This window comes from Lepeophtheirus salmonis, chromosome 4 (assembly GCF_016086655.4).
Source record: "Lepeophtheirus salmonis chromosome 4, UVic_Lsal_1.4, whole genome shotgun sequence".
NCBI lineage: Eukaryota > Metazoa > Arthropoda > Copepoda > Siphonostomatoida > Caligidae > Lepeophtheirus > Lepeophtheirus salmonis.
The window spans coordinates 20,037,485-20,109,573 of NC_052134.2; the positions used below are offsets into that span (position 1 = coordinate 20,037,485).

The 72,089-nt window shown below is 31.8% G+C and overlaps 2 protein-coding genes and 1 long non-coding RNA gene across 10 annotated transcripts; 2 read left to right on the plus strand and 1 right to left on the minus strand.

Moving 5' to 3' along the window:
• Positions 1-16,381: 16,381 nt before the first annotated feature.
• On the plus strand, positions 16,382-19,083 carry LOC121116987 (uncharacterized). The gene is made up of 2 exons (XR_005864012.2): positions 16,382-16,494; positions 16,595-19,083. It is a non-coding gene; the product is annotated as an uncharacterized lncRNA (long non-coding RNA).
• On the minus strand, positions 18,799-27,075 carry LOC121116986 (putative receptor-type tyrosine-protein phosphatase mosPTP-1). Of its 8 annotated transcripts, none has more exons than XR_011779695.1 (12): positions 26,608-27,075; positions 26,161-26,531; positions 25,837-26,099; positions 25,492-25,784; positions 25,205-25,419; positions 25,020-25,151; positions 24,433-24,456; positions 23,360-23,812; positions 22,998-23,297; positions 22,536-22,931; positions 21,931-22,473; positions 18,799-19,007 (listed from the first exon to the last, which is right to left on the minus strand). XR_011779695.1 is itself a non-coding variant. In XM_040711302.2 (11 exons), the coding sequence occupies exons 1-11, from the start codon at positions 26,867-26,869 to the stop codon at positions 21,982-21,984; spliced, it is 3,201 nt and encodes a 1,066-aa protein (XP_040567236.1). In that variant the 5' UTR covers positions 26,870-27,075; the 3' UTR covers positions 18,799-21,981. The 8 variants fall into 8 exon arrangements, 2 of the variants coding, with proteins under 2 accessions (XP_040567236.1, XP_040567237.1); XR_005864011.2 differs by having other exon boundaries at positions 18,799-19,041; positions 21,913-22,473; XR_011779694.1 differs by lacking the exon at positions 18,799-19,007 and adding an exon at positions 20,278-21,191 and having other exon boundaries at positions 21,913-22,473.
• A 22,884-nt stretch (positions 27,076-49,959) lies between these two features.
• On the plus strand, positions 49,960-51,000 carry LOC139905164 (uncharacterized). The gene is made up of 2 exons (XM_071887698.1): positions 49,960-49,977; positions 50,045-51,000. The coding sequence occupies exon 2, from the start codon at positions 50,068-50,070 to the stop codon at positions 50,893-50,895; it is 828 nt and encodes a 275-aa protein (XP_071743799.1). The 5' UTR covers positions 49,960-49,977; positions 50,045-50,067; the 3' UTR covers positions 50,896-51,000.
• Positions 51,001-72,089: the final 21,089 nt, after the last annotated feature.

Genomic DNA, 72,089 nt, shown 5'->3' on the forward strand with positions numbered 1-72,089 from the left:
GAAATTATACTCAATTTATCAGCATTTTTGGCAACAATCAGTTTCAGCTTGTCACTGAATCTTTACAGCTGTTCTTCATGAAGCCTAGGTTCAAGTTGACTTAATCAAACACTACGGTGGCCATGTATGACGTAGATTATTGATGCAACATCGGGTGAATGAGAAGGCCAATATTCTTTCGGGAAGAAGCCCGGAAATTCCTTAACAGACATCTATTGGGCGGCTTTGGAGGTGTGACAGCTGGCACTGTCCTGTTACAGCCACGTGTACTCTCTATAGATCATCATGACCCAGAGAAAGATCTCTTTTCTCAAATAGGTAATGTAGGTGTATAAATCCAGCCTTCACCAGGTTCATGGAAGACCAGACTTCATCAAATACGTTTTTGACAGCCTTCACAGACTCATATTGCCTTGCTGGACATGAAGTAACCCTCTAAGGATCATTAGAAGTTCCTCTTTTCAAGATCCTGTAGACAGTCTGCTTGGAAACATCAAGGTCACGGCTGATTTTTATCAATGTTTTGCCTCGGTGATAAATGACTAAAATAGCCCCTCTGTGTCCATCTGAGTCGTCCAATTCATGTTTGCTATGATGATAATTAGGATGAAATGCTTAATTACTCTGTCTGAAAAATATTTTCTACATATGAATGGATTCAGTGATTGAAGAGCCAATCACAATTCTTTATCATTTTTAACGGCAAATTTAAAAGGGTATCGTCTTAAGCGAACATATCTGTATAATTAAAAAAAAGCGATCCTAAGACTCTAAAAATAACCAACCTATGCACTATAAGTGGTAATGATTAAAGAAAAAACAATTAGCAATGACTTTATTTGGGTACGACTGGCCAATAATATATTATTTCATCAAAATTATAAAATTAAAACTTAAAAAATTAACTATATTTATTATTTCCTGACGGGATCCCAAAATTTATACCAATATTTCCCAGGATTCTGCTCAAATATAATTTCCCGGAAAATGAGAAACCCTATAAAATAAATGATCTCCTTATAACCTAACTTTCAAGAGTATAATTTCATATTAAAGTATATGTAACAGAATGTATATATGTATATATATATTACGCAGATAAAAACAGAAGAAGATTTATTTTCAAAAACAGAAAACTAAAAAAAAAGGTTAACTTTTTATGATAATTTCGATAAAACAATGTGTGAAAATTATGCGTTGGTCAAATTTATTCCTATAATATTTTTTCCGTCGGAATCCAAATTGTATTTGTATTTTTGCATTTGAAATAAAAATAATTTATTAGACATGTTAAAAAGTTAATAATTTGCAAGTTTATTATTTGGTTGATTAATGATTCCTACTCTGCCAATATTTTCATAGTAAATATTTATATGTACGTCATATACAGATGAAAGTTAAAATCAAATTAATGACATACTATGTTACTTGTATTTAAATTCCAAAAATAAATTGAACCAAGAATCAAGTAAAATGAAAGATTTTATTTGAAAGCTAATAATTTGGCTGATTGTTTCATATTGTAGCTGAAACTAAACAGGAATGCTAATATTACAACTTTAAACAATTTGCTGTTAAAAAATAGGTGGTGTTTGATTTAAAATAAAAAATAAAATATTTTGAAATTAAAAAAATTTGAAAAATTATTTTTTTTAGAAAATAACTTTAAAACACCACATTTGTACATAAAGAACTTTATTTTTTGGAAAAAAATTAAAAAACTTAAATTTAAAAAATTAAATTTTTGTCAATTTGTAAATTTTTTTTTTATCTACAGAAAGTCTATTTTTTTTGGAAAAAGAAAATTAAATTAATTAAATTTCAAATAAAATTTTTTTGAAATTAAAATTTTAAATTTTTAGAATAAACTATAATATTAATTTTTTTGTGAATAGTTCAAATTTTTTTTTTTTTTTTCCGAAAAATTTGAAATATATTTTTCTGTAGAAAAAAATTCCAAAATAATTTTTTTTTTTTTTAATTTCACAAAACTACAGTTATTTTCAAAAAATTTAAAAAAAATTAAAAATCCACAGGTGTTAACAAAAAATTAAAAAAACTTTCATTTCAAGATTTTAATGTTCATTTTTGTGTTCTACGACATTCATAACAACTTTTTTTTTGCAGAAAAATTTATTTTTTTAGAAAAAAATTTGAAAATTAAATTTCAAATATTTAATTTTTTGAAAAAATATAGTTGTTAATAATGTCGTAGAATACAAAATGGGTCATTAAAACCTTTAATGAACTTAAACAAAGATCACGTTTTTATAGTATAACTTCGAAGTTCGATTCAAAGCCATATTGGAACGTGACATAATTGTGCTGAGACTCGGTTCAGTACCAATTTTTTTTTTTTTTTTTTTTTTTTGGTTTGATGTTCAGTAATTTTTTCTAAAACAATTTTGACTGATTTTTTGGTCCAGACTTTGGTCTTATACCGTGGACCGATTTTTTTTGGTCTCACTATGCCGACCCATTTTGATTCGGTCTCGCTTTATGGACCGGTTTTATCAGTATCAATTTATGAATCGATTTTTTTGGTATTATGAGAAAGATTTCTTTTTTTTTTTTGGATCAACTGTCATTCATTTTTCCTTTGGACCGATCTAGACCAAATTTTACTTTTGGTCAATCAAGACTAAATTTTTATATCAAACCAGTATAGACAAAAAATATATCAAAATTTACTTTTTTTTTTAACAGCAAATCTTTTTGTGTTGTCATATTAGACTTATTATTTAGTTTTAGCTACAATATAAAGTAATCAAAAAAATAATTGGCTTAATTTTACTTGATTTTTGTATGAACATTTTTTTGAAATTTTAATACATGTAACATAATATGTCATTAATTTAATATTTACTTTAATTTTTATCTGTATATGACGTATATATATTTCCTCGTCGAAATATGTGGCTAATTCGAAATCATACTCCAAAAATTTGATTTTTTTTTTTTTCAATCTAAAGGGAAAACGTATGTCTTTTTAAGATTTTATTAGTTATTTTTGTGTTCTACGGCTTGAATAACAATAATAAATGTAGGTTTCAGCCAGTGGAATTCCAAGACAAGAAATTTGTTTCATAGTATTATTCAGGCCCTTTAAGCCTAAATAATTTGATTCAGTTGGGCGTATCATCTTTAAATTAAATTGCTGTAGTTATGTTAGAACAGGAATTACCTTGCACAATTGGCAGTGTAGCTATCATTAATCAACCAAATAATTATTTTTTTCCACGTCTAATAATTTTTTTTCGAGTGCAAAAAAACAAATACAATATAGATTCCAACTTTGAAAAAAATACATATTATAGGATCAAATTTGACCAACGTATAATTTTCACACATTGTTTTCTCAAAATTATCATAAAAAGTTCAATGAACCTTTATTTTTAGTTTTCTGTTTTTCAAAATAAATCTTCTTTTGTTTTTAATTACGTAATATATATATATATACATTTTGTTGCATATACTGTAATATGAAAGTATAGTCTTGAAAGTTAGGTTATAAGAAAATCAATTATTTTCTAGGGTTTCTCATATTCCAGGAAATTGTATTTGAGCAGAATCCCGGGAAATATTTGAATAAATTTTGGGAAAGACATCGAGAGAAATCAGCCATGACCTTTTTGTTTCCAGGCAAACTGTCTACAGGACCTTGAAGAGGGAACTTCTATGGTTCCTGAGAGGGTTATGCCATGTTCACTAAGGATATATGATACTGTGGAGGCTGTCAAAAATGTCATTGATGAGATTTCGTCTTACATGAACCTGGGGAGAGGCTGGATTCATCCACCTACATTACCTATTTGAGAAAATAGATCTTTCTCTGGACCATGAGGACCTATGGAGAGGACTCGTGGTTGTAACAGGGCAGTGCCAGCTGTCACACTTCCAAAGTCACGTAATATTGATGAAGGAATCTCCTAGCCTTTTCCCGAAAGACTATTCGTCTCCTCACTCACCGAATGCTGCATGAATGTACTACGCCATATTTAATCGACGTAGTTGGCGCTTGAGTCAACTTGAACCAAATCTTTATCAAGAACAGCTCTAAAAAGTTCAGTGACAAGCTGGAACTGATTATTGCCAAAAACAATGGATAAATTAAGTGAAATACTTCTTCCTTAATCTAGATTACATTTATTGAAAGTAGGTAATACTCTAAGCCCTATTGAGAGAAAACTCTCCTATGCCAAAATTTGTTTTTCTCATAAATGCTTGTTCAATTCAATTTTATTGTAGTTTCTCCTTTTTGTTTGTTTATTTTTGGCATATTTACCAATACTGTCGATGATAAATTATATATATTCCATTAGTCAAGGGGTGATTTGTACTATAGGTTTCACGGCACCGGTGAAGCTATGAAGGATATACTCATTTCTTTGCAATTTAAATTGTAACAACACAATCTTTTTGAAAATAGATAATAGGAATGTATGAATTATATGGTTAGGCTTAGATATAGGCTACAAAAAAATAACAATTTAGAGTTACTGAAGACAACCACAAACCAACACAATAGCATTACAAAACAGTTTAACTATTGTATGACAAATAGTTTAATCATTATTTCATAAAAAATAGATCTGTTTGTTTTACTCAACGAATTTCTAATATGACAATCAGGGATTGAATAGCTCACAAAACAACATTTTCGAGTAAAAATATTTGGACTAGTTTTAATCAAATGCTTTCGCAGTGCAACCTCACAACATTAAAACAGTTGGTCTACTCTCTCTCCGGTTGCATCTTGCGTAATTTTTGTAAACCAATCCCAACCTGCCAGAAAACTATTCCAGCCTTCTTCTTCGCTCTCGATAACTTCATCACAATCTGGGAACAGGCAGTTGATAACTTTTGATATTTCATGTATAATATCGAATCTGTTAAGCACATGAACTCAATTAATTAAACGTAATCATAAATAAAAATCCTTTTGAACAACGAATATATTTCAAGATGAACATGCTAAAGAAGTTATAATTAAATATTATTCGCTATTAATTACATAATTATAATTATCGAAATAAAGTTCTACCATGGACACTATTTTAAAAGCAGAACTCAACTCCATCAGGATATTTCTTCATATTCCAAATAAAACAATTTACATCTGGTTTGCAGATAAAATTATAATTATATAATTCTTCACATAATTTAATATGCTTGTTTTAATAGGTGTGTTTTTATGCATGTCAGACTATGTATTTTAAAAAGATTCACCCGAAATATACATTTTATAAGATTATAAATCTGTAAATATATATATATGTATTGCAAAATCCTTATGTACTTCCTCTTTGATTTTTACTAATTTGATCTTGAATGACTAGACTACTACTCCATAATTTGCAAAATATCACTTTACGACTTATATATGAAGAACTGGTTTTGTGAGGATCTTTAAATATATGTCTCTATATTCCTACAATCAGTCAAATACAAAAAATTGACCACTATGATTTTATTTATTGTTTTGATAAGAGAAATATTTTTCAATTAATACTGATCAGATAAATCATTCAAATCAATTGGAGTAGTTATACGGAACAGGGAAGGATATCATATTTATCTATTATAGTCATGATACCTGCCAGAGTGGTTGCGTTACAACCAATTCCAAACATATAAGTTTTGAGGGATTTAGTACCAATAAAAATTGTCCATCTTTTGAGATAAACACCATTTTTCAAAAATACAAGCAAAAAAATAGAAAGATAGTCTCAAGAAATACCTTTCTGGGGATATAAACGCCAATTTAGCTCCAACGACCGCCTTATTATCTTATGGGGACTGGGTTCAGTCAACACATAAATACTTTGAAAAAATCTAAAACATTGTTGACTAAAAAGATTTATTAAAATAAAAGACGTTGGGGTAAAAAGATGCAAATACGTGTTTGAAAGATGAACTGGATATGGTTTATCAAACGGGATTTTTTCAGAGCTGAATAAGGTATAAAAAGAACTTGGGTAATTATGTGTATAAAATGGGAGTTTCTTGGGAAAGTTCAATTGTTGGTTCTCTCATTCCCTTAAGTCCTGATGAACAACTCAATTATACCCTCGCCTTAGAACTGTCGATCCATATTATAAAAAACATAGGCGAGCTGAAAAGATTCGAAGGGAACATGCTGACTAGATTGTTCATTGCAGCAGTCACTTTCTTGACTCTTGCTGATAATTTCCTAAAACAAGACCCGTTAATTTCTTTCTTTATAAGAATTGGTTGAGTAGAAAGGGAAAAAAATCATGACCGAAAAAAAAGAAAACACCAAGTTTGTTGGTGGCGTTGGAGGAACTTTAATATGGAAGAAGAAGCAATTTACCCAAAAATTATTCGTACTTTACCTTTCTATCTCAAAATTGGACACAGCAACATCAGATAGTTGAAATTCAATTACCACGCCCTATTAATGTTGAGGAAATAACTTCTCGACTTTTTCCAGATATTCGAACAATAAACCTTTTTGAGAATCATGAAAATAAATGGAATGTCTCATTATCTGGAGGGAGGTTGTGAGTTTTTCTCTTATTAAGTATTCCGAGAGGAAGACACTCAGAGTCATTACGACTTTTTCTTGTATCTACCATGAACCATTACAATATAATTAGAGGATAAATGTAATCGGTATCATGGAGATTACCTTATATTTTATCAAATCCATGAATTCCTGAAATAGAAATTTACTATAAACATACATAATTATTCGAGGAATTGTGATCGATTGAGTCGTGACCCCTCTCCTCCTATAATGTGTACTTCGCTTTGGAAAGTTATTTCCTTATTATAAAAGGTGCAATATTTGAAATACAAGTATCAGCTCTCGTATCACCAATTTAGAGATAGAATTACACACTATGACGTGCGGTCCAACGTATACAATGAACACCAAATTTCTTACGCAAATAAAAATAAAACACAAAGGGAGATTTCTATTTAATTTAATTATTTTATTACAACATGGCCCCAGCAAATGATTCAGAACATGTACAGGGTAGGACAACAAAACGTGGACTTATAATTCATATATATTTTTTATTACTATAAAAGCGTTAGTAATTATTTTTTGATATTCTGTTTCTGCCGTCATTTTTACATAAACAAACTATACTAATCATTTAGTCTTTTATCAACATGAGCGAGCAAAAAGGTAGTACATCTCAGATCATAGATACTGGAGTTGATGTAATGAAGATTCCGGACATTATTAAGTGTTCCAGGAAACTCATTCTTAAGTTGGTCAAGATGACAAGATGAAAAAGACCTCTCTAGGATGTCAGGAATAGATAATGGAGGGTATAATTTAAAGAGAGGTACATAGTTCATGTTAAGTTTGGAGAAGAATGAAGGAAGTTAAAACCTTAAGTATTTAGACTGGACTGATGTATATAATATAAAGTTCTTACATAGATCAAACATGTATATATAAATGGGTTATACAAATCTCACAATATTCCCCTAGAATCTGCTTCGAGGTTACATTAAATGAAATCCTTATTGAGAGAATACAAGTATATAAAATAAAAATGGTAAAAATATGAGCATTTGGAATTCAAATCATCAAATAAAAGCACACATACAAAATTTAAATGGTAAAAATGTATGCATTTTAAATTAAAATTATTAAATTATTATCTGAATTTGAACAGAGACGTAGAGACTACACCGTATGCATGTTTTGAAACGTCAGAAGTATGTATGTTATTTCCAACCATGGTTTTAGTCAATCTACGGGAACAAAATCTGAACAATGTCCTAGATCCACTTTAAATGTACGTTCACGATCTAGTATCATTCGTGGAGGTGTATGCCTGATGTTTTGGAATTTATCGAAGAGATTTCGATCATTTGGAGTCACAGTTTATTCTACCAAAGACAGAGGAAGAAGCAGAGCAGATCCCAAAAGATGGTGAATAGGAGAGAATAAAGTCCCAAGAATTGAAAGCACAGACGCTCGAAGTCCAAGGAGGAAGAAAGGTAGGGACTGTAACCACGATTCTCCTTCCTAATGCATCCTGGACGAGATAGCACTTTTTAGTGTTCGATGAAACCTATCTATAATCCCTGATAAACATAAACGTGACAAGACTCTAATAATATAATTAGGGAGTACAGAGACAACAATTCTCAAATTATTTTGAAACCTCCTGAATTTGAAAAATTGACTCCACTCATATGAACCATGTTTCAAGATCCTAATGGTCGAACTGAGGAAGGAATACGTCTACACATCTGGAGCAATCTATTTTTTTGATGGGGGGAGGGAATTATCGGAGTGTGATTCGTTTGATTTGATTCGGCATTGTATATACGGGGTCACCAATGAAGAAAGTTAACATCTTTAGTATTTAGACTAGACTGATGTATATATTATTAAGTTGTTATATAGAGAAAACGTCTAAATATAAACGGGTTGTACAGATCCCACAAGAATATAAAGGAAGATCCTACTAAGTTAATGAATCACCTGACCAACAACTTCTCTGCTTGTTGTGGAGGATTTTGCACCGGGTGTCACGCTTTACTAGATCCAAATGATTCAACCCTGACGAGGAGTTATCTTGCAGGCATGAAGGCTTAAGTATTGCATCACCAAGCAGTACATTGTGGTCTGGCTGCTGTCAAACTCATTAGCAAGGCCATTGATGGTCAGCTTGCGTCTTCTGCCTTCAATGTGGGACTCGTTGGCCTAGATCTAGACCTTGTAGAAGCTTTTGGTATGCCTCCCGCAGTTCCACTGTATACAGTATGTGGTTACATCCCAACACTTTAGAGATCTCAGGTGGTGATTATACACTCTTATTTCTTAGTTGACTTGCTTATTTTTTGTTTATAGTTTTTCAAACGATTTTTTACAGTAAATTATTAAGCTTCACATCCAAATATAAGAAATAGGACAAAGGCGCACTATTTTAGACGGATTATTTGATGATGATTCATCTTGCAATACTATCTAATTATCTATTAGACTACTCAAATGTCAAACAGATCTTGATAACTATAAGGTCAGAGGCAACCTCAGGATAGAGGACTGTCAAACTGGACTTGCCCGATACATAAGAACTCTAACAGATTCGGTATAAACGATTGATTCACTCAGAATGTTCATTGATTGATACCTTGACTTATTCTCTTCTTTAAACATCTGATTTATTTATTTCGTTTAATAAATTACTGGACAGTTGCTATTATCTTTATAACATGTTGGTTTGATTCAACTATTGCAAAATCCTTATACAAAATGAATCAAATATTAATTAATCAACACAACCCATTTTAATTCGTGGTAAATAAAGAAATATTTGTTATTTGACAATTGGTTTATTACAAATGGGAATCATAACTACATATTATTGCGACATGAATCATCATCAAAGTGGTCATTCGGTAAAGTGACCGTTAGGCTTAATGGCATTCGGCAAAGTGACTTTCAGTTGTAAGGTTTTCGGCAAAAGTATCTGCACACGTTTTAAAAACGGATAGGAGCCCTATTCCATTCAATTGATGAGTTCTTATAGAAGGAATCGTTCATCACTGTAATGGAATACTTGAGTTTATTTGTGATCAAAAGAAAGGAGAGTCTCAGAGAGAAGGGACACACGAAGGGCGTTAACTTCCTAAAAAAGGCCTCTCAGAAAAGTCGACTAATTTCACTAATGGATGAATAATTAGGTATGGTAAACACACAGAGTTTACTTTAATACTTTTTCTTGTTGAAGAAGAGGCAAATATTCTTTATAGATTTTTAAAATATTTTTTTTTTTAATTTTACCGCATGCATACTAAAATGGTTCAACTATCATTTGACGCTATAATAAAACTAACATAAACGATCTGTTGTATGCTAAAAATCGTGCTATTGAATTAAAGAGTCAAAGAAAAGGAAGTCAGAACTTATGTCGAAAAATTTAAATTACTTAGTCGGAATCGAATAAGTATGGGGAATATTAACATCACTAAAATTAAGATAAAAAGCTACATCGAATAACGTTAATCATTGCCTCCGAATCTTTTTCTAAATTTTTTAACATATTACCTATATTAAAAACGTATAGGGTGCCACCAGAAAACCGTTCAAATGCGGATTATGTAGTTATAACATATGATTTATTTTGAAACTAGTTCTTCATGAAATTATTTTGTTATTAAATGAATTATTTTCATCAATCGATACATTTAATCTCATTGATTTGAATAACCTATTTTCTTAAAGTATTCGATATTTTGTATAAACTGTTCCAGTCGTTTACGTTTACTCGAGAATAAAACTTCGGTTTTAGTAATAATAAGAAGAGTGCATTATTCTGGAGATACTACACTGGTGACCCCGACATGCCGAAGTCGAATGAAGTCCCTCACGATGATGAGAGCAAAGACGCATTAAGCCCAACCCCTTACTCTGATCTGAAAGCATAAGTCTTGGATGAGCACAAAATAGCCACCGAGGATAACATTGAACAGCTCTTTCAGCTGATCAAAGCGCCGCATATACACTCTATTGATGAAATTGTGAGCCTGGCAAGGGATTACCTCTTAAATGTTCTCGATGTCCGTGAGGCTATAATCAAACAAATACTCGTGAGGAGTCTCCCCGAAAGCAGAAGGGCTGGTTTATCGGTCCAGATACAGATTTCATTAGGAACGTCAAATATCCAGGCGTAATTCATGCTATCAACAACATAAGGCCACATGGCCCAATTATGGAGAAAAAGGAATTCTTCTATCACAGGAAATTGGTGAAAAAGGCCACAACGTATGGAACTCCTGAAACCTGTCCAAATAACTAAGCCATCGGCGGGTCCTTATCCCAACGTTAAACATAAATTCACCTTGCATGGACTCACCTTTTAGAAATGTTCTTTTATTTATTTATAGTAATGGGATTAAGTTTCTCGTCGATTCCGGATCCCAGCGGTCGATCGTTCCGAGGAGCCTCTTCTCTGGGAGACGTAATCCAGCATCTCCCAAGCTCGTTGCCGCGAATGGAACTCCTGTTAGAACTCATTGTTCTAGGAAGTTATGGGTCGAATTCGACTCCACAGGCAAAGTCCTGTGGGAGTTTGTCGTGGCGGATATTGAATATGGTGTCGTTGATGCCGATTTCTTAAGCCATTTTAAACTGTCTGTAAAAATGGAACTAGGTTCAATGCAACAGAACGAAGTTACTTCTTCGGTGATGGAAGAAAGGTGCGACATTGCCAAAAAGAAATGCTAGCTCGATATCTGATATATGAGGAAGAATTATGTCCGGAGCCACGTCATGTAGTTCAGCACAAAATTTTCACAGGAATGCCCTTTGGACTACGCAACGCCTGCAATACTTTCCAAAGATTGATGAATTCCTTTTTTGGACTATGTTTTTGCCTATATCGACGACATCATGATAGCTTCTCATTCCGAAAAGGAACATCATGACCACATCGAAAAAGTACTTTCAATTTTAAACGATAATGACTTGGTGTACAATATGAAAAAAAAACAAGTTTTGCAGACCGGAGATCGAGTTCCTTGCGCACCAAATTAGTCAACAGGGTATCCGTCACATTGAAGAAAAGCTTAAGCAAATCGAGAAGCTTGATCGACCTTGTAAGGGCAAGGACCTTCACAAGTTAATTGGAATGGTCAATTATTATCGTAGATTTATTCCTAGTCTGAGGGAGTTGTTAGTTCATCTACATAAATTAATCCCTAAAGTTAAAAGTTCCGAGATTGAGTGCACTAAAGTGGGTAACAAGGCTTTCATCAAATTACGAAGCACCGTCTCCAGCATTGCCACTTTGAAACATTATTCTTCGGAGGGGGAGTTTTTCGTTACGGTCGATGCATCTGACCAAGTGATTGGAGGTGACCATCAAGCAGTAAGATGGTCAGGGAGACTTCCTCCCATTAGGGTTCTTTAGTTGAGCTCTGAACCCTACACAGAGGAGGTACTCTACATTTGAAAGAGAGCTCTTTGGTGTTACAGAAGCCCTGCGTCACATTTAATATTTTACCGAAGGACGTCCTGTAACTGCCTTAACGGATCATAAACCACTCATAGACCCCCTCAAGGTTAAAAATCCTACGTTGTCTAAGAAAGTGCATCGATATTTCGCGGAAGTTACGACGTTACGACACATCAGTGGCAAAGATAATATAACTACAGATTTTCTCTCTAGACTCAACAATATCCTAATCAACGTGGTGGATTGGGAAGAATTTTTGTCAGTTCAGGGGTGAGAAAGTGTGACATTAGTGAGAGAAAAAAAAGCTCTAGTTGTCTAGAAATGTTAATTTCAAAAGAAAAAGTACGAATAGATTATATGTAATCACCAATTCTACAAATATTTGAGAATAAAGAAGACTATCTGGATATGGTTTCAAGAGGAGGGCTCACTAGTCCTAGCAACCTCACTTATACACTAGGATTTTTATATATAGTGCGTTCAATTTAATTGCCGATAATAATATTTCTAAGAAATTCTAAATCAATTCGAGAAATCCACGAGCTGTTTTTTATAAGTTCATTCTTGAAAAGATTAAGGAGACCAATGACTTAGAAAATCTGTTTAATATAAAATGTAATTATTCGATTGAAGAAATATGTACGGCAATGTCATACAATTGTTTTAATTGTTCCATGAAAAAAAATTCTTCCGATCATAATAGTCACTTAAGAAATAATAAAAGAAGCATTATTCACGATAAACCATCTACAAGAAAAACTTTGAAATTATCTTCTTCGTATACATATTTATTTGCATTAATAACTCTACCCTTCTCTTGTTATATTTAGTTTCCCTCTTGCGAACACATGAAAAAAAATCTTGCTGTCCTTCTCTTTAGTTGTCCTTTATCAACCCTCAAACGATACGTGTACAAGTTTGTCAGCTGTCAGAAAATTGGTTTGTGAGATATATCATTGTGAGTTGAGCATTGGTTTTTGCAGAAAAAAAAATCCCTTAAGCCCAAAAGTGAAGCTAAGGGTGAAGTAAATTTAAAGATTAGGAAATCAGTCTTAGGACTAATCCAACACTAATTGTGAGTGAAGTAATTTTTGTTATTGTTGCAAAAATGTATAAAAAAGAATTGTGTGTGTGTTAATGTAGCATTGCTTTTTGGTGAAAATGACTTTTTTATAGTAAAATATGGGCCTTTTCTTTTATCAGAAAAATAAATTTTGTTCATATTTATTGCAAGAATGTTTTTATAAGTAATATTTATATATGTTTACTCACAAAAAGTAATTTTTTTAAAATTATACTTTATTCTTTTCAAGATGCCTCCAAATTGGTTTTCATTTTTTTCTTTTTTAGTAATTGCATTAATAACCCAACCTTTCCTACTAATATCCCATTTTTTCGACTCTAATGGTCCATATGAGTGGCACTGGCCCTTTATGTACCCAAGAAATTCAGGATCAAGAAATTGCTTAGAATATTCAAAACAAGCCATGGATTTGAATAAAGAATGTTCTCCAAAAAAAAATCAACCGAGATAACTTTATGTGATCTTCTCTTGAAACACATGTTAACTTTTCTTTGACGATATTCAAGTCGAAGAAAGTCATCAGTATATTCAAAACAAATCATGGCAGATCCCTTTTATAACAAAAAAGGTTATGAGAGTGATAATCTTGTGTCATCATCCTATAGTCATAAGTAGTTGAAGCTATATAAAGTATATCAAAACATTCCAGTCCAATGCAGTATATAGGATATTCAAAACAAGTTTAAGACTGAAAAAAGAAAACAAAAAAAAATTTGAAGAATATGAAAATAAAAGTTCACTAAGTGTACATAAGGGCCGTGAGGTGCAATGGTCCATAGATAAAGGCTCTTTACTGGCAATTATAAAAATTTTAGGCTCTTCGACGTCTGTGATATTTTAGACACCTACAATACATATGTGTATTATCACTCCATAATTACATAACAGGCTCTAATTTTAACAAGGATAATAAACAATTATTATTAATAATTACTTTCAAAGAGAACTATTTACAATCTCGCTCTCGCCTTTTCCTCGTGTTCTACAAGTATTCATCACTGAGATGATTTGATGAATGATTAACGAAGTGATTTTGTGCTTAAGTTATAATCTTTCATTTTTTATAAGAGTACACATAAGAAATGATTATCATTTTCTGATGATAATTTCAATCAATCGATTTATTTTACTCACTGAGTACATTTAACTCCACTTAAGACATTTAGAAATTATAACAATTAAAATCATTATTAAAACATTTTTTGGCTTAAAAAATTGTAGATCTGGTTTTTTTTAGAATTTAAGGGCCGCACATCAGGGGTCTCAGAGGACGTGGCCATCCCACTCTTTGAGAATTTGCAAATAGCAGCAAACAATTTTTTTTTTTTAGCAGTTATTACCTTTACAATTAAGCATTTTCAAAAACGGTGCGCAGAACCTCAAAACCAATAACGATCACTTAATATTATTAAATAAAATAATTTAAATTTAATCAGCTCTACGGCACTTAACTATAGCTGCCTACTTTTTTTATGCCGATTTTCAGGTTTACTTAGTTTAGATTCGCATGAAAGTATTCATCGCTATATATAACTCATGTAAAGATCCTTGCATGATCCTTGAGTTTATAAAAATCAACACATTAATAGAAGTAGTACCTAGTACTACCCTGAGTTAAAAATGTGTAGAAGAACAGACACACCTTGTTTTAATAATATATAAGTTAATTCCCCAAGAAAGCAAGCGTCTTGGAAGTTGCTTCCCGTGTGAATATATATTCAATTCTAGATGCATTGGTTCCCTGTGTCTCGCAAAATGTTAGCCAATGTACAGAGTGCCAGCTAAAATCACAGACTTAGCTTTAAATCAAATCTGAATTACTTTAGGATGAATATTTTTAAATACTAAATTCCATTATTAAAAGTAGACTGAACGGTCCGTGATCTTTAGGACTCGTCCCATTTGACTCCTTAGTTACTTGTTATAATAGAATAAACATTAATTTATATATATCTAGTTTATTAAATTTGTTAAAAACTTTTACCGGAGTCACATCTCCTCCTTAACTAAGTACACTGATGATTTTATATATTTGAAAAGTAAGAAAAGGAAAATCAAGAACCATCAGATTAATAAACAATGTGTGACTTCGATCCAAAAAGTAAGGACTATTTCGGTTAATAAACAATGAAATACAAACTTTCAAAAAACAACAGTTGTCAGCATGGAGGCAAAGGGTGCCTGATTTGCTCCACGCCCAAGTGAATATCGAGATCATAAAAGTTGTAGGGTCCTCCCATAATCTTGTTTACATGCATAATGGTTTCAAGTCAGAGCCTTAGGAGGTCCATGGCAGTGGTAGACGCCTTTATAAGAACCATGGAGGATGTGGACACCATGATCACCAGAAGTGAGGCCAAGTCGATGAGGCAACATGCTGAGGCATTCAATTTCAGTGATTGGACTGTGAGAAGCTATGTAAAGGATTTGGGAAGGCCCCTTATGAAAAACTTGTTTATCTCACAAATCTGTTAAGCAAGTGTTATGTATTTAATATGTCCTTTCTGGTTTTTATCTTCCTGTATATTCGTTTATGTATTTAAGTACTGAGTTTTATGTATTATAAATAGTGTCGTCTTATGTAAATATATTTAGAGTATAATTAGAATACACTTGATCATATGAACTGTGTACATTATTCCTCCACGTGATTTCTTCCTCTCATCTCTCCTGGTCATCCTGGATCTCTCCTATTATAAATAAGCTTGCGTCTCTCCCTCGTCAAGACGCAACAGCAAGAGGCTCTGATATAACTTCAATTTAATGAAACTAGGGTTAAAATGGAATACTATAATCGCGGAACCTGCCATTCAAGTACTTCTTTTTTCTCCGCCGTCTCGGCTTTGTGAATCTAACTTTTCAACACTTTTGTGGAGTAAAAACAAGCTCAGGTCAAATTTAAGAACAACTAAGCACGACGTTTGCTGTATAGTCTCAAAAATCCTCGAATAAATATACTTGCAAATCAAAAACAAAGTCAGGGATCTCATTAAATTATATGTTATCTAGGTTGATTTTATATTGTTGTCTATTTTATTTTTCATATAGATAGCCAATTAATTTGGGAATGTTAAAGCAGAATGTATGTTTATACAGATCAAAGGAAAAATAAAAATAGAATGGAATTCTATTATTTTACTTAGCTCTTTTATTTTTTTTAAATTTAGAGACACCTAGTTATATATCAAAATGCTAAAGGGGTACATGCTAAGAGAATGGTTGGGAACCCCTCTCCTACAGAGTCTATCATAATTATGATCCTGCACCAATTTATATTTACGCCGTTAGTAATTGGATATAGAATCACAAAACCTCATACAATAACAATTGTCTAAAAATACTCAACAAAAAAAAACAAATTTTGCTGTACTGCAACATAACATTACTGAGCTAGGCCAGATCGAATTGGGGAAACAAAAGTCTATTTGGTTAAAAACAGACCAATTATATGCAAATGTAAGTATTATTAATTTAATGAGAAAATACTTTCAAATGAGCCCTAGCAAATCTCTATCACCACCGTGGCAAGCATTTTAGTGATTTTTGTTATTTTCAGTATAGCGCCTGTGTTTTGGTGGTGTAGGCAATGATCAACTCAAGGAGGTACCCCAATATATCAGGCTCCAAGGACAATATAGGCTGGAGCTGAGGCACTGTCTTGTAGGCATCCACAGTCAAGGTGATGTGTGCCAAATTCAGAAAGAGGATTGAGAAGGTGCTCGCCGCAAGGGGAGAATACTTCATGTAGTTGTTAATAAAAAATATGCTTGATTTTCGGTCGATTTAAAAAAAATGATCCCTTATTTTTTTATGAATGGTGTAAATTAAAGTACAATATGAGAGCTAAAAGCATATAAAGCAGAATCAGAATTATGGCATACATTCTACAGTTTACATCCCCATTCCTCCTCACCCTTTGTTTGTAACACATGTTTTATTATCTTAAAATTGTATTCATATAATGCTGGGCAATGCAAGGTACAGACCTTAAATTAATCCGCAAATTATTTTGTTAGGGACTCCAAAAAGATTCTTTGAAGTGGCATTAATTAGTGTTGAGACTGAGCTCGAGGGTAATTTTTTCGTTCAGTCTTACAAGGGGACCCTACAACCTCGACCATTTATGTATTCATGAAACTTTTCAAGATAGTGGTTTACTTTAAGATTATTCTCTCATGAAAGTATTGACCCACATTATCCAGAAGATTCCATGGAAATAGCCGTCAAAGTTTTTAAAATTGAAAATTCAAGTGTTATTTTTGTTTTGACCTTATTGTAGGAATACGTCATAAACAGTCTTCATGATTGCTTGTGGTTCGAATATTCCGTAACTTTTTTTGGAGATGAATTTTATAACTTAATTTGTTATTTAAACAAAACTAAAATAAACGTAACTAAAATATTTTTTTAAAAGGACTGTGTTAGTTGTTTTTTTAGAGAAGACAATTTCTGATATTATTTCATCCCTCAGTAATCTCAGGTCTAGAGAGTACAGTTAAAAAGAAACGATTGTTAAGCATAATAATTTAGAATGTAGTTCTTGCCCTCACGTATGATGTTGGCCTTCACTGAAGGTTAGGGCTTGGCACAGGCATTTATTTCTAACTCCCCTTAGACGTAGAAGTCCAAGGGTTCATGTCAGGGGAGCTAAGGGTCCAGGTCTCGACGTGCAAGAAAGCTGGGAAATTGGTTTGGTGCCAATATTGAGCAATTTATCCCCGTGTACCGGCACTGCCTCATGTTGGAACAATTACGGGCGCCCCGCCACAACCTCGTTAATCCACAGGACGACAGTGTTCTTGAGCTTGGGAATAAGTACGCAGTCTCCTAGAGCTATTTAGCTCTAAAACAATGTCCCGTAACGACGTCACTCGGGTTAACCTCGGACCAGTAGATACAGCTGCAGGACAGTGAAAATGTTTTTCGGGTCTTCAACTAGACTCCTTGGAGAGCCTTTGCATTGGGCCGAAAGAAAAAGGGCCACATGAAGTCGCCCTCACTTCAGACAACCATAATGGAGGCAGAGTGTTTACTCTTTTGCTTCGGGACAACCTCGAGCTTGTTCTTGGCAATCCACCTGTCCTTCTTCCTGTTGATGTGGGAGTAGACGGTGAAAAATTTTCGCCTCAAAAAAATCTCAGAGTAGGAATTTTGCCAATCTTCAACCGACTCAAGATCTTGGGACAGTACTCCATATACTTAGCGGTGGCCGAGAGGAGGTGAGTATGGCTCTGGACATTAGAAGTGAGGCCCAATTCGCCGTCATTGGGCTCACAAATTGGTCCTTGACCAGCTTCAACATTGGATTCCCCCCAATTGACCTCTTCATGAAGGAAGGAATTTTTGGGTCCTCTTCTTGTCGCTTTAGTGCCTAACGGTGACGTCGCCCACTTCGTCCAGGTGTACCCGCTGGAATTGATAATAGCCCTAGCACTGCTTCCTTTTCCAGCTATTTCAACAAAAGTCGCTCATTTCCATGGTCGATGATACTTTTACAGCGAAATTGGAACCAATGGACGATAAGACATCTCATATATGGCCGTTATCTCGACAGTAACACCCTTGATATTCATCTTGATGAAGTCAAACAGTCCAAATTTATCTGTTGACCTTGTATGTTAATGTAAATTTTTGCCTCGTATCCCCAGATGATATTGTACAATTATAAATATTTTAATTAACATATCTTTAAAAAAATGAAAAGTTTAGCTTTATGTTAAGCGTACCTAATCAGTAATAGTAAATAAGATGCCTGTAGTATATGATATGAGTTTGATTTTCTATTCTGACATAGAAAAAAAACTAGACAGAGGAGTTCACAAAACATTAAATACATATCTTAGTTATATAGATAATAATAGTTAATTAATTATTGGCATAACACACATGCTGCGTTACATACACTAAATAATAAAGTAATAATGAGTACATATTAAAATATATGTTGTTTCTATAACGAAAAAGATATCCTTTACATAATGTATGTAATATATCCATATTTAACTGTTTATACAATCAAGAAATAAAAAGGAAATCATAATCAAAGTGGTAATTATGAATACAGTAAGAAAATTATTTATCAAGGAAATATAATAAAGAGAGGAGCAACCGTTCGAGGTATGAAGGAAGAAATTAAATATAAAATGCAGAAATTAGCGATTAATTATTTGTTATCTCTCTTTTAAACGTTTCAACTGTTGCATTAAGAATATTTTTTAAATATATGTACCTAACTTATAGATTATACATTCGGGGGGAGCTCTCTTTATTATTTATATACCAAATTTATTGTGAGTAAAACCATGTCTTTCAATCATACCTGGGATATGGCTAAGAAATTTGCCCATACGTTATGATTTATCTATGAATTTCTGAATCCATAGTTTATCTTATCATCTTCAAATTGTAGAGAGCGTATGCGAAAAGTTGATATTTAATTTTCGAAAATTTTTAATAACTTTACGAAGCAAATAATTTATTTAGAAAAGTGAAAATGCGCGGATTTTTAAGCATATGAGGATACAATTGAACAAGCAAATATCCCGAAGATCCTAAAAAAACCCAAAAAAATCGTATTTTTGTATGCTAAAAAATAACCACATTTTCACCTTCCTATTACTGTAGTAGGATACTGAATTTTTCTTGTTATTCGGACAATGATTTATTTGTAGGGTCTTGAGAGTAGATGGATTATTTTTTCCTAATGTGGAAAAGGTTGTGGGTTTGACTATTATGGAGTCTCATGAGAAGGACTCTGAGTCCATCCTAAATGTCATTTTTTTTTAACACTGTCAAAATTGTAGGGCTTGCCAAAAAGCCCCAAGAAAATCCTAGTAACAGGCCAAGGTCTAATGTGAAGTACGTTGTAAGATAGTCTCTTGTGTGGAGTATCAGTCAGGAGGTATGGAGAGAGACTCAGATTCAATTCCATGAGCCTGGAGGTGGAGTGGATCGGGTGTGGCTTCTCATTAGTTTTTAATTATAATTAAAAGGTTACAATAATTGTACTTCAACTTTCCGCATACGCTGTCCACAATTTATAGATAGAAAGATACACTATGACGCCAGGCCAAAATTGTGCTCTATACACAATTTTAATTATTATATGTGAAAGACAAGACTATTACTGTTTTTAACTAACGAAAGAAGGGGTTTAGTTGAGTGAAATAAATGAAATAAGACGGCAGTTTGGTTGATTAATTAGAAGAAACTAAATTTAAAAAAAGACACACACACATGTCATTGAGAGTGAGAATTGCACAAAATTTATTTCGTCTGTTATTGTATAAAGCTCAAATATATATGACGTGTATATAATATTATATACCTATATATATATATCAATATTTTTTTAAAGAGAGAAAAGATTAACAGGGATTATTTCTTCTTATTGTAAGAATTAGAAGAACACTTTGATAAATTATTAAGCAATGGTTTGGATATATAGGCATGTACATAGAAAGAAAGAAAAATGGAAATGACTAATTTCAATATATAAATATGGGTCATTATTACATGATAAGATAATTACATTTATAAAGTATCCATTGATAAAAATCAAGTAAGAAAATGAATTATTTTTTGGTCCATACAACTCCCAGAAATCTTAAATATGAAAAACTTGAACACAAATGGTTCAAAAACTGATATTTTTAGAAATAAAAGGCTAATATCTACAAGGAGAATTAGGTCAAGATTTGGTTATTTTTGATCATCCAAGGAATACGTCAAAAATGTTGCGTTTCAATAATAATAATTAATTAAAACTATAGGGACGACCAAGTGCAGCTTCAAATAAGAGATCTCCAGAATTTAGTAGCAGTTAGATTGTAATAAATATGACTTAAATAATTAAGCGTTTAAATTGGTAATTTCAACTGCCCTTCTTCACGGGACATAAATATCAAGTGATATACTTTTATAATCGTACATTTCTAGAAGAATGGCCCATATATATACATATATACCAGAATATATATGAGAGAATATCTACGGATCTATAAAATAGTTCCACTTGTTTGTAAACTAAACAATGATAACCATTAAAAAATGAATTAGATAGAAATACTTGTTATAACAGTTGAGCTATGTAAAATCATAAGAATAGTACAAAAATCAGGAGAAAAAGAATGGAAGAGAGAGAGAGGTAATTACTGAAATCAGAAGAAAGTGGATATTATATAAATATAAGAACGACGACATGTGTATGTATTAGGACGGTTTGTTTCGCAAATTTTTTCTGGAATTTCGGTAACAGTGCGGAAAAGTTATCTTCATGTAGTAGGAAAAGAATCTATGCAAAATTTCATTGTTCTACGATGTCAATTTAAGGTCCCAAATAAAGAATTATTATTAATCATTTTTCATAAATAAAAAAAAATTGATAGACATCTTATCCTAGCCCATAAAAAGTATTACTAAGTTTCTTCTAAAGAAACTCCTTGGGGTAAAAAGTAAGAATTATATTTTTTTACAATATCAGACGACAAGATGTAAATATAGGTTCCGAATTTCCTTAATTTTGCAAATATTCATTTTTGCCTCTAAGAGAGACTTTATAAAAACACTGTATTCATGATTTTTATAGCTTAGAAAAATAGATATCAATTTGTTTTAAGGATTTTTTTTTTTTTGCCTATTTTCCAACTTTGACCGAGATTTGCAACGTAAAGAAGACATTATCATAAATTTTGCAAGGGCTATTTTTTTACCATATGACAACTTTTCCAAGTCTGCCGTATTGAAAATTTGAAAGAAGTTGAGTAACAAACCGCCCTAATGTGCATGTTTATATATATATATAGAATGCGCACTCAACATGGAAGGTGAATAATGATAAAGTTATTGTCTAAATAAGAATTATTTCTTAATTACTTCTTGAACTAAAAGGACTTTTGAAAAAAAAAAATGGCGAGGAGGAGGTAGCAGCAGCCGCAGGAAACGTCATTTTGTGAGATGAGTTTTTTCATCATCATCGTCATCAAAGTGCTGGAGAATATCAATCATCCCATCCTCATCATCCTTTTTTGAGGATGGAGAAGAAGATGAAGAAGATAGTATATTATGATGGTGATCATGAAGATGATTGCCCTCGCAATTCACAGAAGATGAATCCTCAGATTCCAAAAGAGGCGTCCCTCCAGGTAATGAATGTCTCCTATTCACAGCAGTATCTTTGTTATTATTAGTTATAGTCGATGAACCACCTCCGGATTTTGAGAGAGAACAGCTAGAAGATTGACAATCAGAAGCGGAATGACGGCGTTCCGGTATAGCACTTCCATTAATATTTCCATTCGATGTAGGAATAGCCATCGCAGGAGCTGCCTGAGTTGTTGTTGTAATGCATGAAGATGATTCATCCCCATGTAATGGATTCTCAATATTTGAAGAAATTAAATCCGCCATTACTTTATACATATGCATAATATCCTCCTAAAAACAAAACAAAAAAAATTATAAATTATCATTTTTAGATATCGAAGATAGTTTCATACTTCAGTTTTCCAAAGACCAGGCCTTGCATTATGATACAATTTACCGACTTGATACACATCTATTGCATTATCCGTCTCCAATTGTTTACAAAGCGTGGTAAGAGCGCAAAAGGTCCCTGCATCCGTACCTCCACATTTATCAACCACAACCAAAGGACCATCCTGGTATTCCAAGTGCCAATCTTGAACCAACTTTAGTACAGCAAATCCACGGGTAAGGCTTGGCCAGTCTGGACAATGAATAATTCTTACTTCAAGTTCATAATCATCATGTCTAGAGGATATAACTAAATCATAAGTGGAGTGACCCTCATGAATCGCTTCTTCAATGAATCTGACTTTAAAACATTCTTGATCAAATTCTTCATCTCTGGTAGGCCAAAACACGGGAAATTCCTTAATACGAGATAATTCAAATTATAACTAACAAACAAAGTTACTATAAAAGAATACAACTCTTACATCAGAGTCAATAGGTGAAAGTAATACGACAGTTTGAGCATTGTGATCCCAAAGCATGCTCCAAAATTCTTCTTTAGTTTCTGCCGTGGGATGCTGAGTAATGACAAATTCACGAAGTTTGCTGTTGCCATGAAGCCAAGTAGCATTAATAAAATCAGAGCCTTCCACACCAGGCTTAGGAGACAAAGCAACGCGAAAAGATTCAACAGGAATCAGATTTGAGTCTCTACATTTTGATACATTATAAGACTTCCTAGAGGACATGAAGTGAAAATCGTTGGGCTCAAACGAAGTTATCAACTGAAATATCGAATAATTATATTTTATAAAAAAGGGACAAACGGCTTGGGCGTTTATTTTACCTTAAATTGCCTTTGAAGTAAATTAATTTTAGAAATAATATCTTTTTTCATAAGGATATCAATGAAATTAACTATTTTGTCCTTGGGAATCTCAGTAATACATGATCTTGTTGCTTCAAGAAGAGCATCATGTATAAATACATACTGTTCCTCCGTTTGAACAAGATGATTTCTTTGACCACGAATGTGCCTCAAAAAGCCAAAAATGTTGAGCTCATATTTAGTAGTAATTTGTTGAAGCATAGCATCAATAACAATATAAGTTCCTGTTCGACCCACTCCTGCACTACAATGTACAATAATGGGGCCTCCGTCAGGCGGATTACTTCTCGAAGATCGTCGAATAAAACTCAAAACAGGAAGAGGATGAGCTGGAACTCCGTGATCCGGCCAACTAGTGTAGTGGTATTGAAGTATTTCACGATCAGATGAAGCCCATTTCTTTTTCCTCAACTAAAATTGAAGGAAAATTATATTTTAAAAAGATAAAAAAACGTCGACTCATATCCTAGGTATTAACTCAAACTTTTTTTTAAATAAGAAATCTTTTTTAATAAAACACAATGTAAGGAATTAACTTTTAATTGGCAAGGGACACAAATTGAAGTAATCATTTCTAGACAATAAAAAAAGTGATTCACATCAGTCTCAATTATTTCACTTCATGCTGCAGATATAAATTATGGTAAAAAGAAGAAGTTAACTTTATTAATTGCTAATATTTCATGTGTAATTTATGCATAAAACTATGCGTACAATTGACTAACGAAAAAGGCATAGAGATAATAAATTAAAACTGGACTACACACTACGGACAGATTAAAATTTACTCATGCAAACAAATTATCTAAAGGTTTCTAACATGTTTTTGGATTAAGAAGACAAAAATGCAACAAAAAAAATAATGATTAAAATTTGAAAGGGATCACTAATAGTAAGTAATAAATGAATCATGCAATAAGGGACAGTGAGGTATGATAAAAAGAACGGGGAGAGAGAGGGGTGGGGGGGCAATAATAATAGACGTTCTCAGAAAGATAAAAGTAAGATTGATTATATGTCGATCAACGTACCGTGTTTACTTTTTCACCTGTATCCTATGAATTTAAATGATTTGAATGTTAAAGTAAAGCATATATTTTTTTAAATATGATTATTCAAAATATAACATTTGTTTTCAAGGTTATCTTCATTAGTATATTATGTAGTCATAATTCGTCGTGTCAAGTATAACGTAAGGAATAAAATAATTAATATATGTATAGCCATAACATAATAATTGCTCTACATCTGTGATATATTTTTTTTTCTCTCTTTCTTAAAAACTTTCCAAAATGATGCAACTCTTTTAATTTATGTATGTATATTCGAAATGATCAACAATTTGTGAATACACACAAGTATGCTATTCAAATCGAAAGGAATTAGGATAAACTGAATGACTAATGAATTGTATCTATCATAATTCATAAAGATCAAGTAGTAGCTGTAAACAGTTGGAACGTACCTTCTTGATTAGTCAACAACCAATTAGTATTGAGTATTGATTAATTAATTATCATTTTATGTCAACGTATTCTATTTAAGTACATATTTCATATTTTTGATCATGTATTAATAAGATAACCTCGAAAGATACTAAAACAAATATTTTTCTTACCTTTAGATGCTTGATTTTCATAACTCTAATTGTATAATTGGCCATAACCTCCTCCTTTGCCAAATGCACTTCAATATGGCCATATACTTCTGAACTATTTACTTCCTTTGGCCAATATAAATCACATTTCCTCTGCAAGGTATATTTTTAATATATACAAATTACTAATTAATCATTTTTATTACCCTTCCTCTCTCCATTAAATTTGTAATCATCACTATAACATAAACATTCTGTTCCCAAATCATTCTCCAATATGCATCAAAGGTTTCGTCCAAAGGACCTTGTGTACCAATGTACGAATGAAATTTCTGAAATCCATCGATATAGTTTGCATTTATGTAATCTGAAGTTTTTTTGTAACCACTAATGGGAGCTAACTGAACTCTACTGTGATCGTCTTTTTTCCATTAAATAAAGAAAGAGTATACTATTAATTAAATATTCAGAACTGGAGAGGGGATTATCCTACAGGCAACAATGTTTAAATAACGATTTTTGCATTTATTATCCGGATGTGAAGAATGTTCATGCGTGGCATTGACTATTGTACAGGAGTACTTTTGAATTTCATCGTATTCTTTTGAGAAGCCTATATCCGAATCCGCATGAAGTTTAGCAACATGACTTGGAAAATCATCAACCATGACGGGACCTTTTTCACCATCAGGACCAGGCTCTCCTTCCCAATCAGGAATCCCAACCGGTGCAACGACTCTTGGAGGATCTCCGTCCAAATAATAATATGCTGCTTTGAAATATTGCCTATAAAGGAGTAATAAGTTATGAGTATAAGTCCTCTAAATTGTTAACTTACCGCCACAACACAAAGCCAACAACTGACAAGAGAAGAAAGATTGCAGAAAAAATCGTTCCAGCAATCATCCCAGCGGATAATTCTCCTTCTTCGTCTCCAAAGGGGCTCACAGGTGGTTCTTCACAATCCTCCTCAGGTAAATACACAAGCATTTGTTGTGAAAAATCTCCTCTAAATGAAATATTTTCAAAAACAATACTTTCTGTAGAGGCTTGAACACGAATTGCGTAAGTTGTTTTACCCTCTAATCCCTCAATAATGAACTTTAAAAAAAACACATTTTACTCTGATAAATATTCATTTTCAAGAACGGAATGAACTTACAGATTCTTCATCTCCAGAGCCGGCTTCTACTTCTAACTGCTTAAAAAAATCCAATGAATTTTGGAAGGAGGTCACTCTATCATCTTTATAGACAAATTCTCTATAATAAATAAGATAGGTGTCGATCGTCTTGGTGAACTTTTCCGGGCGACTCCAACTAATCCATATTTGGTTCGTTCCGTAGCATGATGCATTGCTCAGCAAAGGGATTCCGGGGGCTTTCACATCTGTATGCACTTGGATGGAGTCGGATTTCTCCGTTTCTCTCAAATCCTCTTTGACTTCTTGAGTCCCATCCTCTCCGCTCCCACTCCCGCTCCCTTCCACCTCATAGAGACCTTTGACCCAAATCCTATACAAAGAGTACGGCTCTGAAATATCAAGAAAAAAGGGCAACTCTGAGTTCAGACTCGCCTTATTCACACACTTCTGGGGTTCCTTAGCTACCGAGATGCGAAATGTTGAGAGGAGGACTCTCACTCGTAGAGATACTCTTCACATCCTTCAAGTCCTCATGCTCAATGAAGATCCTGAACCCACGAAGCTCTTCCACAGGAGGATAGTCCCATGTCAAACTCAAAGCATCACCGGATACATCCAAGGCCCTTACATTCATAGGGACAGGTTCCACGAGGCTGACAGGTGTTGGAAGAGCTGCACCATCATCACATAACTTCATTAATAACAGTAAGAAGAGGAACATAGTCATATTATATTAGTTTCACATTCATCAAGATCCCATTTTGGATTTTTCTCTCCTTGAGTTGTTTCACTTCATAATAATAAAATAAATATATTGAAGGAATGAATGTCACAGAGGGATTTCCAGGCACACGCAACCTCTTTCTTGTCAAACACACACACACACACACACACTCGGCACCATTCTCTCTCCTTCTCTTTTTCCCTTCCCTCTCTCTCCCTTCTTGCTTCTTTCTTTTTTCTTCTTTCTCTTTTAATTTCTTTTATTAATTCTATACAAGGAACACTGAAATGAATATGGAACGTGCTCTTATTTTATGCTCGACGAAAGTGCAAAATAAGTTTTTTCGTATTAATATTATGGTAATGTCGGCCATTTTGGGTGCCTAAACAACCCAGCTTCATATTCACAATAAAAACCCTTTCTTTACTAATATTAAGAAAAGTAATGAACTTTTGGATATTCAAATGGGACCAGTAAATAAAAGGACTTACTGTCCATCAAAAATGCAGCCCTATATTGGCTAGTTATATTATATACTAGCGGTAGTACCAGACAGTAATTAAGCGTTGACATATATTAATACATTTTGCATTAATATTATAGAAAATAACTCTCCAAGAAATCTTTAGTGTGACTCTCCGTCTTTCAAGAGGACACTCAATAACTACTCAATACTTATATTAATTCATGTGTTTTCTCCTCAAGAGTGAAAGAATAACAATAAGTCTTAGAGAAAAAAAAAATTAATATGATGTAATCACTGATTACTTTAGTCTCTAAAGCACTCACTAACAACAACAAACAAAAACATTAATACGACTATATTGTTATTTCATATATGATACATTAGGGGGTACTATATACAGTGCACCTTGTATACACCTTCAATCCTATATACACACGCCTGCACTATTTTGTTAATACGACTACATTGTTGTTTCTTAGACAAAAATATCTTTATGATATACATTAGGGAGCATTGTATACACCCTATGAATTTTTTTCAGACATTCATACAGATAAACTTTGCTCTATTTTTTCTATTTCTCTTTTCTTTGAGGAGGTTGTGGTTGATTTTTTTTTTTGAAAAAAATTAGAAATTTTGCTTTGCTGCATAATTTCATTGAATGACTTGATTTAGAAAATAAATCCTTAAAAAAATTTTATTCCCTGTTTATTCATTAAGAATTTTCCATAGCCCTTTATGCGATCAATCAATTTACTATCAAACTAACATGGTTTCAAAAAAAAAAAAAACCTACTTTGCCGTCATTTAATGAAATTGAATCAAAATTATTTAATATCTGAATTATTTTTTTGTTTCTGAAGCCAACAGAAACTTTATACAAATAAAAAAAATGAAAATTGTTTCAAAAAATTCTTCAATAACAATTTCTTCTACCTAAAAGTGTGATTGAACTGTGAATTAGCTCCATTTTATTTTTAGTTTTATTGTATATTCTAAAAAAATTGTGTCGAATTAAAAATATATCACATGTCATTACATTGAATAATTATATTATACTTAAACTTTCTATAAATAAAAATTTAATTATTTCTTGAAATAGGTAAGAAATGAGCCGTGTAATTTCCTATTTACTGTCCTTTACTTTATGAATATTAGAAAATTACTTTGAACTTAAGTCAAAATAAGCGCACGCCAAAAGAAGATATTTAATTTCAATGTTCCCTTAAAAGGTGCTGCTGAAAGCGATTTCTTCCTGTTATAAACAGTTCAATGGATCTGTCATCCATTCATTTAATATCATTTATTTTTTTAAATTCAAATCCTGATTAGGAATTATAGTTATTTAATTAATAATATAAAATAACAAGTACGTTATCTATTCTACTTTCATTCAAGCATATCACTAATTTTTTTCTGCGATACGAAATGATTTGTCCGCGGAGTTCTTTCTTTAAATGGATATTTTAATAACTGATATAATATATATCATATATGATATGTAGCATCTTGCTAAAGCCTACGACTAGCAACAGTGCTTGCCTCTTTCACCTATACATATTTAGAATGTATTGTATATATCATACATTACACATTTAATACATAATATTTTCTTGAATATATTTAAACATTAATGAATATATTTTAAAGGAGTTAAAGTACGGGTATATCAGTTTGTTTACGTTAAAAGTAAGAAAAAAAGTTTTTTCGTTTTGAGCAGTTTCCAAAATATTTTAATTCTCTATGTATGTTTCTACAATACAACAAACTTTATGTGTACTTATTTCAAAAATGTATCCAAATAAACTCTGAAAATAAAATGTGAAAACAGAACACAAATAATCGGTGATTAATAATGAGTTGTTATGTTTCTAATAGTCTTCCAATAGTTTAAGTGCTAAAGTTGTTCATTATTAGATTGTTTTTCTTAGCTTTTTCAAAATAAGGGAAACTTTGCGTGGGGCGGGAAGGTGGGTAGGTAATAATGCTCCCCCCTCTTTTATAGAACAAAGTATTAATTTAAAAGAAATGTAAATACAATATCTTTCGATAATTGGCATTAGGATTGAAACCATCCTCGAAAGGTCTTTACTTATCTAAGTTTATGTTAGCCCTATAACTCAACACACAACATATCCCTATACTATACCTACTAATGAAAAATTAAGACTTAGGACTATTGATATGAAAACAATTATTAGTGAACAACCCCTTTTACAGCTTCAGCGTAACACTCTAAATAAGTTATAATAATCAAAAGCTAAAGAGTATTTATTGTCAGTTTTGAATACTAATTAAGATCCTTAATTAAATAGAACCATATAATATAAATTAAACAAAAATGCATAAGTGACTTAAAATAGTGCTATGTCGACTCGAAGAATTATCAAATTGGTTTGACTCGACTCAAATGGTGAGTCTATTTTCCAATTCGAAAAAAAAAAAACAAAAAACAATTCGACTTATATTTTATTGAATTGGCTTAATTTTCAATGGGAAAATTTATTTAATATTGTGTATTTTGATGCCAATTGTCGATGCTTCTGCTTCTTATTCCTTAATCAGTGATCAATCGTTGATTGGCTGAATTAGGTCTAGATTAGTTGTGAACATTTATTGAATAATAATTCTGTAGTTGGGAAACGGAATTTAGGCCTTTTTTTTTGTATATTTTCACAAGAAAGTTTGCAAAATGCAATAAAAGTAACGATATGGAAAAGAACCAGAGACAAAACACTATTTAAGAAGACGGTATAAAATAAGGTAGAAACGATATTTGACAGCAACACTGTTATATTAGCGAGAAAATACTTGATATAAATATTTGAGATGATATTTAGATAGAAACTGGAGAAGAATTCCTTTTTGGTAATGAAATGTCAGGATAGAATAATTAATTAAACCTTATTTATTCAATTTTAAGGTCATTTGATAACGTTTTCTCTTTACTCACTCTATTTTTTTTAGTTGTATCATGTATTTTCTTGCCACTATCACAAAGCAAACTCAATTTTGCACCAAATATAATAGATAATACGAGTGGGGCGCCCAATGTTACCGTAATTTTGGGAGAGTCTGATCTACATATGTATCGCCCAAGAATGGGCGAATCAAAATCATATTCTAAAAAAAAACTTAATCGGGAAGAAACCGTAAACTAATGCATGAAGCTGACTACGACGCTGCTTAGGTTATTTTGTCAAGTGTCTCCTTTTTTTGCTTTTCCAATTATCTAACCTTTATAAAACTATGCTAAACTATTTGTCTACCAGGGCCCCGAAAGGTTATCAAGGTAATGAAGAAATGTCTTTGCTGAGGAAATCTTTGTGAAGATCAGTTAATCCCCTCCCCCTCCAAAAAAATACGTATAGGAGGTAGTGTTATCCGATCCTATCTCGGATATATTCTTAGAATAATCACAGAATAAATACGAGAGACTTTTACCAAGGTACGCGCGTATTAGACATCTATTTATATGCTAAACTCGCTAAGAAGTATCTCACAATAACAATAACAGATTACATAGATACATATATTATATAACCTAGGAGTTAGGACTACATGATTAAAAGGACTGCGCGTTAAAAGAAGAGGCGTACAAGATCCGTCATAACAAAAAAATACGTACCCAAATAAGTAGAAGAGATATAAATAATTTTTATTATAAATACACATCTATAGTAAGGGTACATAAGACCACAGAGGCAGTGGTGTTACTTTTTGGTCAAATGAAAATTTATATATAAAAATAAGGAAATAATTATTTTTTCAAATTCAAAATGGTATAAATCATATTCTTTTAATTTGCCACCACAGATTTTTGACTGGCCCCGTTAGTTGAAATCTCTCATTCAAAAGAAGCATCCGTAACATTTAAGGCATTTTTTTGTATCATCTAATGGTCTGAAATGAAGTCAAATGGTTATTTTTCTATCATCAAATTTTTATTAATACATATTAAATTTAAAATATACATCGAATTTATAATAGCAGACCCTATTTGACAGTCATTCTTGAATTTTCTGCTGATTTATTGAAATTGATTCAAATTTTATTAGTTTTTCCAATAAGTTTGACTATTTTTCGCTGATTATTTAAAGATGAATTATCTTTCACCGTTCTCTTTTTTTTTAAAGTCTAATTTGGTCATTTTTTGTTTGAACAAAATTACGCATGAAAATAATGAACATTTTTACTGAGATGACAGTAGCTTTATTCTTGAAGACATTATGACCAAAATTACATTCTTGTAGTAAAATTGCATCAGTGATTTGATCATTTTCCATCTGCGCCGCCACAGCAGACCCAAACAAAGACTACGGATTCTCAGAATTGATTAAGATATTGTAAAGGATTAGGTGGCTCATAACAGTATGATAAAAATTATTAATAAATATTACAATTACATATAAAGAATCTGAAGGAGATTTCAGTCCACCTCGATTGCAAATGTTCAAATATTCCAACTGATAATTTCCATCAACAAAATCGAATAAATCTGATTATTTTGCTTAATAAGGTAGTAAATTTTAGCAGTCCTCATAGTTAATTGTTTTAGAAAGCGAATAGCAAATGAATCCGGCATTAACCAATATGTTGGTACCAAGGATGTTGGTAATGATGTCATTTATAGAAATGTCCCCATTGTAAATTGTGAAGATGATTTTCAGCATAATTTTGACATTTACTTTATTATTAATAATTATTTAGATCTCATCGATATCTATCCTTTGCTCAATTATATATAGCAACTTCCACATTAGGAAAAAAGGGTGATGATCTTTTTGATTAAACTCCACGTCTGGCTGGTGTTTAGCAACTTAATGTTATGACATATTTAACTGAATTCATGTCAGAACAAGAAAATATTATTTGGATCAATCTATTATTTCAATATTCTGTATTTATAATTTATTGTTATTATTAGTTATATGATTACAATTGTTTAATTTAGTATATTTAACATAAATGTATGATGCCTTATTTTTTAGTACGTAGATTATATTTAATTTAAGACTTCTTTTTAAACTTGGAACTTCAAATATATTTCGAAATACTCTACTTTGTTGTTTCACTAGTTATTATTTTGAGAATATGGTTAATAAAGAATTACAATTTCATGGAGTGTGACGTTTTCAAATCTACGTAACGGATAAAAAACGTCTAAGTCAATTATATATAGTATATCTTCATTAAACATTTTGCTAATAAATACTTTCGTTACGTCCCGAATTTTGATATCTTTCTCCTTCAACTTCTACTTTAATTCCTTTATTTCTTCTTCATAGACCCCTTTTGAATTTGTAGGTTGGTATTAATATCATTTACATGCTTTACCTCAGGAGAAATATATGTAATACATACCATATTTAAAAAAAAAAATAAGGTAACTAATCCAAAAACAAAATTACCATTATAAGAAGTTTCATCTATTGTTGATGAAATTAGATTCATGTACACTAAGTCCATTTATCTACTTTTGGATGTAGGAGGTTCCAAATAAGGAGTAAAGTATGTATGATCAAATCCGAGAATGCTTAGTAGGAACAAAATGTTCCCTACGTATGGCCCTTATCCACTTTTTCCTGAGGTCGCCATTCTTAGGAAATGAGTGGAAAGAAACCTTAAGCTTGGGGATACAAGAATTGGGTCTATTTTGACTACTTTTTAGCTCACGGTCGCCACTTCTACCGCCAAGGCAGCAACAGTTTAACATATTATCGGTAAGTATTGAGTAATGATTATTGGGAGCTTGGAAGTACTCCAATAGTTAATTAGGCATAGCTTCAATATGAGGAGGAAAATAGATAGCTTAATTAACTCTAACTAATTATTAGAACTGTAAAATTAACATTTACCCACTCTCTGTTGTAACTATTCAAATTAATTAATACAAATATGGAACTTAGTTTTTTCTAAAAATTTTCTCCTTCACAAATAAAAATAAACAAGACTAAAGGAAATATTAGGCCGTAGTATGTAAGCCGCCAAAACTAAACACCTTGCATGTACTCAAGTATTCTTTGAATAATTGTATCAGACTTTAACAAGTAACTGTATATCCTTCATTTATAATTGTTCTCGACTTGACTAATCTGCTTTTAAAGTTTTAACCTGTACAAAATTCTAAACTTGAACTCGATATGTTTATTTTAATGTAACAGTGTGTGTCTTTCTATCTCTTTGAATAACGAAATTGGGTAAATATATATTATAAGTCACAGGGTGCACTGTATATAGAGCTCCATGACGTATGTTTTAAACATATTTTGATTTAGTCATATTAATGAAATATTGGAAGAGTGTGTATATAGCATCGAACATGTATACATGGTGAAATGATGTAAATCATATTAATATTTTTGATATAAGAAATAATAGTGTAGCTGTTAATTAAATATTGCAGGCGTGAGCGTATAACAACAGTACTGTTTCTATTTTTTTTTGTTAAGCGTTTCTTATGTATATCATCTATAATTATAAATCGTGTGCATTTTCAATATATTATGTTAAGATTTGAATAAATATATACAATAGTATCGGTATGTTTTTGTTAATGAGTACTTATAAGGCTAAAGTACCCATCAGTCATCCGGAAAAATTATTTTGAGTTTTCTCAAACTATTGTTATTATGTTTTCATTCTTGAGGAGAGAGGACGTTTTATGAATTATGAATTGAGATAAGTATTATTGTATTGAGTAGTCACGTGTGAGTGTACATATGAAAAACTGAGAATAACACTGAGGAATATTTGGAGAGATATCTTCTATAATATATACGTAAAATTTGTCTTAAAACTGACACTTAAGTACTCCGGGCAATCCAGGTTACCGTGGAAAGTATGTTATAAAGCGAAATTTTTATTCCTTGATTATTTTATAGTAGTGTTAATCAATAGCCATACTTTCAAAAAATCCTTAAAATCCTTTGCTTTTAAAATTTAAGAGCAAAGGGAGGTTTCGGAATACATACTTATACAACTAGCTATCAAGTATGTATTTGTGCTCGTGATTTTAATTTTTAGTAGGAAAGTGAAGTATTAAAACTTAAATGAAGCTTACATCCTTTATGAATATCTTCGTTAATGAAATTAGCATTCAATATGAAGGTTTCAAAGGTTGTGTGATTTTTGTGTGTATCAAGTTACGTTATTTTATCATATTGTACGTATTTTTAAGACGTCACCATTGAAGATGTCAGCCATTTTGGGGGCATTAACAACAAAGTTGTAAATGAATACAACCTTGTATGAATACTTTAAAAAAAATGTCAAAATGATATTAATGAACTACATAATAAAATATTTCTCTAATCCCATGTTTTATTATTTATTTAACTCTAATATGTATTTAAAATATGTTACTACATCGTGATACAATCTTATTTACATAGTTTGGAGAATAAATTAACTTTTACTTTGGAAAGAACAAGCTAATTTTGTCTAATTTTTCTACATTTCTCGTCCCCTGTAGATCAAAAACAACAACAACATAATCACAGTCTTTGATTTAATTCAAATATTTCTGTTCATCATTGCCATAAAGTAGTATTAAATGATTGCACGTGTTAAGTCTTTGTTATTTATACAGTCATATGATTAATTTTCATCAAGATTTATTGGAAATTTTTTACATTTCATGAAGTAAAAATATCAACTATGACACATAACCACGTGAAGCTTTTTTAAATTCACTTGCAACCTCGACTATTAAAGAGAAAACTTCATTTGAAAAAAAACATATAGAAAGAAAACATCTGTGTTGAATACTACTTGATGCCAAATACAAACAGTAATATTTGAATTATATCAAATTCCTAGTAACTGAAATCCCGTGTTGTGGTTCTGTTCGTTGCCTTATATTTGTACAATTTTTATGTATGGCAAGCAGAAATAAATAATTAACTAACTAAATAATCTAGCTACTGAAAATCCTTATCAAATGGCCAGATCTCTCCAGTTAATTTTGCTTTGGATAGATTATATTATGAACGATAAAAATAGATTTATGGAATAAAACTTATATGGTCCCAACATTTAAATCAATTTATTGTCTAAACCATGTAGAAACATATAGATAGATTATGCTTTAATAAGATATTATCTATATATTGTGCAATAGAGTTTGTGTCCTTTATGGGTGCCCAGATCCTTAAACCTAGGAGCCAGAAATTTTACATGGATGACATGAAAATTGATGTTTAACTGAAATATCCGTCATTTTTGATTTTTCTTCTCTTTTTCATTTAGCTGCAATTTCTAATTTTTTTAAAACAAATGCTACAAAACGATGCATTTCGTACATAAAATTTTTATGTCCCACATTTATAAAGTAGTTTTAATTTAAAGAACATTTAATTACATAATTGCTGTAATATTTGCAAATATGAATTAGTGATCGACGGTTATTTTTTCAATGACATTATTCTTCATAACTTTTTTGTTTTTGCAAGTATGGAAGAAATATTGGTAGTTTTGTTTTCCTTTTTACAATTTCTATAAATGCAATGTATTTTTTTTTGCCAAATTAGTGGAAAAAAAGTGTTTTTCAATTTTATTTGTGAATTTTGATTAGCCAATTTTTTTACAAAAATAAAAATGGACCTATCATAGGGATAATTTTTGTATGCATATATGTTGGTATGATATTTGAGGTTTATATCACAATTTTTTTATTCATAATCTATATCTATGTATATAAAAGAGATATATACACCGGTGAACATAGGAGGTGAAATTTTGCATGGGTCTCTCTTTTGAACTTGGTCAGGCTAAGATGGGGTTGTTGATTTTTTGGAGGTTCATATAGCTTATTCTATACCCAAAATACAAAAACTTTTTTTTTGCAGCTCAAGGAAACTAGATAGTAAGGAATCAAAAAGTGATTGGCGTATCAAAAAACAACTATACGAATAACTACGGTGCTAAAAAAGAAATTGTTGAAAATTGCAATTTTGTTTTTTTTTCAGATGAAAAAAAAAAAAAAATGAACTTTCAATGAAATATTGGATTAGTAAACATTTAAAGTTTAAATTAGTCTTGAAATTTGTTTCCATATAAATTAACTGATAAAAATTGATGTTTATTTGAAATATCTGTCATTTTCTGAATATCTTTTTTCTCATTTTTTAATCAAACGTCTATTCTGAATTTCTTTTAAAGGGATGCCACAAAACGATACATTTTGGAAACAAAATTTTGGATTATAACTTAATCAACTAAGTATTTTCAATTTCCATTTTATTAAATGATTTTTTATATTTCCAAAAATGAACCAGCTATCGAGGGTTATATTTGACAACATTATTATTCATAACTTTTTTTTTTTTGCAATAGCAAAAAAATATTGGTAGGTTTGGGTTCCTCTTTACAATTCAAATAATTGCTATTTACAACTTTTTTGTGCAAAGTTAGTTCATTTTTTTGGAATTTTCTACGGAAATTTCGTTTTGAGAATTTTTTGAAGTAAATAAAAAATGGATTCCTCATATAGACAATGTTTTTGTTGTAAATATGTTGGTATGTTATTTGAAGTTAGGATACAAGAGCCAATAATAGAGTATTATTATTTTTTAAGGGAGGGGGGATGCTATGTCGAGACTTTTTGCCGTAGATTACTTTACTTAACCGGATTGATATAGTATAAAGAATCCAAGATAATTAGAATAATCAAGATTTTTTTCGACAACAACGAAACATTCATAGTCTAAGTATTAGTATATATAATTATTTCTGAATTGTTTTTTAATTTTCTCAATTAATTTCACCATTTTTAATGTGATTTCCCTCTCCTTTCTTGCCCCGAGCAACACTAGGTAACCCTTTGCCAGTACGTACATGTAAATCCAGTGTGTTTTTACCTGTCCTGTTAATTTGTAATCTGTAGTATAAAGAACGAATTTTATTTTCCTTAGCAGTTATCATTATTATTTAATTCCTGAGTAGTGAACTTCCTTTCCTAAATAGATTAAACTATATTCAAAACCTGTTTAAGCGTTCGTGTGTGCTCATGAAAGACTCTGAAGATTTGTTGCAGAGATAAAGTTGTAATTCTTTGTTGGTCTCAAAGTAGAATTGGGGATCGACATCGGAGTAATTTTAGCAAATGTCATTGTATATATCCTTTTTTTTCAATCCTCTCTCATCACAGCTGATTGTAGCTGATCTCATGAAACGTCATGATGAGCATTCTTCAAATTGTTAGGGCTACCATATTGATTTTCGGTTTCTTTTTTTTAAACATGCCCAATCCACACTGAATTTTCACCTTTGATTACACTGCTCAACACAATTTTTCTTGTATGTGTTTTTAAAGTGAATCTAACTGCATTTTGGCTACTGACTTCAAATCAGTAATTAATTTCTGCCTATCACATCAAGTTTCTGAACAATGGGGCGATGAAAACATACTACAACACATACCAAAAATCTTTAATTTACGAGAGAAAATGAATACATTAGTTTTGTTTTCAGTGTTTTTATTTGCATATTTGCTGTTGATTTCAATGTGTCACTAGTTGTTGGTTATCACATGAGGTTTTTGAACTATAGGTTGATTCAAAGGTTTTATTTTATTCCATTCTAACCCAGTGATCCTTGTCAGCTCTACTGCCCCAGTAGCAAAGGAATCCAGTGTATTTTGTGTAACCTCCTTCTTCACCCAAAAGGAAGTTCGCCATTTTTAAAAACACAAAGATTAACCTCTGGTGATCGCGGTATTTTTCGTTCAAGTACTATTTTTGATGTTTCCAATCCCTCCTTCATGGAGACTGAGTGTCTTATTGGAATACATCCATATATGTTAACATAGTGAAGTAAAATACACTTTGAACAGGTTTTTAGCTATTAATAGAGTGTATCCACTAACTTGAATGATATTCAGGTAATCCCACAGCCACAAGAAGTCCTTCAGTATTACTGCAGTATCCAAACTGATTTTTGGAATCAAAGACCTCCCTCAGTTCTGCGTCTCTGTTACGATAAAATGTGACACTTGTGCACTGAGTAAGTATGTATTGCTCTTGCAGTCTGGAAGACAACAACTCCGCAGATTGTTAAGGTAAATTCAAACCTCAAATCAGGTCATTCAATTCAGGTTGACTATACAGAGAAGGTTGACCAAACAATGAACCCAATAGTATGCAATTTGTATCTGCATCTTCTTCATCATCATCATCGAGTATGTGTTTCCTCAACAATATCTGCTAACTTGGTGAAAGCAGGTACAGGTATTTCGTCCGAATGAGGAACTGGGCATATTGCAGAGGAAATGCTATGGTATATCATGTATCGCTTGTTCTCTTTATTGAATCCTTTAACATATACAGGGCATAAGTAGAACTCATCTAGGTGGTTTGTTGGTTCTCTCCAAATCATCGGCACACCAAATTTGAGCTAAACATTTTTTCGTGAAACCATGAAGGTGATGTGTTCGAATTTCATGAACAGCTATGATGGTGATTTAAAAAATGTTTCATAACTCCAAGTTATTTGACATATTCCCTAGAATTAGGCTGAAATCCGTCCATTTGTGGTGAACACTCTCGTACATCGGGCTTGAATTCAATAATTTGAGTAGCCGTCATTTTGGTAACTTGTTCAACTATTAAAAATAAAATTTAGTGTTAGTTATACATATATACAAATGAAATTTATATGAACAATTAATACATTTTATAAGATGATATGATGTCAATACAGTACCTGTTGCATTGGCATAGGAGTATTCAACGTCCCGTTTCTGTGTCATTTTCAGATCAAGTATCTCCAAACTAAAGAAAAATTGTAGGTGGATACCGAGGCTTTATCTGAGCTAAACAGCGATAGATCATGTAATTGCAGGGAATTAAACGTTTTTCTAGGGGCTGCTTCTTTAAAATAGGAAAATTTTGATTGCAGCTGTTCTTAAATGCCTCCGTTTTCGATTTATTGAATGAAAAATATCTTCTTCGTTGAAGTTACCTAAACATAAGACATGCAAGCCTATTGGTTTCTAGTTCCACTGCCTCAAAACACGTGACCAAGCCTTATTGTGGTGTAAATCTTTTGGAAAACAAAAAAAACCTGATACATTCGTATCTGGAAAATGCTGATTTTGACATCCAAAAGTAGAATAAGCAGGCAATTTCACACCGAAAAAAATATTCTTATTTTAAGCATAGCTTCTGTTCTTTTAAGCAAGGGTTTTATAGGTATGTTTACTGAATCAGATGGCGTTCCAGCTGTAGAATGTCCAGACTCTCCTATTCTTAGGCACTGATTTGGAATATCATACTTTTTTATGCCTCAAGAAGTGTAGGGGCTCATTTAACGAGCGCTCTTTTGTATGTATATAACACATCGGTCAGTAAGTCCCGGGCCAAGATGGGGAAATTTTTATTCATTAATATAATCTCCTTTCAGAATTGTACAATCGTTCCAACGTTTCTCTAGTTTTTCGATACCCAGATGTAGAACGATTCAACCTTCGACCTTCAAAATATGTTTCAGTTTCGAAAATCACTTCTTTATCTGAGCCAAATCTCTTTCCATAGGGCATCTTTTTGAGTTCTAAGAAGAGCCAGTAGTCACTAGGAGATAGATCTGGAGAATAAGGTGGGTGTAGTAGCAATTCAAAAACCAATTCGACCAATTTTGCGGCTATTTTTATTGACTTGTGACACGGTGCATTGTCTTGGTGAAAGAGCAACTTTTTCTTCTTCAAATGATGTCTTTTCTGCGTAATTTCGGCCTTCAAACGATCCAACAAACCAATATAATAGTCGCTGTTGATTGTTTTTCCATTTTCCAAGTAGTCAATGAATAAAAGTCCATCCGAATCCGAAAGTAAAGCGGCCATGACCTTCCCAGCCGATGTTTGAGTATTTGGACGGCTTTTTCATCTCTTTGAATCACCTGCTCGTTGTTGCTCTGGTATGAGCAAACATGGCACCCATTTGGAAAACAGCTTTTTCAAACACAAATATTCGTGTATGATGGTGTAAACACTACCTTTTGATAACTTCAGTGTATCAGCTATCTCTTACAACTTCACATGATGATTTTCATGGTTTTTTAAGGTTTTTCCCGGAATAACCATCTCATTTGGCAGGCAGGGGTGTTCAGCATCATCAGTGTCCATACGACCACGTTTGAAATTGGCAAAGCATCGTTTGATTGTTGTGTTCAATGGGGTTGAGTCCAGATAACATTTTTCAAGCAAAGATTGGCCTGGAACAGTGTTTTTCCCATTAAAAAGCAATGATAAATTAACCAAATTAATAGTTATAACGTTAGTAGAAATAAATTTTTACTTATTTTTTTATTTTCTTATACATATAAAATGGGAAATGTAAAATTATATGACCAATGCAACGTACATAATATTTTAAAGTATCTATATTTTCATATTCATTAGGGGCATTAGACAAATTTTTATTAATTTTGTAATACTTTTTGGATGGCTCCATATATTTTTTTGATAGTATTTTTTCAGGTGTTGTCATATTTACTCAACAGACATTTCCCACCCCGAGACATCGCCTCCCCCACATAAACAATAGTAATGGCCCCTCGGCCCTCACCCCCATTTATACCACAAAAGTAGAGATGTTTTCATGTATCGCAGGTCTTAAAAAGGGATGAAACCCAAAACAGCGTCACCACACGTAATTGCTTAGAATCCATCTTTTTTAAGTATCACAAAAGTAGCGTCACTTAAACCACTGTAACTCGATAAATAATAAACTAAACGTCATGAAATATTGAGAGTAACCTTTTGAATGTTTGTACTACCGAAAAGTATTTTGTTAGTGGCACCATCTGGCAGTTAGGCTCTGGACTTATTGACTGATCTGTTATACTATACAAGCCTGGTACTTCATTATTGTTGGAACGCTGAACGAAACCATTTTTTATTTTCTTATAGATATAAAATATTAAATGTAAAATTATAAATTATGACCAATGCAACATACATAATATTTTAAAGTTACCATATTGTCATATTCATTAAAAATACTAGACAGATTTTTATTAATATTTTCAAACATTTTGGGTGGCTCTATTTTTGATAGTATTTTTTCAGGCCCTGTCTTATTTACTCCACAGACATTTCCCACACCGGGACATTCCCCGCATTTAACAACAGTAATGCCCCCTCGGCCCTTACCCCATTTGTACCCCGAAAGCAGGGATGTTTCCATGTATCGTGGGTCCGAAAAAGTGATGAAACCCAAAAAACAGCGTAAAATTTCGGGGTGTAAATGGGTGGGGGTGGACTAGGTAATATAAGTAATTATATTTAGAAGTGGGTTTTATTCCATTTTTATGCCCAGCACCCGAAAACAGTCCTAGCATTTGGGGAAATAGTAGCGTTGTGTTTCATCCCATTTTGGGTCCAAAAGAACGTAAAAAGTAGACTTTTATGTTTTCCAAAAGTTAAGACCAAAGGAAGATAGATGGACTCTAAGGAATAAACTACTAACTTGATCATCTATCTCAATAGATGTTCAGATTCCGTATATTACGAGGGAGGTTCCTATGAAAATTCATCCAAGAGAAACTAACAGGCTTCAAAAAAGGAGTAGAGCGGGCGCCTTCCTTGTGACAGAGATTCTAAGATCAAAACAATGAAGAGACTAATTGACGATGAGTTGGGAATTTGATAATTTTAAATATAATTAAAAATGATTTTACTTGAATTTGTACTAAGCGCATTATTATAATATTAATTATTATTATTTATTAGCGAGTATAACGTCTTGAAGTTGACATTAAAATCATATATAATATTAAGATAATGTGGTTTATTTGCTATAGAACCCCATAGAAAATGAAATCACTTACTAAATACAAAATTGTACGAAAATCCTTTAAGATATTTTTTAATTAAGCCTTTTTTTTTCTTAAATTAAACATAAAATATTTTAATATAATATAAGCTATGATATTTGTTAACAATATAGAGGACGGATAAGTAATAAGCGTCAAATGTCGTTGTTTATCATTTTCAACCTAAAAGTGGAAATACATATGTCGAGTTTACAACAAGATACGTGAATACTGAAAATACTATTATAGACATAAAAACAGATTTACTAAGTTTTATTAATCCTACTTTTAATTTGGTGATTATTTTAAGGGTAAAAAATTACTTTATACATTAAGATGTAGTCCTGAATTACTATATTCCTAGATATTTCAGAATTCAGACGACTGAAATAAGATCAGTTTTGGATTCTGCGGTCAAATAGAAATTTGTTTATTGTCTTCAATTTATTTGTACAAAATTCTTCTTCCCCAGTGTAATGTTATTAATGAGCGAGTATGAAGTAACACGGATTTTAAACGAAGGCCTTTGATTAATTTAACTATTTAAAAAAAAACCGAAACTTATGTAATTCATCGTGTTACAGTAAGTCGCAGAAAGAGCTTTAAAGCTATTTTTTGGATCATCCAACTTCTGGGCCCAATCATCCCCTTAACGTGCTCCCCTAGGTTTTGGAATCTAAAACTATGTGGAAAGTAGAGCCTATGCCAACACCCACTTGTCTGTAAACGCCCTTAAAGTTGCTATTGAGGAACAATGGACTGTCATGCGCACCACTATGTTGTGAGTGTCTGCAGTACCTCCAGGGGTGGGTAGAATAGAGGCCATGTCTGAGTGAGTGTACATTTTGTTAGAGAAATGAAAGTTGAATATATGTAAATAATTTATTGTATTTAAAAAGATTTTTTCTACCGCCGCCCACGCAGACTCCACGAGGCATTGGACTTAGTTAAATATTTTTCTGCGATTCGCGAATGCACGCTAAACATTTTTTTAGTCCATATATGTTATTAAAGTCTTAAATATTTAGAGTCTTAAAATCGTTCAAGAGTAACACAACTATGAAAATTAATTTAAACTATATAAAGGAGAAATCTTGCAAAATGCTAGTTGTGACTTTATGAAAAAGAGTAATGAGTAAAAAATATTGCCTGAACACTCAGGTATCTGTGTTAAATGGGGGGTGCATAAAATTTCATTGTTATTTATATTGTCCATTTTATTAATTCGTTTTGATTTAGATTTTCTTTGGTTGCTTCTATTATAGTTTGAATTTTCTCCCATTATACGCAAACTGTAATTGAGTAATCGATCTTACCTATATTATACAAAATATATTTTACCAACAATAGAACCTTATTTTATTTCTATAACCTACATCCAGTATTTTCTAAATTAAAAAATATTTTGATGACATATTTTCTTGAATTTGAGATCAAGACAGTGTCAATTAGGGTTATGAATTACTTTTTAAATTCAATTAGTAATTTTCAGTATCAACAAACTCCATTAATTTGGCAAATGCAAAATACTACTTGCGATAAACTTCTTTATACAGAAAGACTTTAAACAGAATTCTGTTTCCCATGTGGTATCATGAAGAATAGAGAAGCTCTTTATATTTTGTTCCAATAATTAAGCCTTTCTCCTCAAAAGTGAAAGAATAACAATAAGAGTTTGAGAAAAAAAGATAATATGATGTCATCACTGATTACTTTAGTCTCTAAAGCGCTCACTAACAACATTAAACAAAAGCATTAATACGACCATATTATTATTGCTTATATGATACATTAGTGGTCACTAAATACATAAAGTTGATGATATTGTATAGAAAAACGCGTGCAAGGAGAAGGGGGGGGGGAAGACATATGGTATCATTGTTTAAAATACTGATGTGATTATCATCTGCCTGTTTTATTATTATTTTTGAGGGTATAACGAAAGTATTTATTAGCAAAATGTTTAATGAAGATATACTACGTATAATATCCAGTACAGTAGATTTGAAAACGTCATACTCCATGAAATTGTAATTCATTATGAACCTTATTCTCAGAATAATAGCTAATGAAAGGACAAAGTAGAGTATTTCGAAATATATTTGAAGTTCAAAGTTTAAAAAAGAAGGATTTAATTAAATATAATCTACATACTAAAAAATATACCTTCATACATTTATGTTAAATATACAAAATTAAACAATTTGAATCATATAACTAATAACAATAAATTATATATACAGAATATTGAAATAATAGATTGATCCAAATAATATTTTGTTGTTCTGACATCGGAATTCAGTTAAATATGTCATAACTTTAGGTTGCAAGACACAAGCGAGACGTTGAGTTTAATCAAAAAGATAATCACCCCCCTTCTTCATGTGGAAGTTTCTATATACAATTGTGCACAGGATAGATATCTCTCTACCGATGAGATCTAACTAATTATTAATAATAAAGTAAATGTCAAAATCATAAAATTAGACAATAAATATACTAATAAAAAAAATATTAGAAATAAATCCATCTTAAAGATTTAGAGCAAAAGCTAATTATGTAGTAATGTCCGGCGATATTACTCCTTATTAAGAGCATCAAAAAATATTTCCCCCCGTTATTTATGCTTATATAACATACTATTATCATGAAGGATATACACAATTGCTAATTATAATGCTACACCCAATGTAACTACCCCCGTTGTTGTGACCATTTAAACAGTTGTTTTGCCATTTAATGAGTTGTGTATCATAATTCTTGATATGTTTAGTTAAAATAGAATCATATTTTATGGTTAGATTTAAAAAAAATTTGAATACTTACTGTGAGATAGTACAAAATTCAGAGTTCCATTTCGATATTCTTAAATACTTTTTACTGATAACTTGATCGTCATTTGGTGTGGATGAATCAAAACATTTTTATATGTATTTCTATAAATGACATCAGTATCAACATCCTACATTAATTTAATGATGGTTCCTCGGAAAGGGATAGGTTTACCCATGTATTTCTCCATAATTTTTTTGAACGTAAGAGGATTAGCAATGGATAAGGGTATATTACATGTAATAAGCATCTTTGTGAGATAAGAGTTAAAGTCTGACTTGATGTATTCATCATTAACTTGATTTTTTAGATGAATATCCATGCTCTTGATATGAGATGAGGATAATGAGTGGCGTGTAATTCTAGATAGGGGACTAAAGGCACATTTATATCGACAAATCTGACAAACCATCTGTTTCTCATCCGGTAAGTATTTTCCAAATTCCTGGGCCTCCATTTTCAGAAATCCAGACAGAAGGCGACGTTATTTTAGGCATTTTATTCAGTTCTCTATCGACTATCAACATCTAATATTATTATATTAATATTGAATAATAAAGGTGGGAATGATAACGTTCATGATTGATAGAAGAAGATGTATATTATTTAATCAATGATGCCATAAGTATTTCTTCTCTTCTTCTCGCACGCTTTTCTATTCTTACCAAAATTATCACCCTTAATATACAGTGTACCCTGTATATACCTATATACACCCAACTGCAACATTTCGTTAATACGACTACATTGTTGTTTATTAAACAAAAATATTTTTATAATATACATTAAGGAGCATTGGATACACCCTATGAATGCTTTTCAGACATTCATACAGATAAACTTTGCTTTATTAATAAGGTGTAGTCCTAAAATGTATTAAAAATATGGTTTTAAATAGTTATTTTTTCATATTATTAATAAAAATTAAAAATTTCAATGGAATGAATTTGATATTTATCTCATATTTTTCTTGTCCCTAATCGATAAAATAAAAATTGCATATATTTAGTTATTTCATTGGGAATTTCAAAACATATTATATTGATTTAATTAAAATATTGATATTTATAATTGCCATCAAATAGTATTCAATACAAATGTTAAGTCTTTTGTTAATTATAAAGCCATTTGATGAAATTTCATTAAGACTTCTTGGAAGTTGGTTTATTTTGTATAGTACAAATATCAACACTGAAGCCCAAGAGGGCGTTTCCTTCAATTATTATCTAATTTATGACGTCAGTAAAACTATATCAGGGCGTCTGCGGGAAAATATATATTTTTTTTTTTTTGGAGGGGGGAGGGAGATTTTTTACTTTTTTTTTTAATTACTATGTTTTTGGAAGGCCTGAAAATCGGGATTAAGGAGTACCAGGACGTTGTGTCAAGGAAGTGACCTTTCCCTGGGTGAAGTCCGTGTACCCAGAGAGAAACTATTTGTTCAAGTAAGACTACACTGCGGTCCTTGCAACACGAAAAAGGATCATTTATTATCTTTTGTGGGCCATTTGCTTACATTTACGGCTAAATGATAAGTCTCAGCCCAATTACTAGGATTCAGAATTATTGACCCAGTCAAGTTCATATATTCGAGTTAAGGTAGAGTACTATAAACTTTCATGTTCAATAAGAGCTAAAATCTCATTTTTAGCGTTCAACGTTAAAAAAAAAATTAAGTTCCTTTCATTGGACGCACGTTGCATGGAACAAGGTTCAATTTTGCGTTCCATTCATAAGCCTGGATCTTTTCATATCTAATAGTATTAATTAATCATATAAGATATATTTTACAGGGAATCTATAAAATTTCCAATAGAGTGGCCTATAGTCATTTTAACTTCATTTACATTTTCAGGTGAAGTGATTGTGGGTAATTTGATTATTAAACATTGCATTGCTAAGCAATTTGACCATTAATGATTTGATTATCATAGAATTCATCCCAAGCAATTTGATACTCGAGTTTATTTTCAATGAAATTTATATTGTATTCACGCAATCAAACTATTTTATGATAGGAAATTATCACAAGAGACCCAATTCTATTTTACAAAATATATATTGCCCAATAGGTTTTGCAGGTGGAGATCTGGTCCCTAAGGGGGATCAAAACCTATCGCCACCACTATTTTGAGTATGAAGGACCCCTTATAATACACCCCGGCCCACGGGTTACGGAATTGAACCGTTTATCCACAAGAGTTATCTAAACCTATTGCCGTAGCTATCCTGACTATCAAGGACCCCTTCTAATATCTTATGATACACCTCGACCCACAGGTTGTGCAATGGAACCACTGGTCCAAAAGGTGCCACCACCACCGCCACCACTTCCCTGAGCATCAAGGATCCCTATCAATATTCTATAACGCACCCCACCCACAGGTTGTGCATGTGAACCGTTGGTCGAAAAGGTGTGTCATTAGCTTCATTGATAACTAATTTTTTACCTAAATAATTTCACTAAATATATCTGAAACATAAGCGAATTTACCAAATAAACCACATTGCAGCATATTGTACTAGTTTGGCATTTGCTAATACAGAGGTGTCCCTTTATTTACAGATGAACTTATTTGTTTTGAGTCTGTGCTATTGTATAACTTAAAGTCTTGTTAATTTCCATCCGACAGAATTTATGCAGTCAGTCATAATGTAACTTCCTTATCTCTGGGAACTGAATCAACACTCTGAGGAGAATGACTCCTTGAAAGGCCCAAACTGCTTTCTTACATTGAGCTGTTTTACAGTACCATTTTTTTTGGTCCCTAATCTATAATATCTGTTCTATACTGCATGGATCTTAACAGCCAAGACGTATTGGGGATCCACTGTTGATACTTGGAATTTGTGGATTTCGGATTGGATTTTGCGTAGCAATGAAGGTCGCAGATGGAAATTTTTTGTTCTCCGGAACCAAATTGTTGACGGGATAACCTTTTCTTGTTATCAACCGGTGTTTTCTCTATGCCTTCCACTTCAGGCCTTTCCTGGTCTATATTTCCACACATCTTTAAAATAAGGTACTCCGTGGTTATATCACACTCTTTGGATAAATCTAATGCCTCAAGTCCAACATTTATCGGATGGTCATACATTGCTTGGTATGATGTTTGCCCAATATCAGAGTGAAAGCAGTGATTCTTGGCATATTGAACAAACCACTATCCATCAGTCAACTTACTTTTCTTGAGCAATGAAGCGGTAACGCTGACTAATGAATCAACTTTTCAACCAGCGGTTCACTTCTTAAGCTTGGATGAATAATAGATTATTGAAACAAAGCTTACATAGTTTAAGATATACTTAGAAGGTAGTAAAGATTCAAAGTGAAGGCTTAAGAGGTTGTGTGATTTTTGTGGTTATAAAGTTACGTTATTATGTCATTTTGAAGATATGTTTTTGTCACCATTAAAGATGTCAGCTATTTTGGGGCATTAGCAACAAAGTTGTAAAGAATACAACCTTGTATGAATACTTAAAAAAATGTTAAAATGGGACCAACATATTAAAGAACTAGATAAAAAAATTCTCGTCCCTTGTAGATCAAAAACAACAACAACATAATTACAGTCTTTGATTTAATTCAAATATTGCTGTTCATCATTGCCATAAAGTAGTATTTAATGATTGCACGTGTTAAGTCTTTGTTATTTTGACAATCATATGATTAATTTTCATCAAGATTATTGGAAATTTTTTACATTTCATGAAGTAAAAATATCAACTATGACACATAACCACGTGAAGCTTTTTTAAATTCACTTGCAACCTCGACTATTAAAGAGAAAACTTAATTTGAAATAAAAAATATAGAAAGAAAACATCTGGGTTGAATACTACTTGATGCCAAATACAAACATACAAACAGTAACATTATAATTGTATCAAACATCCAGTTACTGAAAATGCCTTTCAAATGGCTAGATCTCTAAAGTTAATTTTGTTTTGGATAGATTATATTATTAACGATTATACAATTTAAATGGTCCCAACATATAAATCAATTTATTGTCTACACCATGCAGCAACAGCATATGAATAGATTATGCTGCTTTAATAACATATTATATGTATATTGTATAATAGAGTTTGTGTCTGTGTTCATTATAGGTGCCCGGGTCGTTAAACCTAAGAGGCAGAAATTTTCCATAGGTGCCTCTTTTGAACCTGGTCAGGCTTATACAGGGGTACCGATTTTTTTTTTTTTTTTGGAAGTCATATTAAGGGAGCTTATTCTATATCTACAATACAAAAACTGTAAATGCAAAAAAATAAATCACTGAAAGTTGCAGTTTCCTTTTTTTTCAGGTGCAAAAAAATGAACTTTCAATGAAATATTGGATTCATAAAATAAATAAAGTTTGTAGAAATTCTTTTGCATATAAATTTAATACATAAATATTGATGTTTAACTGAAGTATCTGTCATTTTCTGAATATTTTTTTCCTTATTCATAAAATTGAAATCGTTAAATAATGTTGATTATTAGCTAGTAGATCCCCATAAAAATGGGATGACTTAAAAAATACAAAATTGAACAAAAATCCTTGTAGATGCATTTTTTTAAATCATGTCTAAAAATCTAAATCAAAAATATTTTTTATAAAAACTATATTTTTGATTTAGATCTTCTGGAGTTGCTTGAACTAAAGTTTGAATTTTCTTCCATGATACACTAACTGTAATTGAGTATTTATTCTACCTTTCTTGTATAAACTATATAAAAAATATAACTTAACAACAAAGGAACCTCGTTGTATTTCAATAATATATACGTAGTATTATCTAAATTGAGGAATATTATGATGACAGATTTAATTGAAATTGAGATCAAGACAGTTTCAATTAGGGGGGGGGGAAGTGAATTATTTTTTAAATCGAATTTGTAATTTTCAGTATCATCAAAACCCTTGTATTAGACATAATCAAAATACTACTGAAATCAACTTTTTTATAGAAATAACTAGATATAATAAATGTGTTGGGTGTAATCTTTCATGTGAGGCAAAATATAGTACATTAGTCTTACAATAATAATAATTATTCCCCATAAAAACTTTAAACAGGATTTAGTTTTACATGTGGCATCATGAAGAACAGAGAAGCTATTTATATTTTGTTCCTTGTTCTAATAATTAAGCCTTCGAATGGAAATACTATCCTAAATCGATTATTTCAGAATGAGTGCTTAGAGAAAACAGTGCCACATGGAATGTGTGCTGTTCTCTATGACGATGATGGATGTGAGGGTTGGGAACATGCAATCCGAGAGGGATATACAGAGCTCACTTGGTGGTATAGAAATGACGCTGAAGCAGTTATTGTAAAAAAGGGCTGCGTTTTCAAGGGATTTGACCATTATGGAGCGATCGAGGCGGATAGAGGAGAGAGACTCCTCATGGATGCTCGAAACTTTTTCAAGCCTTACAATATGTGGAAAAATCTAGATAGAAATTCCTTAGTGGATGATATCAGTTCTATTGAATGTGAATGTTTTGGAGACAAAGAGCTGAATGAGCAACGACGAGAGGAACGTAGAGCAATCGATCCAGGTTCCAACATTGAGTCTTCAAAATGTCCACCAATGCCTCGTCATGCATGTGCTGTTCTCTTTGATGAAGAAAATTGTCGGAATGATGATTGGGATAACAGTATTGTCCTTGCAGATGGAGAGGATCGAAGCTTTTCTTTATTCAATTCCATGATGAATTTCAAGTATAAAAATGAAGTTGAATCGTTTATGGTGAGAGAGGGTTGCATTTTTGAGGCATATGACGATTCAGATTATTCTGATGATGGAATTAGAGTTCGTGCCTTAAACGGAGATCTTTTAATTAACTTGAACTCTCACAGGAATGACAAATATGAGAGTTTGAACAATGATATTGAATCCGTAAGATGTTTTTGTGCCTCATAAATACTATATTGTTTGTATAATATATGATAAAACTTTCATTTAATGCTCTAATTTATCTTAATAAATATTAAATGAAATAAATTTCATTCAGAAAAAAACAAAAAAGAACTACAAAATTAATTAATTTGTAATTAAAACAATTCTCTATCATAAATTCAAATCAAATTATTAAATACACTGTTAATAATAAGTAGCTTTAATTAACCAATAAGGTTTGTTGAATATTGTCAAAGTGATCATCAATGAATCAAATCACTAATTACTTAAAAAATTTAATGGTGGAAAGATTTTCGACCGATATTAGTAATAGTATAATTTATTTATATCAAATGTTAAAAATGGGTATTTTATAGTCATGGAATACACTACTAAGGGATCGAACAGTAACAATACAAATATAAAAGTTGATATCTGTCCTAAATCTGGGACACATAGGGGGTCTCATTACAGAAATTGACACCCCTCAATGTCTCTACGATAGTGGATTTAGAAAGCGAGTAAGCTGTCAATGTCTATTTCTATTCAGTCATCCATTTTATTGATCCTCCTCATTCACTCTGTATTTCGGAACATTATGAATCCATATTTCCGCTATTAAAGGGAAGGAAATTCGTCTCCTTGAGTAGGCTCGCATCTAAAAACACTATCAATGGTCCTTTATTTCAAAGAATTGGGATCTCGAGTACCTCTCTTCCGGATCTGTTCCAAAAAAACTACATTCTTGATTCTACAATTAAACAAGTTTTTCATTCTATCCCTACATTCCAACCCATTGAGGGTCTTCCTTGTCGTAGTAAAGCATATTAAGCTAAGTCTCAGTTTCTCAAGAGCATCACTCTCCCATAATGAACTGCAGAGAGGAACGAAAAAGACTATCTGATTTCCCTCAAATCCCTTAGGAAAAGGAAATGGAAGGTTTATTCTGTGTTAACTCTTTAGGCTTTTCATCATCAATTTTATCATTCAATTCATGACCAAATATTCAATCCTTATATATTTTAATTAATTATTTGTAATGATTTTCATTAGTTAGGATGGCTATCAATTATACTGTCCAACAGCAAAAATGGTACAGGAACAGCATATGCTCAACTTAGTACAATTTGATCACCTGATTCCAAATATGGCCTAATTTTTCTCTCAATGCCTCGTGGCTTTCAGAAAAAGGCCATACATTTTTCATTATTTTTGGCTATTTTTAAGATTCAAAGCTGTTTTAAGCCCTATTCCAAATATAACCAAAAATATTCGGTTATTAGAGTAAAGGGAGAATTGAGTGCGAGTGTTTGAGGAAGATGAAGAGGAAAGGATGAATCCATTGGTGCCTTAAATTATATAGAGAAAAGTACTCGGATATTTAAAAATATATTATATTCATCTTGTTACCAAATTTATTTAGATTTTTTCAATTAGTTTTTTCTCAATAAATATAAATGGCATGCAATATAATTTGTTTCAATATATTTAGATTCATTTGAAGAAAATGCCATCATTTTAAATTGCCTATGCCTGAGATAGTGGACGCCTCAGTGCTCATTAAGGAACTGGGTGGCACCAAGATTTGGACTTATATGTCTGAAACAAAGTATTTCCTATGCAAGCTTTGCAACTTAAGTCTAAAGCCGACAGAACAAAAATAATGTAGATTTAAACAACAAGGGAGGCAAAGCTACACAGAAGGAGTTCAATATCATCCCCTCGAAATATAACAGTGATGGCGTCTTGAATACCGACATAGTGAAGGCCTTGTTCTCTGCTAATATTCCCCTTGCCAAGATCAACAACATGGAGTTCAAAAACTTCTTGGAGAAGTACTCTAAGAATGCGATGCCTTGCCACACCACCAGGACAATGGATAAAACAAGCAAGGAGGTAGGTGGCAAAATCAATGAGAAACTTAAGGATAACTTATTGTTTATCTCCATTTATGAAATCACAAACAGCTTTGATAAGGCCATGTTTGTAGTGCTGGCAGGACCTTCGCATACCTGCAGAGGCTATATTTGATCAACGAGGTCAATCTAGGCACCACTAACAACCACACCGTGCTGCAATGCATCAACTTTTCTCTGTTTGAGCTCCCTGGAACCGACTTAAACTAAGATAAGGTGCTTTTACTTCTCACAGATGGTTCTCCCTACTGTGCCAAGGCAAGCAAAGGTCTGAAAAAGATGTACTACAACCCCATCCGCTGCCTTTGTTACAATGGAACAAGGACCTCCTTGATTGAAATTTTCTAGATTTGTTTTTATCTTAATACAACCTAATTTACCAGATTTATTTACATTTTTGGCCTTTTTCTGGATTCTAATTTGCAATCTTGAGTTTTTTATATGCATATTTATGCATTACTTTAATATCACCACTGATTAGTTTTACATCTTGTAAATAGTAGGCGAATTCTACACAAAACAATCCTATCCGATGATGATTCATGTGTGATGTTAGTATCTTCCCATAAATGAATCCCTAACTAAAGTGCCACGCGTTGGATTAACGGATAATTTTTTATCTTGTAGCTAAGGTGTAACTGTTAGAGTTCTAGGGTGGCTGAAGTTTTTGAAGTATAAAATCTTAGAGAATGATTGGCCTGTAAAATTTTGTCAGGCTATAACCATTTTTTCCAGGTTTTGGCAGAAAAGTCACTTTCATTTCTCGCCAACTCCTTCGTGTTTATCCAATGCTTAGAATAACTTTATAAAGTTCTGGAATGTATGCGATTATGATATCCCCAAGTTGTTGTAGAACAGCTGCTTAAATTCCATTTGGTCCTGAAATTTTAAGTTGGCCAAAAGATTTGAATGATTCCCACACCTTGCTACGGTCCACAAGTCAATGTTGAAATTGGTTGATTGCAAACGTATTATAGGAGTGGAACCACATCTACCGTCTGAAAAGCGAGTTTCCATGAGTATTTGTACGGATTCAGCAGGTGATTATGCGTATACATTATCTATTTTTAGGAGAACGATTGAGTCAGCAATTGGTTGCTGGACTCTGATTACTTTTGCAATATCTTTACGAATTTCGGCCCTACTGTAAATTTTTTTTCATGATTCTTTCTTCTCTTTCTTGAGTCCTGTACGATAGCCGTTTTTTGTAGTTAAGTACTTTTTCCAATGTGAGCTGTGAGTTCTAGCATGCTGAGCAGCTTGTATTTCAATGAGGTAAGATTTTTTTTTCTACCAGTATGAATGCAGGGCTTTTGTTTTGATCTACATTTACTCTGGACTCTATAGATTTAGATTTTTTGTTGCATCGTGACTAAGATACGGTTCTGTTATTAGGGCTATTTGAAATGTTCTTAGTTTAAGTTTAGAGTTAGCTGCTTTAGAGTGTTGAGTATTTATATATGAGCAGCTAATCATCTTTCTTCTTTTGTTTTGGTTTACTGAGGAGGTCATCGACAACAGTGTCAAAAACATTTTCAGTTTTGACTGTTTTAAACCAGTACGAGTTTCTTACATTTGAATACCCTTTTTGGAAGTGTCTGTCACATTTATTGCACGACTTAACAAATCCTCCTTGGTTTTTCTAATATTCTTTAACTCTGCTGAGCTGTTATTGTTTTTTCTGTGTTTTCATTTTCTTCATTCTTTCCACTGATGACCTCATTGCCGGCATCAGCTTAATTATTTTTTAGTAAATTTTATCCAACCTATTGTATGTACTTGTTTCCCACTCCATGCCCATGGGATATATTTGGTTACTGTTTGAATCTTACTCCAAATTTGTTATATAAGGGATTCTTTACCATATTGTTAGGTTCTTTTATCATATTATGATTCTACAGAGGTTTCGAGATATTAACATCCAAAAAAGTTTCACTACTTTCCTCCTACTCTCCAGGGAGAAAAAGAACAGTAAAAATACACTAACACCTAGCTGAAGTGAGATCCTCCAATGATTTTCAATCTACGAAAAGACGGATATTCTGCGGGCTAGAGTCAAGTCCATGCTCGTAAAAGAGGCTGCGGGCTATTAAAACATTTTTTAATTGAAAAAAAGGGTAAACAGGCTAGACCATCACAACTTTTCAAATCTTAAAACGTAGGATTCATGTAATGTATTCGTCTTTCCTTCCCCCTTGTTCTCTTATTTTCTTGTATGTATATATATGTGTAAAGTACAGTCTTTTACCTTTGTTTTAAGTAAAAATAGTCGTGTATTTTATGTATGTATCAGAGTAGGTTTTTGTATTAATAAAAATATAATTGTTCCTATTAGCCAACCTCTGTTTTATCCGTGGTGAAGGATATGAAGTCATGCATCAGTTACTTAAGAGGATCACTCTCCCATAGTGGATTTCAGTGAGGAACAAAGAATACTATCTGATTTTACTCAAACCCATTAGGGAATTGAAATTGAAGACTTATTCTGTGTTAACTCGTTATCCTTGTCATCATCAATTATATTATTGAATCCAAGGCAATAGTCAATTCAAATATATTGTAAATACTTATTAGCTATCTGTATTGACTGCCATTTGTTAGGATGGTCATCAATTAAGATATTAGATGGAGACTTCTTGGCGAATGTGGGGAATTGAATCCAACCAAATATCGTGTTATTTCGTCACTCCCCGCATTAAATAACAAGTCATTGCGATAAAGTGGAACATAATTACATATAATGATGATGAATAATTAATTGTAAACTTTCTTTCAGTTTTATTCCACGTTTAACAAAGAGGGAGCGTTTTATGTGACAAGAAGACATAAATAAATTCAAATACCGACTATGTACAAGGATTACTGAGCTAACAACTTTTAAGATTATATGTACTTCAAAAATGTCATAATATGCATTCTTATGTAATGATTTAATTAAACTCAAGTATCTTAAAACTAATATTTTATTGAAATAGAACCGACAACATATTTAAGATTCTGAATTTAATTTAGTAATTACACAATACGATGAAGATCTTTCATTGACATAAGTATGATGCTGATGGCTTCATTGATAAAATGTTTTCCACCAAAATAGAAAAAATAAAATGTAGATTGGACAACGTGGTCTTTATAATTATGATCGTCCTTGTAGGAGTACTATCAGCTTCTGTCTACTAATAAGCTCGATGTGTCTAGAAGAACATACTTTATCAAAAATTATTGTTACTTTTCGATGTTCTGAGGGAAGTGACTCTAACTGTGTCTTAAGATATGTGTTTGTGGAAGAGGATATCCCTGTATTTAAATTTAAAAATCAAGACAATTTTCTCAATTATGAAAAGCTTGACATTCAAAAACAGCTATCTTCTACAATGCTACTATATAGAAATGGAATTCATGTTCAAGTTTTGATCTAAGTAAGTTTCCTAAATGACAAAGAGTTTCAATTTTCTCACATTGACATATTTATTCGAATTTGTCTTCGGTTTATTTGTGTCATGATTTCATTTTGAAATTTGTCAAAATTATAGGAAAAAATATTAGCAGCCCAAAAAGACCTTCAAATTTTTTTTTTTTTACTTTGTAGCCAAACTATAAGTATTAGTTCTCAGAACTTGACTTTTAAAAAAAAGTATTGCTAGAACACTACTAGATGGAACTGCATCTTTCTTTAAGTTATAAAAAGATAATCTCGTTAAAATTTTTAGTGTTCGTTTTTAATATGTTTGCTACATAATCTAATTTTTTTTACTCCTATAAGTAAAATAATAGAAACTTTTAATATTGATACATTTTTTCAATGTTACCATAAATGTAATTGAAAGAGAAACCATATAATTAAATGATATCTAGGTATACCCTTGATTCAACTATGAAGAAGAGCTTTGACAAAAATATTGTCTTTCTTTGGATTATTTGAGTAACCTAATCTACACTTTGGAGAACAACATGTAGCAGGCATTATAGTCAATTGATTATGAATACTGAATTCAGATCCAATAATAATTAAATACACAATTTTAATTTCTTTCAGAGACTATTCTTTTTGTGATAGCAAGGTAATATAAAAAGAAAGTTATACCATAACGCTTTTCCGACTGATGTTTGACTTCCACCAGGCTTTTTAATAGTGACATCAAAGAGTGAGTATAACTATTACAAAGATTAAATCATTAAAGCAAGTACTGCAGCGAGGTCCAACGTCATGAATAGCTGATAAATGTCATAGTCAAAAATTTACTTTTTTTGTGCACTAAAGACAGTATTTTGTTATTATTTCTAGCTTCAAGAGAATAAAGAGTGTAGCTTCTAGCTAGAAACTAGAATATACTCGTGTAATAATAAATATATAGCTAGAGTTTAAATATTTTAGTGATCAATTATGTATGTGATTGAATTTATCACCGATGAATGATATAAATATATATATATATACCATTAAATTATGCTTCCATTTGTATGCCTTCTTTCCAACATGTTTTCAGCAAAGCTCATATTTGCTCTTTAGTTTTAGATTCATTTATGGGAAGGTACTCACTACACACATGTAGGACCATCAGAGAATAATCCGCTAGGTACAAAGCGGAAAACTCGTCAGTCTCCAATGATAAAAAAAACATTTGAACAATATAATAAAAATTGCAAATTTTAATTTATTTCTTAAGTAGTTTGCTTTAACACTGTGTTCCTTTACTTCGTATAAAATTGAATATCTCATTCATCCCCATTTACTGTATCCTTTTGGAATTTATTTTAAAATATTATACGGTCACATTATGTTTTGCGAGCTCCTAGTATAAGAGCGCATTTCAGGTCAATTTTTCATGGAAAAATTATGTATATGTAGCATATAAGGGAAACTTCATGTACACTACCATTCAAATTCTATGGGGAAAATAGGTACTGAAAACGAAGATCCAAGAGTTATATTGGCAGACAACAGGAGCGAGTGATCACTTCAAGAAAACTTATCTAAGGGGATGTAAAGGAATTGGGGGCCTTAATTAAATAAATGATTTTTTAAACTGCAAGAAAACTACTCACCCTATAATAGCCATGCTGAAGAGGTGCCCTCAGCTCTCCTCATTTCATCTCTGCGGAATACAATTGTATTCTTCAAAGATGGTACAGGCAAATTTGCGAATAATTTGAGCAAAAGTTATAGTTTTATGAATATGGATCTGTAATTTTATCGCCTTGCTCCAACTTCCCATCCGAAAAAGAGATGCTGTACCCGAATATTGAAGCATAAAAGGAATTGAATGAAATTCTAAATATGAATCGAATTACCGGAGGATATGAATCGGATTGATGGATTATAAGGGGAATGAAAGTAGCTTCCTGGCCCCTGGGAGGGTTCAGCTTCAATTTTTCCTCTTTGTTTCGTCTTATTCTTTAGGAAGTCATTTATCCCCTTAAATGTTTGTGGGTATTAAGTAACTTCCCACTTGCATCCAAAGAATCTCTTTTGGAGGTTTGGATGGCATTGTGAACCTTCTCTAGTTTTGCTATCAGGGCTCATCTCTTGCTCCCTGTTCTTCACCATGGATTGAATTCTTCTCTTTCATTCAACAACACCCAATGCTCCTCTCAAGCATGTCTTGGCCTCTGCTTTAATGCCGTAGCTATGTTTGGATCTGGTTTAAACTGAAATGATATGGTTGGAACAACATCGGGTTTCAGATACTTTTTAGGCTTTGTTTATAAGATAAAGAACAGAGTGACGTAATAGAAAAGCGAAATCTTGCGAAAAAATAGAAAAAATATTAATGGTATTATTTCCTGACGCTAACGGTCACGTTACACTACTTGATTTAATAATTATTTAAACGATTACAAGATGCACTGGCCTAGTGTTTTCTATTAATTTTGGGTGATATCAAGGACTCCAGAGAAAGAGTGGACACTCAGCAGAAGAAGAGCATATTTTTTTCCTTCTCTTTGCTGATTGGAATCAAATTAGGAGCTACCATGAGGTCTATTTTAAAGATCTTGGAGGCAATTTATGTTCTACTTTGTGGGGTTAATTTAATTATTTATCACAATTAGTCATACTTATTAATTGTAATATATTGTTTATAATGGTAACGTGCAGTGCAGAGTATTGTAATAATATATCAACTTCGAGTAAAAAGTATCCAGGCTTATCGCACATGAAAATGTTTAATTTTTTAAAAGAAATCAAGCGAAGGAAATTGTGGATCAATGCCTTCAAACTTGGGGATTGGACTCCTGCCTAGACTCAAGGGTTTGCTGAACTATTTTCCAACTATTTCTTACTATGTGAGGGGTGTGATCATTAATTTTTTGGGTTGTTATATGGAGGTGTCACAAGGCTCCATATTCTAATTATTCGCTTTAGGGTCACTTTGAAGAATCTATGCTTCTGCGAAAGCCTCCATAAGGAAGACGGCCTTTGGAACATAATGAAATTCTGTTCTTTATTGGAACATTCTAAGATAAAAAACAAACAAACAGACATATCAGCTTGTTTGTTTGGAATGTCTTAGTTTTCTTCTTTTGGAGACTAGTGATATTGACCCATATTCAAAACTCCTTGATTCAAAAGATTATACTGTTCAATTTTTATGCCGTTGTATCAATGAAGTCTTCAAAAATATATTCGTTATAGCCAAGAAACAAATTCGCAACAATATCAAAACTCAAAAATTTAATGATTTCAGAAATATAACAAAAAATCCTGGAAGATCTAATGGAAAAAATATTTATATCCCTACCCAATTATCATAATGTGGAGAGAAAAATTATTCAAAAATATTAACAAGTTCATGTTAAGATGCATACTAAATTTTTTCGAAAGAGATGAACAGATAAAGGAGGAATGAGGAACAGTGTTCCAGCCTAGTATTTGTGCAAGTATTCATGTCTTGATTACTGCCGCATTTAAATATAATTAATTCTTACGATGTATTATTTGCTAATACTGTTATTTAAGTTTATTGTGTATAATTCAAAAGTATTTAATATTTAAAAAGTAAACTCTGCTCTTTTTTAACTTTATATTTAAAAAAAAATTAAAATTTTTAACCGAATTCTTTAATAAAGATAATTAAACAAAATATTAACAACTATTTTATGAAAATTACAAATTTAAAATCATGAGAGAATAACAACTTATATATCAGTCGTTGCAATAGCTGTGGATGAAGTCCTTATTTCTTTCCCTTATATTTTTGCTGTTCTTGTAGATTTTTGTCTGTCCAATCTTTCCATTTAGTTCTTTATGTCCGGTCAAAAAATTCTGAGCGCGCTCCTACTCAGTTACTAATTTTGTAAGCGTGCTCCCGCTCTCGCTCGTATTTGAACTTGACAACTCTTTATCTAGCAAATACATCTTTTACTTTAGGACTTGAATGGGTCACGTAACCTATTTAAAGTGTGTACTGTTTTCTTTAGTTACATTCAATACATTGAAGTGAAGTGAAGAAAATATTATTCAGTTAATTTGGTTATCAATTAATTATAATTATACTCGGACACGAGTTGTAGTTAACTCTTATCAAAATGGGACTTCGAACTCCAGGAGGACTCGATTAGGACTAGAAAAATAAATTTCAGATTTGACTAAGACTCGATATGAAAGATTCGTAATTCGAATAGAAATCGTCGTCAGATCTACAAAATTCAGATTTTAATAAGGCTCTAGCCTTGAAACTCATTAACTCACGTACCCAAAAACTCACAACTTGAATTTGAGTCGTATTATATTGACTTTACTTTTTAGACTTAGCTCGAGCTTATCTCTAAGTAATTCAAATTCTACTGGGGGTAGTAAAAATTAGTTGTGAACAGATTCATTTACGATATACTCGTAACATTGAATTTCTATTTGATATATTTCGAAATAATTCTATAAAATAATTATCCTGATCAGATACTATTGTTAATATGGAACTGAATTCTGTTTGCTCTTGAATTCAACTTGTATATATACTAGCTAAGGATTACCCGGTGTTGCTCGGGCTAAGGAGGGAGAGGGAAATCATATTGATAAAGGTCAAATTAATTAAGAAACTTAAATAAATATTCAGAAAATACTTCTATATACTAATAATTGTAATATGAATGTTTCGTTGTTGTCGAAAAATATCCTGATAGCTCTCATTCTATTTCTCTTGGATTCTTCAGACTATAACGATCCGGTTAAGTAAGGTAATTTACAATGTCTCATCATAGCAACCTTTTTTTTAACAGAGTGTATGCTACTATTAGGTTCATTTATGATATTTTTGCTAGATATATTAAAATATTTAAATTAAACTTGAGCAACAATTAGCAATATGATGTTGTTTTTTTACAATTCAGCCCAATAGAAATAGGAATCTCCCGTTTCTAATAAATTGACAAATAGCTTTGTAAACCATCGTCTTGGACTTGTCGACGTGAATAAAATTTATCGAGTTTGCAGAGAATATCATATTGTAAAGCTGACTAGCATGAAATGTATTCAAATATACTAATAAATCTAAAGCCCTATTAGCACTATCTTCATAAGTTTTGATGAGATCTTGATCTTTGCTAGAAAATTCACACACCATGAGTTATTGATTTCTCTGCAATCAAAAAGGTTTACAATCTTTAATTTTGAAAAGCTTAATGATGGAAGAGGCTATGTATCCGGATATATAAAACAGTAAATTGGGTTGAGATTTTATTTTTCCATAGTAAGATTAGAATTAGAAAAACTGAAAATAAATTTATGAATTTGGAGCAATTGGATCAGTCCTTACAAATTATATAATGTTTTTATTTTCACATTCATGCTGATTATTTGATTTTCATTTACTATTCTTATGTGTCTAATTTTTTATCTTAACGTATGTACTAGGAGGTAACCGTTTTTTGGTAATCTAATATTCTGTTACGTATTGATGGAAAAGATATTTTGAAAAGTTTAGTCTTCCAATGTTGTTTTTGTAACCTCTAGACTAGGAGTAGGCAACCTATGGCACGCGTGCCACTGCTGGTAAGCGGAGGCATATTGACTGACACGCGCAAATTGGAACATATTTCCGTAGATAGTTTTTTACCATTATTTATATACCAACTATATCTTTGTAAAGGGATGGAAAAGTTTCAATTTTAAGGTTATGGTGCTTAATTTCAAAGTTTTCATTAAGATTCATTTGTATAATACAATAAATTCTGGCATATTTAAAATTAACTACTCTTTGAACAGAAGTGGTATTTATCATTTGAAGTAAATTGCTGAATATTAACCATAATGTTCTAGGCAAATCCCCCTGATACTGCATGATTTTATGGATTCAATAACAACAACCAGTTTAGCTGTGGAAATAATTGTTTAATTAAAAGGACGAAAAATACTCATAAATATAATGTCCTTCCACAACGATTATCTCAATATAATTGATTTAGTACCTCTTTCTCCGCAATTTCGTTACCCTCCTCTCCTAGAAGCATCTACAGCTCCCGTTCTTCATGATACTATACCCCTATAGAGTTCACTATACTATAGAGTATAAATATAATTCGTAATAATAAAAAAATACCATTTAAAAATTATAAATCCGGGCCAGGTAAATCAATTTTAACAAAAAAAAAAAAAAAAAAATCAAATAATTAGCAATATCAGAAGTCCCCTCGACAAGGACACTTTGGGAATTTAATCTCACGGGGAAATTTGGTGTTGTGTCTTGACGAGGGAGAGACACAAACTTATTTATAGTTGGAGAGATCCAGGATGACCGAAAGACATGAGGAGAGGAAATCACGTGGAGGAATAATATAACACTTATTTATAAGATCATGTGTATTCTTCATAATACAAAACCATACTCTAATTTATTTACAAAATACACGACTATTTATACTACGAAAAATACAGTACTTTAATACATAAAAGAAAATACAAGAAGATAAGAACAAGGGGAAAGGAAATATGAAATACATTACATTTGGGGAAACCTTGGGGACACCTGAGGCAGTGTGATGGTCCTTATGATACAGTTCCACAGTTCTTATTGCTATGATTATTATGTTCACTATGCAGTTTGACACGAGGGCCTATAAAAGGTATGAACAAAATGATTTACATCGTATTATATCCACACTAGTTGGGTTTCATTAAAAGAAACTCTGCTAGACAGCAATCCATAGTAAGGCATCTTCGGATGGAGACCAATCCGAATGGAGTATGAAACACAGGATAGAAATTCACTTGAGGACAACTTGCTTTTGAACTTTTCTATTTGATCAGAAACTTATTAACGTGTTCACAACTAATCTGTTGGCAATGCATGCTACTCGCATAGGTAGGCAGTAAACATGATAATTCATCCATCCAGGGAACTCTTGACGAGTTGATCTCGAGCTAGGGATTGTTGTAGTGACTGAGCAAATTAAGGGGGCTACTTTTTTATCCGTAATCCACCTACCACATGACGACTGCTCAAATTTACAACAACGAATCCGTCAAAATCTTTGATTTGATTTGAACAATACGATTTCAAATTATTGTTATTGTATTATTGTTTTGCTTCTTTTCTCTTTCTTTTTTCATGCAGCTAGATTAGCCCAATTCTTCCTTTTATAAAAAGTTTCAGTTCGAACTACCAATTTTATCAATATTTTTAGGGTCAGTATAAAATGATTTGATTGATTGTCCCCATATGGTCTACTGTCTCCATAAAGTCCGCTCAGGGACTATTTGGAGAAAGCAATTTGATTGGTTGTCTCCATATAGTCCACTGTCTCCATAAAGTCCGGCTACCATAAACTTCTAATAATATACCAACATATATACATCGAAAAAAATGTCTAGACGAGAAGTCCATTATTTACTTCAAAAAAATTTCCAAATCAAGATTCGCGAAGAACTTTTTTTGCACTAATTTTGCAGAAAATAATTGTTAATATCATTTATTGGGATTGTAAAAGAAACACAAACCTACCAATATATTTAAGTAATTGAAGAAACAAAAAAGTTATGAAGAATAATATTGTCGAAAAAAACCCTCGATAACTGGTTCATTTGTGCAAATATTGCAAAAATTATGTAACAAAATGTATCCGAAATTGAAAATATTTCACTGAAGCGTTAGAGTCTCAAATGTAATGGCGAAAATGTATCGTTTTGTGGCATTTCTTTTAAAAATATTGAAAATTGACGTTTGATGAAAAAATCGTGGGAAAAAGAGAGAAAAAATGAAAATAATTGAAAAATTATTCAGAAAAGGACAGATATTTCAGTAATTAAACATCAATTTTTATTTGGCCAATTTATACTCAAACCAGTCTCCAGACAAATTTCTACAAACTTTATTCTATTTAGTCATCCAATATTCCATTGGAAGTTCATTTTTTTGCACCTGAAATAAACAAAATTGCAATTTTCACGGAGTTCTTTTTTTCCCCATAACTTTTTTGATTTTGAATAAATCTAGATAACGTAGTTATTCGTATAGTTGTTGTTTGGAACGCCAATCTCTTTTTGATAAATAACTCAAACCCCTATCTAGTCTCCATGAGCTGCAAAAAACGGTTTTTGTGTTTTGGGTATATCATTAGCCCCCCTTATATGCCCCCCAAATCGAAACCCCTGTTTTAGCACGTCCGAGTTCAAAAAAGGGCCCCATGCAAAATTTCAGCCCCCTAGGGTCAACGGTGTGGGAACGTATAAAGGACATCTACACACATACACACAATCTCTCTTTTATATATATAGATAGATTTGAAGAAGGTGACTGACTGAAATAAAAAAATTATAGCTGCTTTTCATCATCGTTCATAATTTCGAATCAAAGTTTTACAGTGAAGACACAACCCTCCTCAGAAAGTTATTTAACATAATAATAATATTAATACGATATTTTTTGCTTGATTCTAAGCGAATAGTATCAGCATATTTTAAATATACAAACTAAGAGTTTTACAACAATAAAATTAATATTCAATTTATCTGAACAAAATTGTTGCTTATGAACAATGAATGGATAATGCAGATAATTAATTAATTAATAGAATAGATAATTACTTTGCAGCAAGTATTATATAAATGAATTATATTAGTAACTACAAATAAGAAAATGAATATCATGTAGTTCTTGGTAAATTACACATGCTCGTTTTTAGTGTTCAAATCCTGTAGTAAAAGATGTCTTTGTTTATGTCAATATGTTACCACCAATATCTAATTCAATGTTTTCCTTTTTAACCTCTTTTATCCAATGAAGAATGGTAAAAAAGACATTTTGATACCAAAATCATTTCTCTAGCTTTAATATTAAGGAAGTTATGACTAAATTTATCGCCGGAATTTTATGCCTTTTTTTGTTGTTAAATCTGTTCGTTTAATAACATACACCAAAATCTATGATCTAACAAAATATGATATTTCAATAAAACAACACAACTGTCTTAAACATCAAGAGAATCGAATGAAATTTTCATGAATACAGTATTGTTGAAAAGATGATATTTTAAAATACCTGCAATTGAATTGTATAATAAAGATTAAAAATTAAGACAAAGTACTTTCATATTGCGCAGTAATTAAGATTGAAGGTGCTAATGTCGGCTTGAAATTGATGTACGTAACATAAACAGATTTTTCGGAAACTTTACAAGATATTAGAAAAGTAAATGTTTTATAGTCCATGGTAGTTTCTATTTGATCCATTATACCTAATCCGTGATTTTGAAGGCTATCATTATATATTTTATTCTCTAGCAAATGGTGCAATTAAATGAAGCAACAGATTGAAGAAAATAAAAATAGACTGGGATAAAGATTTAAAATTTATTTATATTAAATATAATGACATCAAATTGTTTTTCTCTATTTAAGTAATGAACATCCAGCATTTCAACGGGGATCCCCCGAAACACTTCTTAATTTCTGCACACGCCTTACTGCAAGATTTCCCCTATTCGTAAATTGACATTTTCTAACATACCTACTTTATGATTCCAAATAAATTAGGAAAATTTATCCCAAGAAATGAAGACAAATAAGGTACAAGAATAAATCAAACTTAAAGATCTAAAATTTTGTACAAAATAAAAAACCCAATAAAATCATTTAATACAATGGTGTAACTATGAAATATTATTCACAGACAAAAGTATTTTTTTTTTGCAAAATTTTCGTCCTTTAAACTTTGGCATTTATATTATTTGACCACTTTTTGAAAACACTCTCTCAACAGCCGCTGAGAGAGGAAGTGTTTTATTATTTTGTAGAAATATTTTTTGAATTTTTGGGAAAGATTTTAAAAGATCTGAAGAGGTGTCTTCAAAATTCATAAAATTTTCTATAATTTCAGCAGTAGGTTTGATTTCTTTTGATTTTTTTCTTCATCGGAAAAATGCTTGATGTTGACTAAATTGCTACATAATCCTCAAGATTGTCACTAAAAATCTCAGTTTGGACGAGAAGGCTAACCTCATCCACTAAGACTGTTTTCATATATTCTTGTAATTCTGGAGAATCCCTAAAACATTCCAAATCTTTAAATAATGGATGAGTAGCTGTAGCTAACAAGTGGATCTTATCTTTAAAAAAGTGACCAAATCTTTTTCCGATTCCAGCTAATAAAGCCTCTATTATACCCTTACAAAATTTAAGACTGGGTATCACAATTTTGAGTTTTTTCTTTACCACTGAAGTGAGGGCAAAATATAGCCAAGAAACATATTCTTCTCACCTATTCAGATATCTAGGGCAGCTCCAAAATCCTTAAAACACAAAATATATTCATTAATTAAGTCTACATATCTCTGATTTGGTGAAATACATCAATCCAAGATTTCAAATAACTCATGAAGTTCATCACTACTTTTTTCAAGAGCTCCAGAAATGTCCAAAACACCATCAAATCTTCCATTCCACCAGGTCTCATTTAGGACTCTCAGAAGTTTCCCTACAATATCTTTAATAGTTTCAGCTGTAATAATACTACGACTTTGCTTGTTCCAAAGTGATTGACATTTTCCAAAAGCTTTGTAAAATAATTTGTTAAACACAGGATCTTTGAAAGCTGATTCTATGTCTTTCTGTGCTATCAAATTCATAAAGTTTGCAGCACATCTGAAATGTTTTGGTAGGCAAAATTCTGAATCTTTTATAAAGTCAGGTGTTAATTCAAAAAATTGAATACCTTCATTCAGGAAATCATTTTCTTTTTCATTATCTTGGATTCTATAATTTTCAAAACACTTAATGAAATTTCTTGCATTGTCGGTAATGATTCCTCCATGGCACTTATTTTGCAAGCCATAGTAGAAAATAATGCTTTTTAAGGCTTCAGCAATTTATCGTGAGTGTGGTTGCCTTTTAATCTAGAGCTTGCTAATACTGCTTGACCACGAGAAAAATTCGATTTTATCCAATGCCAAGTTACACCAATATAGCCACGCTTTACACCTGACCAACAATCTGCTGTCAAACAGAAACAGTGAATATTTGAGAAAGTTTGTTTAATTTTTTCCTTCATTTTAATAAATTGATGATCAATATTTTTCATGATTATTTCATAAGAAAGGACATTTAGCCTAGACAAATTTTTGAATGAGTATATTCAAATGTGCATCCCTCACTAAAGTTGACGGCTGAGATGACTTAGATCTAACGATAAATTCAGTGATTAACGAATTTAAATAGTTTTGAGAAATGTGAGCTCTAGAACTTGAACCTTTAGTTAAAAAAAAAGATTGGATTGAGGCTGGAGATTGTGAATATACTTTCAACTTTTTCTTCCCTTTATCAGATTAAATGATTTTTTCAAATTTTTAAAGGACTTCTGTACCATGACGAGACTCTAAATGCCGTTGTAAATTGAATTTCGATCTTTCAGTCGCAGTTAGCTCTTTCCCACATTTTTCAAATTCACAACAAAAATTTAAAACTTTTTTTTTTCAACACGTAAAGCAGAAAAAAATGATTCCGAGTTCCTATTACATTCCAAAGATTATTTTTCTGCTTCCATTTTCAATAGATTTTATCACAATTTTTTAAAAATGTCCTCTTATTGTTTCTAATTAATACTAAAATTTAGACGAGCGCACTTTCCGAAGTCCAACATAATAATAAGTCTTTTTCGCTAAGAGTGTGTTATGATTTATTAATGTTAAAATCGATCACATCCTCGTTCAATTTTGTTCTGGATTGATCTGTTCCATTAATGAAGTACTTTGTAACAGGGAAGAATAATTATCAAGAATATATTTTTGCGTTTTTTCCTTTACGACTTTAGTTGAATTTGAGGATATTTATTGGTAATTATTCTTCCTTTTTTAAAAAAAAGTACTTCATTGGTACAATAGATGATTTTGTTGGTGTCCTTGGGAAGGGATATTCTTGTATTTGTTCTTTCTGATGAATTAATGTAGAAACACTTTAATTAATTGTCTCCTTTATTAACAAATTGATATACCCATATATATATATATATATAAATTTGTAAAAAGTGATGGGGAATGCATGCAGTACATACTCATCTAAATGGATAAGTTGTGCAGTTGCTTCCCAATGGCCAAGGATGTGTCAGGATCTTCATGGAAAATACGTCTAAAAACTTATATATATTGTACTTTATTCTAATATCAGTTTTGTAAAATATTTTCTAACCTTAAAAAGATAATCAATAAATTTAATTATTATCTATTATTCATGCGAATGAATGTATAAATCAGAAAGGAACAATTGTGCTTGATTAGATCTATCGATAATTAAATCATAATTAAAAGATATAATTAATCAAGTTGGTTAAAATACAATTAGCATTTTTCATGGCTCAGGAGTACATACCTCCTTACGGAATAAACTCAGAGATTTACGACTTCGATTCTAATTGCTCCGAAGGTGACTTATTACTTGCTTACATAAGTACTCACACGCAAAGGGAAAGATTCAAAATTAAATTTCAATATGATAAATTTAATACAAATACCCGGGTAAAAAAAAGCTGGTATCCGCCAATTAATATTGATCACAATACTTTATTTTAAATTTTATCCGCCAACTGTGTTTAAGACATATTTTTTACATTTATGTTTCGAGTCTACATGTACAGGTATTGCCTGAGCCCATCCATAATTCATGAAGGAAAAAAGTGTGGAGGGTTGCTTCATTCTCTAAAAAAATATTAAGGAAACTTTTTCTTTCTATTTGTTTACTTTACGTAATACAATCTCTACTAGTAGTATATTAATACTCTTACAATTAAGTTATCTATCATTGTAATTTAATAACACCATTTTTTTAAGATGAAATATTAGTAAAAAGTTGGTGTACATATTAATAAAACTATGTTTTATTAATATAATAATCATGAAACATGTTATCCTAGACATGTATGGTGCATTTTTGTCAGTTGACTATTTATCGACTCTTGCTCGGCGTCATCTTTTATTGTATATAACAATCTTTCCTTAGCAAATAGAATGAAAAAATATACAAATTCAGACGGTATAGACAAATTATAACCAGCTTAACAACAGTCATTTAAAGTTTAAACAGTTAACATTGGTAACAGTAATAAGGGAAATAAAAGTAGCTGACAAACAAATTCAAAACGCACTTGTCTCACACCAACATAAAATCTAAACTTTTTTTATTAACCCCCCATATTAGTGCTTGAACATATACTGATTGAATTCAAATGACCTATTGTTAAGTTTTAAAGAATAATTATATTTTGGAAAAATTGGCTAATATCATGTGAACTGATTTTTTTCTGTTAGTTTTTAAAAGAAAGTTAGCATGATACAATAAAGGTAAGGAGGTGTTATGTTTTGTGTAGGAAAAATGAGCCTATTAAAAATTTACTTCTCCTCCTAACCAGTCTGAACAGGATTTTTGTAAATAGTTACTACAAATGTTAAATCCTTAGTTACGTGATATTCAACACATATGACGTCATCAATAATTCATCTATGGAATCGGTCTAGGCCGAATTTTCAGTTAGAAAGATCCAGATTAATTTTTTTATAGGACATAATTTTTCTTAGGGACAGATCTAGACCAATTTTTTTTTAAGACAATCTAGAATAAACTTTTTTTTCCACTAAAAACCGGTCTGGCATTTTTTAACCAAAACCCAACATAAGTAACCACAAGTGCATTTGCTCAAAGACGGAGGAAGAGGAGCTAATCCTTGTTCGACTTAGAGTAGAATTGGCTATCAGCATCTTAGTTATTTCTGCTACTTTGAATTTCCTTCCTACCTCTGCCATAGCTACTTGGAGCTGATTTAATGCCACACAATAAGTTATAACGTTTGATGTTGTATTAGGCGTTACAAGTAGGGTTGTAAATTTTGGCTAAATTGCGCTGAGCTGAAATTAAAACAAATACATATATCTATGTTAGTAAGATATGAATGCTCATTAATTATTCCTCCCTATTTTGAAAATTCTAACATTACACTAAAAGTGCAAGAAGGTCTTTGCCGTTTGTTCCATTGGCAAATCCTGTAATTCATCCTTGATCCGACTGATATGCTCATCCTGTTGTCACATGTAAGGCCCTCTTTTGGCAACCATGTCAATACAGGGGTTCACGTTTATCTCTAGAACGTCAAGGTAGGCATCAATGTTGACCTTGATGCTTGGGTGAACACCTGAAGAGGCATGACGCGGCCTTTGGAGCTAGCCTCCCCAAACACAATGACTTAAGCTGGGAGATTCGTTTGCATGACGACATACATATCCTTGCGTCAGAAAGCCAACCAGTTGAGTCCCAGAGTTCAAGCAATTATTATGTTGTCACTCCCGGTGCTGATTCCAAGGAGGGCTACTTGCTTTTCAAAATATTTGGGACAACGAATTGGTCAATTGATATCAAGTTTATTTCAACTGTTGTCAATTTGAACAAGCTATCTAACAAAAAAAAAATGATTTGCTTAACTGCCCTTGTTTTCTTAAGAGAGCACGCCAAAGTGGCGGCATATATAATTGCAGACCCTGTAAGCCTAAGAGTTTGAAGGACTCAGAGTAGAATTGAAGTTTGACATCAGAATAATTCATTTCTATGTCCTTGCTAATTACAGAGTGGGAGTTGCAGCTAGCAACTAATTTAATGAAACGTCATGACAGCTTAGCTACTCTCCTCTCAAATATTTCCAATGGTTACCATGTTGATTTTGGGTTCTTTTAAAAACCAAAAATGCACAAGATTTAGAAATCAATATATATATATATTTAACTTACATAATGTACATAAGATACAATTCTATTTTAAACTTGACTTCTCCATTGTGAACCCTCTCAGTATTTTATGTTCACAAAAAAGTAAATATGTACAAAGACCATTTGAATTGTTTAAGAGTACAAAATTTATTTTGTATTTATTTTGATACTTTAATTCAAAAGTGTATTTATATTTTAACTTATTTAATGCAAAAAAAGCAAAAAAAAAAAGCTGTATATTTGTTCCATTTTTTTTATCGTATTGTAAATCCGCTATTGTTATCTTTTATTAATATATATATAATATTTTTTAAACATTTATTCTTGCTTTCCGCTTTTGTTACTAACTCGGCTATAGTTTGAATACAAAATATATACATTTTCCTTGTAGGCTAGAGACACACATACTTAAATATAGTTGTTATAAAATAGAATTGGGTTGCAGTCCATAAATCATTCATTAGTTTGAGAGTTTTGTAACTTTTGTTGGACTGACATATTTTGTTACAGTATAGAAATTTGGCATCAACTGGTCTCATAGAAAAAATCGGTCAAGATCGACCTCAAAGATTTTTTTTGTTTAGAAGAGTCTCATTCAAAGTTCTGGATATTCCGACTCTACAGATGAATTGTCGATGATGTCAATTGAGCTTCAAAATTGGGAGCCATTTGGACAATCACGTCACATGAAATGTTATATGCTTCATATATGTACCGGGCCGACTTTTATTATATACCCATTTTAACAAACAAAGTATTAAAGTCCATTGGAGGATCTTGGGTGAATTAGGAAAAAAGTTTATTTACTATTTATTGAAGACCAAAGAACCTGTTTTAGTCAATGCATCCACTCTCGAAATTGATAATAAGTTGCTAGTGGGGATGGACCCTCTGGATGTACTTGGCGCTCATAGAGGCTCAATCCTTGTTGACGGAGGTCTTCAGGTTACGGGTGCTGTTGTGGCGTCTGTTGCTCGTCCTGGACTCTATTTGTGCTTATCTAGATGAAATAGTCAGGGGAGTTGAAGTCTGGGCTCTGCAGAAACCAGAAGTACTTTAAAGAAAAGCAGTAAAGAACTGTCATCCAACATTTGCACACATGTGATTCGTTCCTCAGCTTTCTTTGGT

What these genes read in the sequence shown, in the direction of transcription:
- LOC121116986 (XM_040711302.2), bottom strand. Translation starts at nt 26,869, where the DNA reads ATGACTATGTTCCTCTTCTTACTGTTATTAATGAAGTTATGTGATGAT. An exon ending in GCTCTGGAGATGAAGAATCT is followed by an intron (nt 26,100 to 26,160) that starts GTAAGTTCATTC and finishes TTTTTTTTAAAG; the next exon opens with TTCATTATTGAGGGATTAGA. An exon ending in TTTCACCTATTGACTCTGAT is followed by an intron (nt 22,932 to 22,997) that starts GTAAGAGTTGTA and finishes TCTCGTATTAAG; the next exon opens with GAATTTCCCGTGTTTTGGCC.
- LOC139905164 (XM_071887698.1), top strand. Translation starts at nt 50,068, where the DNA reads ATGAAGAACAGAGAAGCTATTTATATTTTGTTCCTTGTTCTAATAATT.